General features: G+C 41.9%; 1 protein-coding gene across 1 annotated transcript; it reads left to right on the top strand.

Annotated features, from left to right (window-relative positions):
- The first annotated feature begins 24,927 nt into the window (after positions 1-24,927).
- cldn15.1.L (claudin 15, gene 1 L homeolog) lies at positions 24,928-56,046 on the top strand. The gene is made up of 5 exons (XM_018253841.2): positions 24,928-25,543; positions 49,212-49,376; positions 50,463-50,544; positions 54,452-54,562; positions 54,834-56,046. The coding sequence occupies exons 1-5, from the start codon at positions 25,327-25,329 to the stop codon at positions 54,958-54,960; spliced, it is 702 nt and encodes a 233-aa protein (XP_018109330.1). The 5' UTR covers positions 24,928-25,326; the 3' UTR covers positions 54,961-56,046.
- The last annotated feature ends 16,043 nt before the right edge of the window (positions 56,047-72,089 follow it).

Below are 72,089 nucleotides of genomic sequence, written 5' to 3'. Positions count from 1 at the left end.
AGACTGAGAAATGTGTGCTTCTAATGGTTCCCTGTGTATAGTCACCGCTCAGAGAATGTGGTTAGATTAATCTTTTCAAAGCTCTAGCAAAAAGTCATTTCTTTCTAATACATGATCCTAAATTCATTGCATCCTGGTGCCTTTCCAGCTTTGGTTATTTTAATGGTACTTTAAATCAAGTCCTCCAGATTTGATGTCTATATTATTGTCTATGACCACTACTTTTGTCTCTTTAACCATACAATTATATCTTTATTGTGGAGCATGTGTGTATAACTACATCTACAGTATATCTTTATGGGTGTACACAAAGTATGTGCAATCACTATTAAACGAGCGTGTGTCGCTTCATTAATCTGTAAGGATATGTTTTTATCATATGCTTATATGTGGTTTAATCTTAAGTGACCTTACAATGTGTCTAAAATAGGTACCAAGGGCATAATGACGTCTTTAGCTACAATCAAAGTTCCTTCTAAAAAATTGATCCAGTGGGGTCAATAGTTTTTCCAATGAAGACAGTTATTCACTAAGTGGTACATACCGTACAAGGAGGTGAATATATGTTTGCCCAGCAATTATTGAACACAAATCTGCCTTGAGAAAAACCTTGAAACTTAAAAAGTCAGACTTTTGACCTTTAATATCCAACCTCTGACATTAAAAAGTTGACTTTTCCGCGTAAAATGTGAAAATACATGTCACGACCGGCACCCAATACCAGAACAAGTGCCAAGTACCCTGGTCTCGGCTCGGCTTCACCAGTAGTGTGACCACCGTTGGGCTTCAGGAGGAGCCTTCAGCTTACTTGGGTGCCACCTGGACTTAACGAGGCGAGATGTTCTGGCTGGCAAAGGGGCACGGCTGTTAACAAAGTCTTTTGGGCCGAAGGTCACGGTACAAAGGATTAGGCAGAAGGATGGTCAGACAGGCTGGGTCGAGGCAGGCGGATATCAGAGTCGTCAAACAGGCAAAGGGTCAAACCGGGTGATCAAACAAAGGGTTAAGCAGAAGAGTTGTCGTAGGCAGGCAAACGTCAGGATACAGATTGTCGGATTGTCAGGAAGTAGGCAGGGTCTGTACCTTTAAGAGGCACGCAGGTCCGGCGCCCGAGCCCTAGGAATCAAGATGGCGCCGGCTCCTAAGAACCACACGGTGGGCGTCCCTGACGATGGCACGGCGGGCGACCCCGCCGCACAGGTCATTTTATTACAATACACTTAAGTATTTTCTGAAACCTTGAATATTCAAGATTTATTAAAGGACATTTTTTTGTTTGAAAAGCCCCCCCAAGAACTCAGCAAGTAAAAGCCAGTGAGGTTCTATAGAAATCAATAGAAATTGCCACTAACAAGTTTATTTTTTATTTCCCCAGTTTAATAAAAATGCCATTTTGATTAAAAATTAATGGAACATGATCTGTTGATGGGGAACTTTTGTTCCGCACAAAATGCAAACCCAACTCTTGGGTTTAAATGTTTCCTTAAATTAGCTAGCGCTCGGGAAGAATAAAATCTCATAGTGGGAAAAAAATCTGATAGCGGAAAAATGTGCATGCCTTCTGTTGTGTTTTTCAGAATTACGATTTTTTAAAAATAGTCTTTAGTTTGATATCCTGATCTCCATGCAGTGGGTATCCAGGGGCAGATTACCTTGGTTTTCTGGTATTATGGCACCTCTGGGAAACTGAAACATTTATGAAGACAACAAATGCGTTCTCTCAATACAGGAGACAACTGGTCATATCCACTTGTCATTTGAGCCCATGACTAAGCACCCTGAAGGGTGTGAAACGCGTAGGGTGGATGGAGATGAAGCTATATTTTTAATTTTTTCTACCAATAAATTTATCTTTTAACTGAGCATCTCTGGTCTTGCGGATCCGTTTGAGTGATGGTCAGCCCTGCTTCTTTATCTCCTGCATATCCACTTATCTCCCCATACCTTCCATTCAACCTTTTGTATCTTTACTTTGCCAATGGTTTTTTTTTTCTGGTCTGATGACGATGTGAAATATACAACATATAATTATATCCTGCATCTCAAGGGGAGAACCGATAACAGAAAAAAAATGTTCCAGGTGCAAAACTAATAGTACAATTGACACAAGCACAGTAACAGGTAGATATAGCTATTATATCTCTATTATATATCAATATATATCAACAGATTTGTGACAGTGCTGCGATAGAGGTGTCATGGCAACCTTCACTCTATAGGCAAAACAAGTTGATAGTCACGTATAACCTGCAGTTGGGTTGCTCCTTGCTCTTTCACTTCTCTCAACAAGATAAATTGCCCCAAGGACATCTGGATCCCTTCCAAGATAGAAGAAAAGAGAAGAAATAACCTTTATCAATCACTGCACTCCACGCCAATGCTTTGCAGACTGAAGCAATAGTGTAATGAACAAGAGCATAAGTGCAACTGGCTGATGCAAATGTTACTCATATTAATGCTCTACATTAAGGGGCCCATTCACCAAGCTCGAGTGAAGGATTCGAAGTAAAAAAACTTCGAATTTCGAAGAGTTTTTTGGGCTACTTCGACCATCGAATGGGCTACTTCGACCTTCGACTACGACTTTGAATCGAAGGAATTGAACTAAAAATCGTTCGACTATTCGACCATTCGATAGTCGAAGTACTGTCTCTTTAAGAAAAAACTTCGACCCCCTAGTTCGCCACCCAAAAGCTACCGAACCCAATGTTAGCCTATGGGGAAGGTCCCCGTAGGCTTGGCTAAGTTTTTTTGGTCGAAGGATAATCCTTCGATTTTTGGATTAAAATCCTTCGGAACGTTCGATTTGAAGGATTTAACCGTTCGATCGAACTTTTTGCGCAAAAATCCTTCGACTTCAATATTCGAAGTCGAAGGATTTTAATTCCCACTCGAATATCGAGGGTTAATTAACCCTCGATATTCGACCCTTGATGAATTTGCCCCTAAAGGTACTTGCAACTAACACCAGTGGCATAACTAGCCATGGCCGGGCTCGGGTGCAGGATGTGCATCTGGGTCCCCTCCGGACTCTAGATGTGAAAAAGTATCATGGTTCCGGCAGGTCCCAAGGTAAAGTCACTTCCAAACATGTTATTTACTTTTGTTTGTCTTGAACACTCATTTGCAGGAGACCATATTGACACAAAGGAACCCTGAAACTACTACCACCCTAACAATGGCAGAAGTTCCCACAACCACTTATGGTGTTTTAGGTAATACCAATTTGGCCGTAAACCCGATGCTCACACCACTGACCTAGTTTTGGACCAATACTGCACTCATTTGTAATGACATTAGAATTGTAATGGGGAATATGCTGTATTGTGGGTAATAAAACATGATGATTGGGTTTTTCTTGTGATTGTTAACGAGCCCTAAGGAATTGTCTTAAAATTGAAGATTTAGGGTGATGTACTCTTTTGCTGATAGAAGACTATAAAAGGGGACATTTATTGAGGTTCTAGCTTTTTCTCACTGAATCTCATGTATGAGAAATGTGACAGAGTATTTATTTAAAATACTTTCATTTCGGGTACTTATCATTTTTCGCTTGAATTTTCTTTTGTGGGAAAACAGCCAAGAGAATTTTTCCCACACATTGCACTGATATTAGTTGTAAAGCAACTCCAGAAGTCAGAAAACAAAATATTCCAGCAAGAAGGCATTGTGAAGCCTGAAGATGAATACCTCCTCTTCCCAACTGGCCTGTAAATGTCAGTAGACTTGGCTAGAATATCTAATTAGATGAACTGGCACGCCACATTCAAGCAGGTTTATCAGCCTGCCCAATTATTTCCCTTAGTGTGTCAGCTTCAGCTGCAGCCAAATAAATCAGACACATTCCACCCCATATATCAGTGTTTACAAACAATAATAGCGATTGAGTAAGATGTGCCACTGCTCTCTGTCTAGATGTGAGTCTGCAACTGTCATGATGATCTAAGCTGAAATCTTTTACAAGTTTTCTTGAATACATGCCATTGATTTGGTGGGGGTGGATGAAAATTGATCTTTAGTTCCATTGAAATCCTTGGTTTTGGTAATTGCTAATGTTATTCTTCAAATTCACTACTCTACATGACAGTGCTCAGTTTTCCTCAGGCACAGTAAGTATAGTATCCAGAGAGCTGACAATCTTTACACCACACCAGGTGACTTTGTTTTGAGCAAGAGTTCTTAGTTCTCCCCTAATTTGTCCCTCCTTACTTGCCTCTTCATCAATGCTCCTCCTCCATGTCACCCTTGGTCTCCCCCTCTCCTTCAACCTAGGGAGGTTTCATAGAAGAGCTTGACTTTCCACTGCCCTTTTCTCATTCCCCAACATGTGTGTGACCCATTGACACTTCCTCCTCTTGATCTGACTGGCAACATACTCCTTCTTTTCTTGTCTTCCCAGGGTGTTTTTGGAGATAACACTGGGCCAGAACACCACAAGGTTCCCTCTCAAGCACCTGACAAAGACATTAAAGGAACAGTAAAGCCCAAAAATTTGTGTTTTCAAGGAATTAAAATATAATGTACTGTTGTGCTGCACTGGTACAACTGGTGTGTTTGTTTCAGAAACTCTGCAACAGTTTATTTAAACAAGCTGCTGTGTAGCCATGGGGGCAGCCATTCAAACCCCAAAAAATTGAGAAAAGGCACAGGTTACACAGAAGATAACAGATAAGCTCTGTAGTATACAATGGGATTCTTTAGAACTTGTCTGCTATCTACTGTGTATCCTGTGCTTGAATGGCTGTCCCCATGGCTACACAGCAGCTTGTTTATATAAACTATAGTAGTACTTATCTGTTATCTACTGTGTATCCTGTGCTTGAATGGCTGCCCCCATGGCTACACAGCAGCTTGTTTATATAAACTATAGTAGTACTTATCTGTTATCTACTGTGTATCCTGTGCTTGAATGGCTGCCCCCATGGCTACACAGCAGCTTGTTTATATAAACTATAGTAGTACTTATCTGTTATCTACTGTGTATCCTGTGCTTGAATGGCTGCCCCCATGGCTACACAGCAGCTTGTTTATATAAACTATAGTAGTACTTATCTGTTATCTACTGTGTATCCTGTGCTTGAATGGCTGCCCCCATCGTTACACAGCAGCTTGTTTATATAAACTATAGTAGTACTTATCTGTTATCTACTGTGTATCCTGTGCTTGAATGGCTGCCCCCATCGTTACACAGCAGCTTGTTTATATAAACTATAGTAGTACTTATCTGTTATCTACTGTGTATCCTGTGCTTGAATGGCTGCCCCCATGGTTACACAGCAGTTTGTTTATATAAACTATAGTAGTACTTTGCTCTGGTGATATCTCAACAACCAGGCACCCACTAATAGTTGCAGTGCCCTTTTGCTCACAGCATATGTGGACATCATGGTTTACAAATATTTGTCCTTCCTAGTTATTATTATTATTCTGAGACTCTAAGGGGCAGATTCACAAACCAGCGAAAATGCGCCAGCGTCTGATTCGCACCAGCGCAACACTTTGCCAGGGGCAAATGCACTCAGACAACGCTAATTCACTAATATGCGGAGTTTCGTCCTGGGCGCCGAACTCTACCGACTTTTCGTTAGTGGTACTTCGGTAATGCGAGCAATTCAACGCGAAGATGCGCTATCGTTCATTTCTGCCTAGCGAAAATTAGCTACTGATCTTGCGCTCTGGTCAATTTGCATAGGGTGGGAAATTTAAAGCTGTATGGACGTCTTTATTGTTAATGTTGGTTCAAATACTTAACATTTCCACTGATAAACCACATGTCCAGGGAACGATATTAAATAGGGAAATACCGAATCCAGGATTCAGTTCGGGATTCTGCCTTTTTCAGCAGGATTCGGCTGAATCTTTCTGCCCGGCCGAACCGAATCTGAATGCTAATTTACATATGCAAATTAGGGGAGGAGAGGGAAATCGCGTGACCTTTTGTCACAAAACAAGGAAGTAAAAAATGTTTTCCCCCTTCCCACCCATAATTTGCATATGCAAATTAGGATTCGGTTAGGCCGAATCCTTCACGAAGGATTTGAGGGTTCGGCCGAATCCAAAATAGTGGATTCGGTGCATCCCTAATATTAAATAGAGGTATTTCAATGCCATACACATGAGCCCACTGTAAAGTTAATGTTTCATATGTTGGAAAATGTATGGGGAGGTCATTAAAAAAATTTTTAGGACTTTTGCAGGCTATCACTCCTGAAAAAAAGGAAAAGTTGCCAGAGTTTTTTGAACTTTGATGCATTTGTGGCTCACAGAATTTGATGTAAGTGATAGAAGATTGAGGAAGATCTATGCACTCCATTGCACTTCGCTTGGTCTGAGCTGGTGAAGGCAAGTCTGGCGAAAGAGGTAACGCTCAGTAAAATCCTCATTTTAGTGAATTTGCAGTCACATCCATTCGCCAGAGCGAAAATTCGCCTGTCGATACAGTTCGAATGACCACTAGTGCCAGTCTCTTTCGCCCTGCGGGTGGTAACGCTAGTGAATTGTCGCTGGCGTTAGCCACTTCTCTCTTTAGTAAGTCTGCCCCTATGGGTCTATCAGTTTTCCAAACCTATGCTCTCTCACCTTGTCCATGATCCTTGCCAATTCACTCAACCAATATCACTAACCTACCCTTTAGTCCTAAGTATGATGTTGATGTCCTGGCCTCTACAGCAGGGATCCTCAACCTTTTTAACCTGTGAGCAACATGCAGATGTAAAAGGAGTTTGGTAGCAACACAAGAATGAATAATGGTCCTGGGGTTGCCAAATAAGTGCTGTAATTGGCCATTTGGTAGCCCCTATGTGGACTGGCAGCATTCAGGAGGCTCTGTTTGGCAGTACACCTGGTTATTATGAAACAAAAACTTGCCTCCAAGCCAGAAATTCAAAAATAAGCTCCTGCTTTGAGGCCGCTGAGAGCAACATCCAAGGGGTTGGAGAGTAACATGTTGCTCACATGCCACTGGTTGGGGATCACTGCTCTAGTCTTCTCATTATGCGATCATTTAGTGGGACATCGGAGACTGGTTGTAGGAGGACCACGTCAACACAACAATGCATTCCTCACAACGTGATTTTGCCCTATGGATATGTAACTGATTTCTGCTGCTATAACAAACAAGGGAAAGAGTTATACAGGAGCAGTGACCAGCTCCATGTTGTAGCTCCCACCCTTCCCAGCTATAGTCAGGTGATCCCACTGGTGTCTAATAAAAGTGCAGCCAAGTTTGGGAGTTTTACTTTGAAAGCAGCAAGTAAGTTGCAGGTAAAACTTAGTCCCTTTGTAAAATGTATAATGAAGCAATAGAATTCTTATTGAATCAGATGAAAATTAAGCGTAGGACTGGCCAGATATGGGATGACTGTGACGTAGTTGTTCAGCTTAAATATATTGCAATATATGGACAAACAATCCCTGTGTTGTTTAAAGGGTAAGGCATTTTTCAGTAGCAGTAGCACAAAATGTCTCTGTCTTAAATATATTGATAATGGGTTGAGTGCAGAGGACCTCTTGTAGTTGACTATATGATTTCTGCTGCTGACTTTTGATTGGAGCGTCGGTTTTGCAAGGTTTTTTTTTTGGCTTGTTTATGGCAGTTTAGGACGTTTTTTGGGCCTAATCTATGATGCACTCTGCTCTTTACAATTAGGCTACATATTTAGTCCTGCAGCTACGTGACCGATACGGGTGATTATGCATTTGTATGCTGGCAACTCTGCACCAATTCAGCTTGTGGAGGGCTTCCTGATTACAGCTAAAAAATAATAATTTTGCAATAACTGTATAGTTGGGCTCTGCTCCAAATCAGGCAAACAATTACAAGGATAGAAGCTGATGACAGTGACGTTTATTTTAAGAGGCTGTGAATGGAGCTATTTATAGGAGAAGGAAAGGAGATTTCACAACAAGGGTGATGATTACGTCAAACCAGTATAGTAAAATGATTGAAAGCACTCATCTGTACAATAGTTTGCCTATACATGCCTGTGCCGATGCAACTGTCTGTGCTATCATCGGCGGATCACTCTTTGCCCTGGCACGCCTGCTGAAAGAATCCATTCAGTTTGATAGCTTTTTTGATACCATCCCCCTACCCATATGCGTCAGTGAGTGTATATACAGACTGAGCTGGGTCTTGTGGGAAAAATATCTGTGAAACTGGCTAGTAAGATAAGAGATGTTAACTAATAACGGCTGTCCAGAAAGAAGATCAATATATGGAGTCCTTGGGACGCCACGCTGAAGTGATATCACTCTCTATACAGAGCATGGCACGCATTAGCACTGTACACTCTCTGTACTGCTGGTTAATCTGTAACACTATTTTTAAGTAGGTCCTGTTGCTCCCATGGTAGAATGAATCTCATTTTCAGCTGAGCTGTAGTTCCTGAGGTAAAGGGTCTTCAGAGAACCTCATATCCAGTAGTGTCTCCAAGGTTAAAGCATGGAGCTAGCTCAGTAGCCTGGCTCACACTAGCTAATCCCTCATTTATAGGATCTCTCTACTTAATAGGAGCTAGGATCAATCTAAAAATGCCCTCATTTACAGGGTCCCTGTCCCCAACTTCATCTGCAGTCATCTCCTTATCTCATGGGACTTCTTTACTTAGCCTCCTGCCTGAGGCTCCACTGTACCAATGAGACTAAAACCTGGGTTCCCTTCCATAAGTAAACTTGGGAATACTTATAGGAATCCCCCCCTTCCAGAGGACATTAAACCATAGTGACCAGGGGATGAATTACAGCAGGGACAATATTAACCAATATTCCTCTTAAAGTACTGTAGATATATAAACACATCCTAATTTCTTTAAGTTATACCCTACCATTTACGTTGATCATACATAGTAAAAGCCACTTGCTTGGTTGAGTCGCATAACTTGCCAGCCATTTTGTGTGTTAAATTGGGCTGATCTATTAATTCTTTACCTGGGCCAATGCTCTGATCACATTAAGGGCTTTGCAGACCTGTTAGGAAAGAGACCATGGGGCATATTTACTAAAGGACGAATTTTCGCCAGCATCTGCTTCACACACATCGCATTGCTTCCCCAGGAGCAAATTCGCTACCACTACGGTAATTCACTAATATGCGAAGTTGCACCCTGGACACAGAATGCTGGCGAGTTTTCACTAGCATTATAACGGCAGTGCGAGCATTTCATGGCGAAGCTGCGCTAGCGTTCATTTGTGCCTAGCAAAATTTGCTAGTGATCTTGCAATTTAAATTTGTATGGAGGATTTTATTATAAATGTTGGTGTTACCACTTTTTCTTACGATTGTCCAGGGAACCTTAATAAAGACAAGAGAGTTAATATAATGCCCTACACATGAACCCACTGTAAAATTAATGTTCCATATGTTATGAAGTGTCTGGAGAATGCCGGTTACCCAAAAAAAAAGTTTGTCAGGACTTTTGCAGTCAATTCCACTTCAGTAAAGGAAAAGTCGCCAGCATTTTTGGAACTTTAATGCATTTTCGGCACACAGGATCTGATGTAAGTGACAAAAGATTGAGGAAGATCTGGCTGCTTTTTAGCACTTCTTCTGGTCTGAGGAGCGAAAGTCAACTCTGGCGAAAGAAGTAGGTTCAGTAAAATCCGCACTTTAGTGAATTTGTGGAGCCTGGAGCGAAAATACGCCTGGCGTCAGGGTCCGAAACTGCGCTAGCGACAATCTAGTTCACTATCGAAATGTCATTAGTGTTAGCCACTTTGCTCTTTAGTAAATCTGCCCCCAAATCCATTATCCAATGCTGCTTACAGTGATCAGTGAAACAACATGGGTCAATAGGCTGCTGCCCAAGCTAAGTGTGACTTGGATAGGTCAGCAGCCTATTAAGTCTGTCTGGTTAAGTCTCTTCTGCTGGAAGTCAAGGTGGTCTGTGTACAGTGCTTGGGCACCTGGAGTTGAGCCAGAGGCATATGGGAAAGTTCCGTTGATAAAGAGTCTATGGTAACCTAAAACATGTTGAGCGGACACTTCTGCTAAGTCCCTACTTCGCTCTTTCTACAATTGGTCTGTCATATGGGGAAGTGATCGTCCATGATATCAAAGCCGGCATATGTTAGATGTACCATTCTGTTTCAGTGCGGCCCATTTTGCACTGAATGCAACGTGGTCAGACTGAATGTCTGTGGCCAGCGATAGACGTTTCTGGTGGTGGCTCTTGGTCATATGGCTTTAATCTTCCAAGAGCCATGAGACTGGTTACCAAAGTAGTTTAGGACTTAGAGAAGTGGCACACAGTTTAGCAGAAGAGGCAACACAGTTTCAACAACATGTAGCAATGGGACTATTTAGACCCAATTACCTTTAATGCATGGTGTCAACACCAGAAACATTTACATCCAATTTGCTACACTCATATTTGTAAATGGCCCTTAATGTTTCTGTATTTACAGGTGGCACTAAACCAAATTGATACAATGCTGATGTGCGTTATGCCACATAAATTCCCAGCTGTGGTCAGAAAACACCTTTTGAACTGGAAAAGACAAAAGAACCGCAAACACAACTAAAGGAACTAATGATCTAACTCCAAAGAAAAAATCAGCTGGAAAGAACCTGGGTGGCCAGATACCAGGATATCCAACCTTTTGGCGTTACCGGCTGGGTAGCTGTAATGCCGCCATATTTATAGTGAGCTGTTGCTGATGATTGATGAATAGTTTCCAATCTGTTGTTATTTATCAACCTAGCAACATTAATGTACATTTTTTCTTAACATCTGATTAATTTGCTGATTGTTTGGAAGGAAGTTTCAATAAATATTCATTGTTAACAGAAAGCACTGTGCTAGAACCAACTCTATTCCAAGTCCATTCTAGCCCAAACTTGTACAACATCAAATAAATGTTAGGAGAAAAACATACTCAATTTTGCTATGGCAATATCCAACTCTCTGCCCAAGAGCTTTGTCAAGTTGTTCTAATTATTCTAAAATCCAGTGGTCAACGAGCCTCCAGACAGTTTGTAGGGTCTCATTTTATATTTATAATATTTTAAAACAATATATCTATAGATAGTAAGCAAACACATATTTGACATTTGTGACGGGTCACTTTAAGCTCATATTCAAGATGAAGATGAGTAGAAATCATGGATTTATGAAAGACAGACCAAGTCCAACCAAGGTATTCACTTTTAATGATGTACTGAATAGGAAGTTGAGTAGGAAGTTGGAAAGAGGGGCTATAGTAGATGGGATCTGCTTTGTTTATGCCAAGGTTTCTGATGTTTGCTGTTAAGCTTGAACTGTATTCTTCTTGGGTAGAATATTTGTGTTTAGAGTAAGAAGTTGCTGAAGGATCTTGCATAGGGATCAGTCGTTGGTGGTACACTCTCTCTTAGGGCAGTGGTCCCCAACCAGTGGCTTGTGAGTAACACAAGCCAACTCCTTGGATGTTGCTCCGAGTGGCCTCAATTCAGGTGCTTATTTTTTAATTCCAGGTTTGGAGACAAGTTTTGGTTGCATATAAACCAGGTGTACTGCCAAACAGAGCCTCCTGTAGGCTGCCAGTCCACATAGAGACTACCAAATAGACAATCACAGCACTTATTTTGCACCACCAGAAACATTTTTTAATGCTTATGTTGCTCCCCAACTCTTTTTATATCTGATGTGGCTCACGAGTAAAAAAGGTTGGGGACCCCTGTGTCCTTAATTGGGGCTAGTTTTAATGAATGTGCTAATGAAATAATAAACCAAGAGACTATCCAATATTGTCCTGTACTTAATAAGGTGTTAAAAAAATGTGTTGTTAAAGCCCCTGAAAGCACCAGTTATTGTTAGATTAAAAGAGAGTTGCTGCTTAACCCACAGTGTTGTCTTGGTATTGCCACTAAGCACTAAACCCAAATCTCACAGTTTGGGATTGTAACCCAAACCCACAGTATATGAAACTATCAATTCAATCATCTCACTACCATTCACTTGCTTGTCTTCTTTCCATTCTACTGTCTCCACCAACAACAGCCAAGTGCAGTTAAACAGGCAATACAGTTGAGGAGGCCATACACGGCCAATAAAAACCGGTGACAGACCAAGGGGCACATTTACTAAAGAGCAAAAAAGTTTTCACTAAAAAGACAATCTGCTGGAGAACTCTTGCTGCATTTGCTCAGACGGACGATCGTAAAAAAAAGTGTCAAAATTTAAATTTGTTACCCTTTTCACCAAAATGTATTTTGCCTGGTTCTGACTGGCGGATTAATACAGTGAAGCTACATCCTCAACATAATTATCTCAGTGACATCATATCCTGTATTCCAAAATTGTCATAATCAAAAGTCGAAACACTGGTGTTTTTACATATTTAAAGTGGTGTTATATTTACAAGTTTTAACTGTTGAACATATCGTATTTACATGGTGGGCTCATGGCCTAGGACAATAGAGAATATCTGTCTTCATTTTGCTTCCTTGGACATTTTTTAAAAAGTGGCCACTTCCAGCAATTTCACCAACATCATTAATAAATACATACATATAAACTTTCTATACCCACTGACGTAGGAGTAAGTAAAGGAAATTTGCTAGGAAGGAAGTAACGCTAGAGAAAATTTGTTATGAAATCTTCGCGCCAAAGAATCATCGCTGACAAAAGTATGTCATCTTTCTCTTGTTGAAACAGAATTGCCCATTTTGATGAATATTCGTACTCGTCACAAAATAATATCTGATGTAATTGCACAAAGTATGGCAGGGATTTCCTAAGTGAAAATTTGCAGGGTAAGTAAATATGCCCCCATGTCGGCAGCTTACAGCCAGTGTATAGGGCCCTCCGATGGGCTTCCCCCGACTGATATCTGCCAAAAATCAGCCAAAGGCAGGTTTAATATCAAGGACACAACGGTTTGTTGATGAGGTCCTCTCACTGACCATCTGCATTCCCAACATATTGCTCCAATAGATCCGATCGCCTTGATATCACTCTTTCGAGGTGGGCGTATTAAAGCAAGATAATGTGGTTTGGGGACCTCTACAAAGGAGCTGATCTGCAAATGTATGGCCACCTTTACATGACTTCCAACCCAATCAAAGTGAGGCTTCATTGTCCCAACAAAGAATACAATGAGAGATGTAGGCTTCAATTCTCCAGTAATACAGCAGTTATTATTTGCTATGGCTTTGCTTTTCGTCTTTCCTAAACTAAAGTCTAATTATCTTTACATTCCTCTAATCCAGGAAGCTGGCGTCCCAAGCTCTTTATTAAAAACAAAACCTCGGTTGTTTGCCGGAATTAACCAAGCCCTTATACCTCATGTTGATGCACAGAGCACTCAATGGCATCTTTCTACTCGCAAACAGCACAAGTTCATGGAAATGTTGACAGTTTCAGTCCCTGCCAAGAAATTAATCTTTCGTGTCAATAAAACATAAACATCTCCTTAACAGCTCATCATTCTAAATTGCTTCCAATAATACCTTCAGCGGCAGGTTACTGCTATAATGAATGGTTTGTTATGAGGAAAGAATTCACATTCTCTGCTTTACTGAAAATATATTATAGAAAGTAAACACAAGTAATTAGGAAATTTAAAGAAAAACAAGAGATTATAATGTAAAGAGCTAGAAATTCTATTAATACCATTTCTTTTACTTAGCCCCCCCACCCCTTTCCTCATAAACAAGTGGTCAAACAAATCCAACACAGTTTGTATGCAAATAGCCATAATCTGTCAGGGGCCCTTGTATTTATTCCCAAAGTTAGAGAGACAAATGCATTATTGTATCACATATCCTGCTGTATTTCTTGGAGAGCCCTGACTGGCAAATAAACACCCCATATCTCATCCTAACTGGCCTTCAGGCTCCCCCCCCAAGGCTACAGATATACAGAAAAATTGGGGTGGAGTATCGGTAACCCTGCTATAGTCCCAGGGGTACACAGAGCACAAATAAGCACTCACCCCAAATCTCCCCCTAACTGACCTTCAGGCTGGGCCCCCTTAGCTCATATTAAGGTTACAGATATATAGAAACATTGGGGTAACAGTCACCCTGCTATAGTTCCAGGGGTACCCAGGGCACAAATAAACACTCACCCCAAATCCCCCCCTAACTGGCCTTCAGACTGGGCCCCCTTAGCTCATAACAAGGTTACAGATATATAGAAACATTGGGGTGTCACCCTGCTATAGTTCCAGGGGTACCCAGGGCACAAATAAACACTCACCCCAAATCCCCCCCTAACTGGCCTTCAGACTGGCCCCCCTTAGCTCATATCAAGGTTACAGATATATAGTAACATTGGGGTGTCACCGTGCTATAGTTACAGAGGTACCCAGGGCACAAATAAACACTCACCCCAAATCTACCCCTAACTGGCCTTCAAGCTGGCCCCCCTTGGCTCATAACAAGGTTACAGATATATAGAAACATTGGGGTAACAGACACCCTGCTATAGTTCCAGGGGTACCCAGGGCACAAATAAGCACTCACCCCAAATTGCCCCCTAACTGACCTTCAGACTGGGCCCCCTTAGCTCATAACAAGGTTACAGATATATAGAAACATTGGGGTAACAGACACCCTGCTATAGTTCCAGGGGTACCCAGGGCACAAATAAGCCCTCACCCCAAATCTCCCCCTAACTGACCTTCAGACTAGGCCCCCTTAGCTCATAACAAGGTTACAGATATATAGAAACATTGGGGTGTCACCCTGCTATAGTTCCAGGGGTACCCAGGGTGCAAATAAGCACTCACCCCAAATCTCCCCTAACTGGCCTTCAGACTGGGCCCCCTTAGCTCATAACAAGGTTACAGATATATAGAAACATTGGGGTAACAGTCACCCTGCTATAGTTCCAGGGGTACCCAGGGTACAAATAAGCACTCACCCCAAATCGCCCCCTAACTGACCTTCAGGCTGGTCCCTCTTAGCTCATAACAAGGTTACAGATATATAGAAACATCGGGGTGTCACCCTGCTCAAGTTCAAGGGGTACCCAGGGCACAAATAAACACTCACCCCAAATCTCCCCCTAACTGACCTTCAGACTGGGCCCCCTTAGTTCATAACAAGGTTACAGATATATAGAAACATTGGGGTGTCACCCTGCTATAGTTCCAGGGGTACCCAGGGCACAAATAAGCACTCACCCCAAATCTCTTCAGGCTGGGCCCCCTTAGCTCATAACAAGGTTACAGATATATAAAAATATTGGGGTTGAAGAGCATAGTTGGAGAGCATATTTGTTAAAGCCGTGTGGCTGCTTTAATAACACTGACCATTAACCTGTTGTACGTGCCTACTTGATTCCTGGACAAGGCTAACCTTTCATATACTAAATATATTGTTCCCATTAGGATGACTGACATGTCACCATAAATAAAGTTATAAATAGCCCAGAAGTTAAAACACATTTGAGCTGTTTGAGTCGATTGCTCTTAATATTAAATACCTGGGTGACAATGTTATTGACTCACTTACTGAGCAATCCCTAAAGTGTTTGAAAAGCTATATCCGTTCCAAATATACCTCTTGACATGTTTACTATTCCTACGTTATTGGCTCTAACACCCTTAATAATAAACGTGATTGCAGGAGAAACTGCCATTGTTGCCCGGGAACAGGGCAGTTGATTAACAGATCAGTAAGTGCACCCAGGTTTGCAGACTATTGTCATACAAGTAAATGGAGCTTAAATGTCGAGGGTTTTCCCCCCAGTGATGATGTTGAATCAGCCAGGGTTAAAATGTTCAGATTCACTCCCTATGCCCATGTTTGATTAACTGTTATTGTGATGTTGACAGATCATGGGCACATGCCAATGCAAATTATTACATGGTCAATTTTCTACTATTAGCGTTTAAGGGTAGACGATTCTTTACTAAGAAGCTTCTAAAAACATGAGATTAGGTTCTGAATTCACCCTCTTTACATCCCAATATACCATCCCAATATTATTATATTCTGAAACTCTGGGTCAGGATCCCAAAAGGGGGAAATGAAACATGTGGCTGGAGGCCCAGGATGAAGAACAATTAATGGTGAGGTTTGGGGAGAATACCTACATGTTTTCTAGATACCCATGAAAGCACTGTGCAAAGTGAAAGCCAATTTGGGTAAGAGTTGGGGTGAATCCTTGTTTCTGGTCCTAGAAATTCTTAAAACAATTGATGAATCTGGCCTCATCCAGTAAATTTCCCAACTTCTCCTAGCCCTAACTAACAGCTGGGATATACAGTTGAGTGCATTCTACTTCTGGTGATAGAAGAGTGGACCAAGTTTTTTTGACTGGCACATTCTACAGTTGATGGTGGTAAGGACTGGCCAAGGTTCTTTGACTGGCAAGTTTGACAATGAGCGATGAAGAAGCCACAGGGATAAAGAAAAATTTATGTAAAATACAAATATATTTTTGTTGGTGTGTTCTTGCTTGTGTTCCTGATGGATGGTGGATGTTATGGTGGTATAATTGGTTCTGTGGCAAACAGGGTTGGAACTAGAACTATTGTATGAAACAGAGGCAAGTACCCAGGGCTCAACAGGAGAAAGAGGGTGATTGCTTGTAGAGGAAGAGAACTGTGCAGGCTGAGCAGTGGGTGGTGGGGAGTGGTGATCAAGTAGTATAGGGTTGAGTGCCAAAAAAATGTGCTGGTGCCTGTTGCAGAAACATTCCAGATTAGAAAGGAAGAAATACCAAAAGTGGATGATTTTGGACTGTCTGCCCTGAGAGTTGGTACAGTGTGCGTATCCTCCCTCCAGAAATGTCCATCACTGCAGGACTGTCAGAGCCAAATTCCGTTCCTTCATGTTGTTTCAGTAAAAAATATCAAGTTTGTTAATTTTTGCACTAAACAAGAAAAGCAAACATGTTTCACTGAAACACTTTGTCTCTCGATTCCTTATTCTGCCAAGTCACTTCTTGCAGAAGAGAAGCTTATAAAATACAGATAAGTAAGCCTTCATAAAACCATGAACAAAAAAAGCGATTCCCCATGAACATAATCTTGCATGCGATCCCCTAACGACCTTTCAAATAGCTTGCCTATTACAAAAGTCTAATTTACTACATTTGAATTACACCAGATCTCCTCCAATCCATTGGTGTCATACTAGAGGAAAGGAAGCCTGAGAAAAAGAGGCCTAGTTAAAACTAAACTAAACTGAACTAAGTTCTTCTGCATCTTATTACTATTGATATGCTTCCTAAAATACTGATATGCTTACTAAAGTGTCTGTGATTAGTCTTTGCATGTGAAGCAATTAGTTCCTCTTTTCTTATTTTTTGCATTCTTGCTATTTTACAAAATAGGCATCCTCAGCCATTTGTTTTGTCTCATTACACCTATTACATTCCTTATATCTATGCTAAGCCACATAGAGGTATTTTTTTTGCTGAAAACCTCCTGTAACAAACTATCCAATTAAGTAATGATCTTGGGTGTGCTAAAGTTTGCTTTCCTTAAATCGTCACCTACTGTGCTCAGATTTTCATCTAACCTATCTTCCACATAATTTTTCATTGCTCCTCCCTAATATCTATCTTAAAATCTCATACAGCCTTTAAGCCAATCTCCCCCCAAAACTGATGCACAATAATCACTGAGGTGCAGGCCAATCCTGTTAAGAAGATGTACACAAAATCACCCAAGTTCTCTAAAATCTCCAACCCATTCAATCTACTCCAGTCACTTAGCCATGAATTAATATTCTTGTTGTGTTCTAGTATAATAAAATAAATCAACATATGTTGTAGTTAGAACTAAAGGGAAAAAAGGCTGAAGCAGAAATATACAGTACTCTACTTCAAATCAAATATCTGGTTTATTAGGTTCCGGTGGAATGACTGCACACTTTTTGGTTTGTACAATGAGCTTTGCATGCTAAAAGCCCATCCAAAAGAAGGTAGATAGAGAAAGGAAACACAAGCAATGTGTGCTATGCGGATTACTGTTATTATATTGTATTTATAATGTGCCAGCAAATTACATAGCTCTTCTCAACAGGATTGCAAACGTATGTAGAATATTCGCAGATGGGAACAAGAGGTGCATTGGCCCCTGTTTAATTATCTGCATAGAGACAAAACAAACAAAAAACCAAAACAAAGAAGTATTTACATTTTCTAAAGAATCAGATCTATAGGGGCCAAGAATGGGCCAAAATGCTTTTCCCTTTTTAGCACGCCTCTTTGTTAATTTGTATCATGATGGTTAAACATCAACAAACCTACACATGTATATCCACTTTCACTGTGGAAAAGAGTGAAGTTACAAAGGGTTAATGTCTTACATAAGATGCTACCTGTTCACCAGCTGTACTGTCCTGTTCACCTTTGTAGTCCTGTCCGTTCCTTTTCATCTTTCAATCTGTCGTTTGCATCAATGCCTTGTTGCTAGGATAACTCAAATGCATGCCAAAAAGAGCTGAAGAAGAAGAAGACATTAAATTATTCAAAAAGCAAATTATCTAAAATAGCCATCAGCATACCAGTTGCTGGTTGCATAAAATGTTTTTTGCCCAGCATTTCTGGACAGGCCCAAATAAATGCCCCCCAAATGGAATTAAGCGATGCCAGGCTGCTCCTTTTCCTCACCAAAATGAGCCTTCCTGAGCCTTGATAAATGTACCTGTAAAAAAGGTACCTGTAGCTGTCTACTGGACACTCAGGGCAATGGGCTTCTTCTGTCATCTGAGGTCTTGGGCACAGTTCTGTGTTGCCTTGTTTAGGTCTTTTTGCCTGATACCTGCCTTGTCCTCTTTCTAGATTTGACTTTTTGTATGTTTATTGACTATACAGTCTTCTCCATTCCTTAATAAGAGGTTGTCCTTGACCTCTTTCTAGATTTGACTTTTTGCATGTTTATTGACTATACAGTCTTCTCCATTCCTGACTATGAGGTTGTCCATTTCTTTGGAACCGTCAGTTATGATAACCCTCCTGGGTGTACCTGATCCCACCCATAAGCCTTGTGGCACCATCTAAAACCAATTGTGGCTTTTGAAAGTAATGTGGAAATTATGCAAAGAGGGGCATAGTGTGGAACAGAAAGGCATGGTGGGCTATAGGTCCTGTGATAGTGTTGTTTTACCCTACTGGGCTGAGTTTATTTGATATTGACCTGTAATGGCAGAGGAAGCATGGAGTTTTACAGAAGACAACATTTAAGAATTCCTTAGAAAATCACCTTTTAAAAGAATTCATTTGAAAAAAAGAACAGAAAAACCTGAGTAGTGCCTTATTATTTATTAGCATGTATGACCTCCTTTAGCCCCAGTGATTTAAGAAACATCTACAGCCTATGCCTAACAGATTTTCAGATACCAAAAGTCATTTATTTAAAATGTTACCCATAATGTAGCACCCTGAGGTTTAAATGAACAACTTGTGAGCAGGGGGCACCTCGAAGGGCTGGGATGTGAGGCAGTGTTTTGCAGTAGCCCTCTGCTTCAGGATACCTTGGTGTTTCCACTACTCAATAACCTTACTAGATTAGTGATATGCAGTTTGTGAAAAATTCTGACCTGCACATTACCTTAACCCAGGCTGGACCAAGTCATACCCCACCCAGGCCACCATACTGCTCCTATTTATATAGCTGAGCCTGACGACCTGCTGGGCTGAGCGTGAGTATATAAACAAGCACCATCCCTACACTAGTGGGGCTTTCAACAGAATGGAGAGGTTGGTAAAAATCTGGCAGTGAAATAGGGCAGTGATACCCAACCTGTGGTTCATGAGTAACATGTTGCTCAATCCCTTGGATGTTGCTCCTAGTGGCCTTTAAAGCACGAGTTTATTTTTGAATTCCAGGCAAATTTTGGTTGCATAAAAACCAGGTGTACTGCCAAACAGAGCCTCTGTAGGCTGCCACTCCACATAGGGGCTTCCAATAGCCAATAACAGCCCATATTTGACATCCCAAGAACTTTTTCAAGCTTGTGTTGCTGCCCAACTCTTTTTATATTTAAATGTGGCTTATGGGTAAAAAACCAACCAACCAACCCATGGGTCTCACAGCTTTCATCCCAACCCGCACATCAGTAATCATTATATATATCTGGTCTTATATCAAAGCTATGGTGGATACACACCCTCTCTAGCAAAATACAGTTTTAATAACCCTATTAGGGGCTAAATTTTTGTTCCCACAATTCAAATCTCACCAGTCTACACATGAATTATGCCTAAGGTATATCATAAGGTGATCCTCATGCCATCACATGTAACTGTCAGTTATGTAAAACTCTGTGTTCAGCCTTAATCCATAGGCAAGTAGCAAGGCTTAGAAATAAATAAACACAAGGATATCCTTAAAGCTGGGCCTGTTGCCCATAAAGGATTCTAGAATCTGCATTTTATATGTTGCACCACTGCCGTTACCAAATAACGAGGTTTAACTAGAGTACATAGTGCCAACGGTTTCTGTTTGAACATTATGTTATCTAGATCCATAAAACAATCAGTGATCTGATCAGTGTTGCTTTCTGTTATACACAACCAGGCCAAAGAACCGTGTAATTCAAGTCAAAGTTAATAGATGGTCAAAGCATTACATGGCGAAACAGTCAGCAGGCCAAAAAATAAGGTATTCAAGCCTTCAATTACCAGCTGTCTGTTAAACAATAGCCCATATAATTGATAGTGGCCTTTGGATTTCATGGGAAATTTATTACCCAACTCATGACTTTACTCCTTCAAAGTTAGGTAAAAAGGTGCAGGATGTGCAAATTCTAATACCAAACAGGAAAGAGAGGGCTGGTTTTTACTGAACTTTGACAAAAAGGGTAATTTAAACCTTCATTTCACCTCCATCCTCTGTACATGGTTCATATGTAACAGCTCCCCTTGTCTTACTTCATATCCACATAGTGACCCCCAGAAACCCCCCAATGAAAACACTGTGACCATTAGCCTAGAACAAGGCTATAGGGGTGATTACGACCTCAAGTGCAGAGGGCCATATTTTAAAATAACAATGAAGTGTTTTCCCCATAATTCCAGTTTAATTGTGGTCACAAGGGGGCAATACACCTGCAGTTGCAGTCGCCATGTCAAATTTTTATGAAGTTCCGCTTGCTCTTTGCCACTAATCAGATGCAATTGCGTTAAAAATCCATAGATGGCGCAATTGGCGTCATTCCCGGTGACGTGCATCAGCGCAGTCCTCTGTGGGAACCCTGGAACCGTCTGGTTTGGAAGCGGGTTCCCTGGCGTCGAAAGACATTGTGGTAGGAGGAAGGGGGCAGCACTGAGAACAACTATACAGATCTCGGGGGACTTTGGGGGGAATTTTGCCTGACTGCAACTGCGGCTCCAAGCATAAAATGACACTGTGAACCCCAAAATACCCAGCATAGAACACCTCTGCCACCTTTTCTGGAAAAAAATCTCAGCCTTCCTATATATTTATCTTTTTTCCCTATTAATAACATTGGGATCACTGGCCTTCCTTTATATTTATCTTTATTCCCTATTAATAACATTGGGATCACTGACCTTCCTATATATTTATCTTTATTCCCTATTAATAACATTGGTATCACTGACCTTCCTATATATTTATCTTTATTCCCTATTAATAACATTGGGATCACTGGCCTTCCTTTATATTTATCTTTATTCCCTATTAATAACATTGGGATCACTGACCTTCCTATATATTTATCTTTATTCCCTATTAATAACATTGGGATCACTGACCTTCCTATATATTTATCTTTATTCCCTATTAATAACATTGGGATCACTGACCTTCCTATATATTTATCTTTATTCCCTATTAATAACATTGGGATCACTGAGCTTCCTATATATTTATCTTTATTCCCTATTAATAACATTGTGATCACTGACCTTCCTATATATTTATCTTTATTCCCTATTAATAACATTGGGATCACTGACCTTCCTATATATTTATCTTTATTCCCTATTAATAACATTGGGATCACTGACCTTCCTATATATTTATCTTTATTCCCTATTAATAACATTGGGATCACTGACCTTCCTATATATTTATCTTTTTTCCCTATTAATAACATTGGGATCACTGACCTTCCTATATATTTATCTTTTTTCCCTATTAATAACATTGGGATCACTGACCTTCCTATATATTTATCTTTATTCCCTATTAATAACATTGGGATCACTGACCTTCCTATATATTTATCTTTATTCCCTATTAATAACATTGGGATCACTGACCTTCCTATATATTTATCTTTATTCCCTATTAATAACATTGGGATCACTGACCTTCCTATATATTTATCTTTTTTCCCTATTAATAACATTGGGATCACTGACCTTCCTATATATTTATCTTTATTCCCTATTAATAACATTGGGATCACTGGCCTTCCTATATATTTATCTTTATTCCCTATTAATAACATTGGGATCAACCATTATTTTTTCAAATACCAGTCAGGTGGCAACCCTACTCCCATCACAACATAAAATTGCATTGTCATCCACTTTCTTCTAACCCCCCCCCCCCAGTAAACTCCAGCACAGACTGTGTCTCCCTTCAAAAAACAATACGGTGACTGCCAGCAATTCCAGCACAGGGCAGCACTGTGATTCCCAGCATCAAATAATGATGTGACCCCTAAAGAAATGAAATTTCCAAGAAATTGGTTTAAAATTTAGATGCTTTCTGTAGAAATTCCAATGGAATGTTTTTTGTTTTTTTTTTTAGAAATTAAATTGCGAGTGGATATTCCCATCTCTAGTTTTATTTCACAATGTAAATATCCTCTATCTATTGGTTCCAGGAAAAGCACTGCCCGTGCACAGAGCAAGACGCCAGCTACTGGCAGCTCCTCCTCATTACACCCATTACTTATCCTAGGCGCTTGTTAGTCCCTGCCCCAGCACAGTTCATTTTCTAAGGTCCCAACTAGGATCCATTTCCACGTGTATTTATTTGCAATGTTGGGTGAAGTCCATTCAAATACAGGCAGAACACACACAGCATCGTTTAGTAGTGCCATAATCAAGCATTATACACCAGGGCATGGTTTTCAGAACACGAATCAAACATGGCTGAACATAGAGGAGCCAAAGACCTTTTTATAAGGGTTTTTCATGGCAACTTAGGCAGAACCAGGGGTAGAGTAAGCACAGGCCCCCTGTGCAAAAATAAAGCCTCCCCACCAGGAACCATGGGTGCTGCAGAATGAAACAGTTTATTGAAAAAAGCATCTTCTTATTTTTTAAAAAATAAAAAGGGTAGCTAATGGTGCTTTTGCCCAGGAGAGCCAATCAGATTAGGTGTTGGATTGCTTCTTGGTCACCAGGCCACCGTAAACATCAAAAATCCATTGTAATAAGAGCAAACAACACAGGAATCTTCATTATGTAGCCCATTTAGCAATAGGCATGGAAAGTGAGCCATTAGGTGGTCCCTGCTGTGTCACTGGTAGGAACAATCTCATAACACCTTCTGTCAGGATGGGAGGGGTCAATTGATGGCTTCTTCTGCCTGAAACCCTTTAGAGGAGAGTGGGGTCGACTTGGAGAATCACAGCTGTCAGTGTAGGCATGGGGACAGACTGTCAGCTACTTAGGATTTTGCCAAAGTGTCATTAAGGAAACAGATTGTAGATTCATCTATAATCTGTGTAGATTAAGCTAAATGGTCACATCTCATTATCTTTGGGATAAGAGTCTAAATCACAAGTTGTCAGCACATCACTGAAGAAATCTTAAATAGAGATTATAATCCATGTACATATATATCAATTGTAGGTTGAAAAAGCATAACATTAACAAATGTTTACATGAGATTAGTGTGGAAGGAAGAATATTTTTTTGGAAGGGCAGCAGGTGTGCAGTCACACAGGCAAAGTGTTGGGCCTTGGCCAGTAACATATGTATCTGAGATACTTGGCTGGGCCTTCTACTGGAATGGCCCTGGATATTGTCTGTCATGGTCCTGTCTAATGTAGAATTCATTATGGCACCCTGGGCAGGGATAATGGTGATCAACTTTGATGGCAGGGGACAAGGAACAGGGACACGGAACAGAGTCCAGTAATGTTGTTTATAAGGGAGCCCGATAATTGACTCCAACCTATTTTTAACACAGGTAAGGCAGTTATCCCCAACCAGTGGCTCATGAGCAACATGATACTCACCAACCCCTTGGATGTTGCTCCCAGTGGCCCCAAAGCAGATGCTTGTTTTTGAATTCCAGGCTTTAAGGCAAGTTTTGGTTGCGTAAAAACCAGGTGTACTGCCAAACGCCGTAGGCTGCCAGTCCACATAATGGCTACAAAATAGCCAATCATGTCCTTTCTTTGTCAACCCCAGGAACTTTTTGCATGCACATGTTGCTGTCCAACTCTTTTTACAATTGATTGTGGCTCAGGGGTAAGATTCTCAAGAAATCTGACCTTGAGAATTGTTAAATATTGGGGACTTCAGGAGACCCATATATGTACTACAAATCCAAAACTATACACACAACTCAGACCCCACTAGAACCCACTGCACAAAAGCCCCAATATATCATAGAGGGGTATACAAGCTTGCCCTGCAATGGTGCTGAACTACTGTATAAAATAACTGAGAACTGATTAGCAGCATTGCAATTTTCTGTTCATTGTGTAGAAACTGCAGGTCTGATTTACTAACATAGGTACTATAGATGTATAAGTTGTTATTGGTAATTGCTATGACCTATGTTAATACATCAGCTCCTGTATGTCTAGCACCTTATAGGCACATGTTTAGCCTTTCTATCATTCATGTTGGCTCCATGAGATACCAATAGCTATAGGTATAGCTGATATTAATACATGATAGCACAACCAAGGTTTCCTTATAAAGTGTGGACTTTTTGGCAACACATATACCGCCCATAGTTCTGTGAGAAGCTTTAAGCTGCCTGCTAGGTGGTTTATGAACTTGACAGGAATATTATGCAAGGAGGAGGGGAGGGAAGGAGCAGAGGTAATGCACACCTTCACCAGCTGCCACAAAAGCTCTGGCTGCTTCAAACAGCACTGGATCACTGAGGACTCGGAGCAAAGACACCAGGGCAGATACAGAGTGCAACAGAGCACTGACATCAGAGATCAGAGCAAGCCAGATAACGAAGAGAACAGTCTGATAAGATACAAAGAGGACAGTGGAGTTAAAAGCAATAGTTAGAGAAAATAGAAGACAGTGGCAGTGACAAGGGGAACCAAAACCAGTGAAATACAGTGAGATGTGTAGGCAGTGAGTCCGGCATGGAAGACACAAGGTTGTGATAAAGTGGGCACTGAATAGAAGAGGGAACGGGGCAAAACAGTAAAATCCAAGTCATCAAGAAAGAAGTTTCGACTTGCACGCTTGAACTCAACTGAAAGACATGTCGGTCATCTTGGAGACAATGGGATTCTTTTTTGGGGTGATAGGATCAACCATGTTGGGGATCACCCTCTTCAATGCAAACTGGCGGGTGTCATCAGTCGATGGCAATGTCATTACCACCTCCACACTCTTTGAGAACCTCTGGATGAGCTGCGCCACTGACTCAACTGGTGTCTACAACTGCCGAGAGTTCCCATCCTTGCTGGCACTCTCAGGTAAGTAGGGAGGGTGAACATGCTACCATTAGCTGCCCATGAAGATCTAAGCTTCTGTGCAACCTGGCAGGATTGCGGGTCATAGTGGGGCCTGACAGTGGGTCATAGTGGGTCTGGATTGTGATATATAGTAAGAGAAAGAATGATAATCTCCTTAAGGTGTTTCTACTCAGGCCGCCTTGGTAACAATAATACGAAATATTTGTTAATCAATATATTCTGTATAATTAGGCTCAGTTGCTACTGCAAGTTTTCATTATTTTCAACAGAGGTGTCTTTATACATGAAATATTAACTTAATGGCCCCCCTTTGCTGTAGTGTTTCACGTGTATCCTGAGGAGTCATTTGGTGTTCCCTTCAAATCTTATTCTAACCTTTAGGCTGCTCCTCATCCATTGGTATGGGTCCCCTTGTGGGTAGGGGTTCAGGTGATACAACGTGGGAATATCTGCTTTATCATTTTGATGCCATGATAGAGAACCCATGACAGAAATCTCTACAGAATGTCATGCAACCTTTGTTTTTTGATGATTGTAATCAGGGCAATGGGGCCCATTGGGTGTCAGTTGGTGCAGTGGCTGTGCGGCACAGAGGGTGGTGCAATGGAGGGTCCCTGGTGCAAAATTTTAGTTACTTTAAATAGAATAACGGGAGAAATCTAAGTTAGTCATGAGACTAAGGTGGGCCACACACATATGAAGTGACTGTATAAGCAGTCGACACTACAAATATATATATACAGCAATATCAGATCACGGGATAGTTTCATCCTGGAAACATACCTTATTACATATGGACACTGCAGCTGCAAGTTATGTACCAGTTATGATCATATATACTTCATATATACAGTATAAAACATCTCCTAATACTGCAAACCCCCTGTCAAACATGGAATCATCTTCCTTGTTGTTTTATGACTTCCGTTGAGATATATATCTAAGCACTCGGCTAATGTCCATGAAAACTTTATGACCCATAAAGTGAAATGATATACAGACATTACAGGCATTATTAGGTAATGGTTGGGCCTATAAAGCCTCTAGTCAATTAGTTCTTTCCCAACCTACTCTCTCAGCATAGAGCACACAAGTCCCTTGTGCCACTAGACTTTGTTGCTCTTTGCCTGTGTATGAGAAACATGTATGAGAAATGTTTTAATACCGTGGTGTGTAGAGGGTCATGTTTGGGAAAGTTCTCATTCATCCAGGTCATGGTATATCTATAGAAATAGATAAACGTCTTGAAGACATCTTGAAGACGTTTCACCAGTCATCCAACTGGCTTTCTCAATCCAGAATAACTTGTACATAGGCTCTTGCTTCCCTATATATCCTCTGGAATGTTGCTCCAATCAGCATAATCTGTTTATCATAATCCACAATGATGTCATTAAATTAGGGTCTGATTGTATTAGCAAAATTGGAGCTTTGATGTGTTAATAAACCTTCCAGGGAGAGGTGCCAAACCAGCATTGTATGTGGCAGACAATAGATGTCGCAACCCCCCGCCTCTATTCAAATTTGGTTTTTCAGTTTTTACAAATATGGCTTCTTTAACACCTCTTTTGAACCAGTCGCTCTCCCAGTCTAGAATCTGCACTTGGCAGTCTTCAAACGTGTGTCCTTTTTCTTTTAGATGTAGGTACACTGCTGCACCTGTTCTGACCAGAGGAGCTGACTCTTCTGTGCTGCGCCATATGCGGTTGCAACTGTTGTTTGGTTTCCCCCACATACAAATCAGAGCACTCCTCACCGCACTGCATACACAAGTTATTCTGAATTGAGAAAGCCAGTTGAATGACTGGTGAAATGTCTTCAAGAAAAACACAGCAAGTCCAGTTGATTTGACTTATTCCTGTAGAGAGGCATTGTGTATAGGGGGTCATAAATGATATTTGATTTCTGTTTACTTCCCCTTAAAGCGATACTGACACGTTCCTATAAAAATCATTGGAACGTGTCAGTATAAAGTATGTGCAGCACCCGGAATATTTTTCCTTAAAGCCCCCCTCTCAAAGCCGCCCTGCACTGACCCGACCCTCCGACACTGTTGAAAGACCTTCTGTGCAGTTTCAGTGAGGCTGGGGGTGGCACGAGCTCCGCCCCCAGCCCAGCATCATGGAATTAACCCAGAAGATCCGTTAGTAGTGTGAGCGGTCGGCTGGGCAAAGGTGTGCAGGGCTGGGGGGGGCGACTTTGAGGCAAAATATTCCGGGTGCAGCACATACTTCATACTGACACATTCCTGTGATTTTTATAGGAACATGTCAGTATCGTTTTAAGTCCCTCTAACTGTGTCTTCTAATCTACCTGCTAAGTAAAGGTAGGCACTACAGCCCTCTTGGAACTTGAATAGCAGCCCCTCTGGATACACAGCTACTTATATATATAGAAACTACATTAAGATGTTTAAAGCATCACCATATACCAATTGTACATGTAGGCATATCCCTGTGATCACCAGCCTGCCCCTGCCAACCAAGTGCCATCATGGACCATAATGACCAAAGCATCCTTCTTTGTCTGCAGCCACTTCACAGTAACTTAAAGGACAAGGAAAGGCTTAAAGGAGAAGGAAAGCTACGGAGGCATTTCATTGCCAATAGATTAGCCGCAATAGTGCAAGCTAGAATGCTATATTTATTCTGTAGAATGTTTTACCATACCTGAGTAAAAAGCTCTAGAAACTCTCTGTTTGTTTAGGATAGGAGCTGCAGCATTAACGTGGTGTGACATCACTTCCTGCCTGAGTCTCTCCCTGCTCTGGGCTCAGATTACAGTAGAAAAGGGAGGGGGCAGGGGAAGAGGAACAAACTGATCATGCTCTTGCCCAGGGCAATGAGGTTTAATCTGAAAACAGGAAGTCTGATACAGAAGCCCATGTGTACACAATAGAAGGACACAAATGCAGTGTTTCTTTTGACAGGGGACTCAGAGCAGCATTACTTTGAAGGTTTACTGGTATATTTAGATGGACCTTTCTGATAAGGCTTACTTAGTTTTAACCTTTCCTTCTCCTTTAATCACTTTTTACACCCCCTCCTCCGTAATGATTATTATTGCTAACTTTAGACCATGAGGAGGAGCCCATGTTATTCTCTGCCATCTTCTTTGATGTCCCTGTGGTCCTTTGTGTGGCCTGTGTGCATGAGCAGTAGAGCAAATGAATAGCCTTTAGCGCCTACGTGCCATTTTACTCTACTGGGCATGCTAACAGTCCAGGGCAACGTCAAGAAAGTGAACACCTACAACGTGAAGAAAAAATCCATTCAAGTAAATAGGAAGCAGTTGCAGACACATACGAGTTGGGCTTGTGATCACAGCCATCAAAAACATCCATCACCCTCGGGCAATTCTATACTTAAAGTTGCTTCTCCTTCTAAAAGATACCTCACCCTCTCTTATTGACCTCTATAATATCTTCACACAATTATGAAGATAATGGTGCATCCATTAGGATAAAGCAGTGATCCCCAACCAGTTGCTCAACAACCCCTTGGCTGTTGCACCCAGTGTCTCAAAGCAGGTGCTTATTTTTTTAATTCCAGGCTTGGAGGCAAGTTTTGGTTTTATACAAAACAGGTGTGATGCCAAAAAGAGCCTCCTTTGGGCTTCCAGTCCAAATAGGGCTCTATCTCAGCCTTTATTTGTTACCCAAGAACTTTTTTCATGCTTGTGCTGCTCCTCAACTCTTTTTACAGTTGATTGTGGCTCAGGAGTAAAAAGGTTAGGGACCCCAGGGATAAAGGCTCATGTTATGTTTTTACCAATCTTGGACCTCTCCTGGAGAATGTGCTGGATAATCCCCTTTCCACAGAGAAAGGGGGTGGTACCTGCACAGCAACCCCAGACTATTAACTTAACAAGGGTTAAGTATTGTTTAGAGTACAGTATGTTATAACATTATTTACTCAATATATTTGGCTGGCTTGCACTCAGACAAGAATGCTGTATAATATTCTTATATGGGAAGGGATAATCTGTACAACCCCCTGGTAGATAAGGGTTAATGTAGTTTAGCTGAGGACACTTATGGTGTATAGAGCTGAGGCCAAATGGAAGACTGAGAAAGCGAATTAAAGACCACATTCAGACGCCTCAGCTGCCTCGTTGCATTACGGATGTGGTCCAGTGATACACAGCTGCTTATGTTTCCCAGTTCCAACAATGGAAAAAGTGGCAGCTTAACAAAAAATAAACAAACAAACATAATCTGCTTTTCGGTGAGTATTTCCTTAAAGTGCCTTTAAGGAGGTTTGTGCCAAAAAGCGACACAAAGGGAGCACTTTCTTTCAGTCTCTACACAAATTAAAGGGACGTTGTCATACAAAGATAAAGTGGTGCCTAAAATTGGAGGTTTATGTAAGTAGAACATTGTTAGAAAGTAAAGCCTCTATTTTCTTTGCGTAAAAATGCGTGGCTGACTGAGGCCACTTCAACTTTCTGCCCAAAGTAAAGGTAAAATCACTGGGGGTCTCAAGTTGTTAGGCACCTCCTATGGGCTGGTGTACCTTTTCCTCAAACATTGAACCAGCTCATGGTACTGATTGCTGAACACCGTGCCACCATCTCCTATCTTCTCCCACGTGTCCCCTGTTCCCATTCTAGGAGGGTGCATGCCCTGTATAGAAATCTTAGAAAAAGTTCTGTAGGTTCATTTGCTTACCCCCAAGCCATAAGGGGAAGGCTGAAAGACCAGAAGATGGAGGATGTTGGTAAGGTTCTCAGCAAACAGTATCCAAGGTTTGTGGGTTTTCTGAAGAAGAAGAGGACCAGCCTGGGATTTTTTATGTCTCCTTTAATAGTCAAGGTTCTCTGTATTTAAAATAGAGCATATACATACATCACTATTAAAGTTAATGGCACAGGTAGCACTTCTCCGCCAGCAGAGGGATGGTCAATACCCTTCCCATGGCTGACATGAGTGAAAACTAACTGTCGCCAATCCTGACAGGCAGTTTTCAACATTCTAGGCATTTCAGGACAAAAACTAGAGTTGACAGCTGGTTTCCGTCCATGCCAAAGACAGGAGGCAAGGTGGGAGGTTCCCTGCTAACTGGAATACGCCAATAGAGAAATGCTATTCGTGACATTAGCTTTAAATGCCTGTGTTGTAGTTTAGGAAGTGAAGTTTCCAATGTGTGACATGTTGACTATGATGAGAAAAAAACAGAATTAGGGGCCTAAACACGTATCTAGGGTAATGCAGTAAAAGGAGAAAATCTAGTAACTCATAGCGACAAATCAAAAATTAACTTTCATACAGGTGCTACCTTTTGATTGGTAGTTGTGTTATTATATTAGATTTGCCACCATTTATATTAATTATATTGCTTTTTTTTACCGACTGGGTCCATAACATACCAGTCAGGTAGCAGAAACGCTGTCAACGGAATCAACTTTAAAACAACAACCTATAGTTACATAGTTACATAGTTAAATTGGGTTGAAAAAAGACAAAGTCCATCAAGTTCAACCCCTCCAAATGAAAACCCATCATCCATACACACACCCCTCCCTACTTTTAATTAAAATTCTATATACCCATACCTATACTAACTATAGAGTTTAGTATCACAATAGCCTTGGATATTATGTCTGTCCAAAAAATCATCCAAGCCATTCTTAAAGGCATTAACTGAATCAGCCATCACAACATCACCCGGCAGTGCATTCCACAACCTCACTGTCCTGACTGTGAAGAACCCTCTACGTTGCTTCAAATGAAAGTTCTTTTCTTCTAGTCTAAAGGGGTGGCCTCTGGTACGGTGATCCACTTTATGGGTAAAAAGGTCCCCTGCCATTTGTCTATAATGTCCTCTAATGTACTTGTAAAGTGTAATCATGTCCCCTCGCAAGCGCCTTTTTTCCAGAGAAAACAACCCCAACCTTGACAGTCTACCCTCATAATTTAAGTCTTCCGTCCCTCTAACCAATTTAGTTGCACGTCTCTGCACTCTCTCCAGCTCATTTATATCCCTCTTAAGGACTGGAGTCCAAAACTGAACTGCATACTCCAGATGAGGCCTCACCAGGGACCTATAAAGAGGCATAATTATGTTTCATCCCTTGAGTTAATGCCCTTTTTTATGCAAGACAGAACTTTATTTGCTTTAGTAGCCACAGAATGACACTGCCCAGAATTAGACAACGTGTTATCTACAAAGACCCCTAGATCCTTTTCATTTAAGGAAACTCCCAACACACTGCCATTTAGTGTATAACTTGCATTTATATTATTTTTGCCAAAGTGCATAACCTGCATTTATCAACGTTGAACCTCATTTTCCAGTTTGCTGCCCAGTTTTCTAGTTTAGACAAATCACTTTGCAAAGTGGCAGCATCCTGCATGGAACCTATAGTTCTGCACAATTTAGTATCATCTGCAAAAATAGAAACAGTACTTTCAATGGCCACCTCCAGGTCATTAATAAACAAGTTGAAAAGCAAGGGACCTAGTACAGAGCCCTGCGGTACTCCACTAACAACACTGGTCCAATTAGAAAATGTTCCATTTACCACCACTCTTTGTAGTCTATCTTTTAGCCAGTTCTCTATCCAGGTACAAATACTATGTTCCAGGCCAACATTCCTTAATTTAACCAGTAACCTTTTGTGTGGCACTGTATCAAATGCTTTAGCAAAGTCTAAGTAAATCACATCCACTGCCATCCCAGAATCGAGGTCTCTACTTACATTCTCGTAAAAAGAAATTAAGTTAACCTATAAAACACTGCAAAACATGGCAGGAAAGCCAGATTCCTAGGGGGCAAATTGCTGGGGGGCACAGTTTTGAAGTGACCTTCTAGTGGGAGAGTAAAGGAGATTCAGCCAAGAGGGTGGGTATGAGATCAACCAAGTAATGTTGCCTTGGGTGCCAATACTAATTGCCCCGCTTAAAATTCCATATGTAAAATAAAAAAAATATTCGGCATTTTTTCTGTGTATAAAAAGCCAGTTGGGAAAAAGAAAAATGATAATCTTGTCTATTTAAATGGGGGAAAAACACACTCGATTTATAACTGCCCATCAGTCACGCAAAAAATTCTGCACACATTCCTGTTAAACCCAAAGGAATTTAGTATTTTCTACAGATACACGTTAGCCTTGGCACAGAATAAACTCAGCAGAGGGGAGAAATAGGACACACAGACCCTAAATTAGTCTGTAGGCATCACTGGGCGGGAGATAAGAAACCTCGTACGGGCATCATTCATCTCTGCTGAAAGCAGGTGCCAGGTGTGGCTCTCCCCAGAGCTAACGCTTCATTGTGCTGTGTGTGTAATGACCTTGGACAGAGGTATGCACCTAATCACTCTTAACACCTCACGTTACTTTCCCACAAATACACCCAATCCTCTATAAAGTGACACATCACCAAGCTTGAGAAACCTGCCACCTCACTGGTGGTCAACATTGCAGAGCAATAAGTGATAGCATTAATATAGTGGTCACCAGCCTCTATCATGCCATTTCTAGCAGGCACTGCCGGGGGCAATAAAGAACTGCAGCTGTTGAGCAATCAGGGTGAGGATTATAAAAGGAGTTTTAGCGCACGCTTGTTAATATATAGCAGTTTGTTAATGAATATACACATTTTATAGGTGTTGTCCTGGAAAACCTAAATCAAAATCCATTTCATGCAAAAATGAAAATGCTCCACTGACATATACACAGATACCAGCGTATGGCATGAGACAAACTCTGATTGTACCACCCAACTGAAATCATGTTGTGGGTTATTTAAATGCTTCTGTTCTGGTCCATTCCTATTAACCTGCCAGTCTGCCATCTAGATCAATGTGTCAGTGCCCCTAGTAACAATTGTCCCCAAAAGAACTGACTCTAGTAATGTGCCTGGGATAGGGGGCATAGATTGTAAGCTCCGCAGGGACAGGTTCTGGAGGGAATGATGAGCTATTGCTGCAAAACATCTTGGCACAATATAAATGAATGATAACAAAATAAAAGCATATACTGTATGAAGGTCACAGGGTTTATTTACTAATGCACCCACTCTAAAATAGACACAATGGAGCATTAAAGGAGAAGGAAAGGTGAAATCACTGGGAGAGGGGGTGCCAAATGTTAGGCACCCCCCCCCCCCAGTTATTATAATCATTTACCTGAAACCCCAGACCAGTGTTTCTGCTAGCAGAAAGTAAAGGGGTTCTCCTTAGCAAGCACCACCACCAATAGTCTTCTTGCATTCTTCTTTCTTCAATGGTCCCAGGCCGACGCACCCATCATGAAGAAAGAACTAGGAAGAAGATGGCTCTGTGTGGGTCAGTGCAGTTTTCTGCTAACAGGAGCACTGGCCTGGGGTATCTAATTGATTATAATCACTGGGGAGTGCCTAACATTTGCCACCCCTCAGTGATTTCACCTTTCCTTATACTTTAAGGTACTTGTCTCCAAACATGCTCTTTCTGCACCTCCACATTGTAGCCCATCCTGCTGCTTCTGATGAATAGGGCTCAACTGCAATTAATGATATTAGGGAAACCTAGAGCAGCTGCCACCCTGGACCTAGCAGAAGCTTGAGGGTTCCCACAGTGGTTTGTGCCAATAGGTGCACCAGACTTGCACCCACTCATGCAAATGCTGTTTCATTCATGAACTCGGAAGCAATGCAAGCCCCACACTGAGAATGCTAGATGCAACCGCCACCTCATGTGTCAAAATGCAACGTTTTGATGCAGTCGTTATTACAAACATGCAGATTTGCAACTGGAAGCACAATTTTCTGTCTTTGAGGTTGTAAATGATCCCCTCAGGTCAATCTGACATGTGCACGTATGCTTTCATTGTATTGACCAAGGTTTGGCTTTTGTTTCAGCGTTGCCACAGAAATACAGGATCAATAAATAACCTTTGCATCTGTCTCTGTCTTCATATCAGTCAATCACAAATATCTCACTTGTATATCAGCCACGTTATCTCATTTGCTCTCTTTCTATGGAACTAATGTCTGACTGTTGGATCTTAGCAAGCGACAGCAGACTGTGAGGCCTTACCCAGTGCCGATCCTTCCCTCACGCCGGCACTGGACTCTTAGGGCGCGCGCCAAAGTCGGTCACACTACAGGTGAAGCACGAGCCGAGACCAGGGTGCTTGGCATTTGTTCTGGTGTTGGGTGCCGACCGTGACACAGACCTTGTGTTATTGAGATTATGCAGTTATGGAACTACGGGCTCCAATGAAAAGTAGTAAAGTGACATTCCGTCATTGTTGGAATCGCTTACTTGAAACGAGTCAAAATGTTTCCACCAAAACAGGAGCAATGAGTCAAGGCAGTTGATGGTGAAGCAAACGAGATGTTCACTTCTACAGAAGCTCTCAAGGTTTTACTTTTCATTTTTTTATTTGAATTTTAAGATTTTTTTTTTGATGATTCTCAAATATAACAAAAGTTTAAATCTCCTATTACTTCAAAATGGCAGCCATATAAATAGTCAAAGCTGGAATAATAGTTGATGACCTCTTTTCCAAGCTTGGTGCATTATACATATGTCCCTAACTGTGCTGAGAAGCAAGCAGATGGTAATTGCACACATCCTTAGTATCCTGACTGATACATTATTGCCAAAGAGGTAGAAGGGCTAGGGGTCATGTTCATGGACTGATCTGTCCTGACTAGCTTGAGTGACACACCCAGAGAAGGGATCTCAGTAGGTTTCCAAGCCATTTATGCATTAAATAATCACTTGAAAACGAAGCACTTGAGTAGAAAGCATATATTTAATATGAGGGAGGTGTGTCTACTTTTGCATAGTGACAGCTTTATAAGAACTTCCATTCTTTACCACAAGCTTAGGTTGGACTGTTTCCCTCCAGCCTAGCTTAGTGCTCCTATGTCTTGCAGGAAACATGCCACTTCTTAAATAGCCACATTTTGGTTTTTGTACAGTATATCCGTTTTTTATAAACATTGGTGCTCAGTTTGGTCCACCACTCTTAGAAATGTCTTATGCGTCTTAAGTTAAACCCACTTGGTGATGGTAAGGGATCATTTATGATTGCATTTGCAGTATGAAATGTTCAGTTCCACGCTAAAGGGGCCATCTTTTTTACCCAGAGTGCAGTGTTTCCTCCACAATTCCAGCTTAATTGTGACCGTGAGATGGAAATATGTCTGATATAGTTGAGTCCAATGTGTCAAAACAAGTGCAACTGTTCTTGCAAATCAGACAGAACTGCCTTTTTGCTAAGATCAAGTGTAGTATCTGTTCTTTTAAGTGGAGGGGTACCCTCTAGCTAAGGGGGGTGTGTGTCTTTGGCCCTTTCACTGGTGAGGCAGAGAGACATGTGATCCTTTGGCTAAAGTGCTGGCTTGAAATTTGTAGCTCGAGCTTGAGCCCCAGGGCTTGCAAACTGGGCTGCCAGAAAGCAATGGAGGTCTGAGCATCATTGGCACTGGAATTTAAGCAAACTCCCACATTTTATTACTTGTACCTTATCTAATGTCCCTTTGCTTTTTAGCAGAGACTAAGCAATTTTTAAAATCCGGCCGATAGGGGCAGCGCACTGCCTACACTTTTTATGAATTTTACCCCTCCCTTATTTATTTTATTAAGCACTTAGCACTTTTTAAGTATTGGCGCAATAACTCCGGGTTTGAGCTTGTCTAGGGGGGAGATGTGTGGCCATTAGGCTCCTTCTCTCCCTGAACCCGGCCCCAAGGGCGTGTAATGACGTTGGTCATTGGTGCCCTCTCTCCCTTAAGAAGAAGGGATAACCCTAGCCTTGTGGTGAATGGTATCTGAAGACCATAGACTTTAGGCTAAGGAGGGGCTGAAGAACTCTATTTTTATCCCTGTGACTTTTGGCCGGAATTTTTGGGGACTTAGTCTTTTTAAAGGCACCCTTTTGCATTTGTGTGTGCGCTTTGTGTGACACACTCGAGCTTCAGAAAAAACTGTGCTGAGTTTCACCAGGTATTTAATCATTAATGCATGAGGGAAATTTGCACACTCGGTCCAATGAGCTCTGCAGTGTTCATTCATTGGAGTTTAAAAGTCTCTTGTTACTTTGTAGTGCACAGCAATTATATTTATTTGACCAATTATGGAAGAATGGCTTATATACCGCAATTTATTACTTCTCTGCCTTTGTAATATCTATGCCATGACTCAAGGTTCTCCATGTTACCACTGATATCTGCTGCTAGTTTTTTGTAAGAAGATGATCAAATACTAGGTGTACTATGTACCTGGTGGTCTATTGGGGCAACGGGAATGCCCACCACTCGCAAGGACACCTGTAGCTGCTTCCCTAAGATTTGGCTCATATGTCCTGTTGGTTTTGATGCACACATCATTTTGTTTAGCTTTCCGCTTCAGATGTCATCGAGCTTGGTATGAAATTCAAATATATAAAGATGTCTCGTCCATTTTCCCTTGCCCTTGTCTGTTGTTAGATAGTTCCTGTGTGCAATTCTGGTTTGATTTGCTGTTGCTAAACCCTGGATGGTCTTGACCATTCCTGTCTGTTGCCTGAACTGACCATTGCCTGTTTACTGACTACCCTTCCGGATCCTGATTCGGTACTGCGCTGACAGACTGGTTATTGACCCGGGCCTGTTTCCTCGTCTATGCTTTGCTTTTACCCCTTTACTCCTGTCACATGTTCAGGTTCCCTTGCCTGCCCAGAACTTTTGCCTTGGTTCTCTAAGTCCTGGAGGCATCCGAGTACTGAAGGGCTCCTCACAACGTGAAAGGTGGCTGTTATAGGCAGAAGTGTGAGCCATTACCAGAACCTTGGAGTTTGTTCAACATGACAGTTGGTTTCTGAGATGCCTCTTTGACATTTACATTGAGCATAACCTTTTTTCAATATGAACATTTTACTACTGGAACTGAAAAACATTTTCTATGTAAGCTCCATATCTAAACAAATATTTGTTAAGTTGGCCAAGTTGGAATGCTACTAAATCATGTTTCTTATCAATCCAACCCTCCGACTGCTCCTATTTTTTTGGCTGTTGTTATGAAACACTAGTTACTTATCTGCCTTGACCCCTGCATAGCAATGCTCTATGTTTTGTTCACTTCATATAATGCATTAATTTATCGTCTTTCATCACTGATAAGCACCAGTCTTGGATAACTCTGTCTTGGGTGGCTCGGTATAGAGGCAAAAATCGGGATTAATACAAAACTGACAGATTTTAGTGCAACTCGGCTCAACTGCACTTATTACAAGAATGTGGACTTCTATCCTGGCAAGTGGAACAGGGCAACACATTAAGGACATTCATTAAAGTACATCAAGCATCTTTTTCTAGATTTAAAGCAACATGTGGCAACAGCAGGGATAGCCCAGATATTGTAACAGACTCTACTGCACAATGAACATGAAAACATCATAATAAACGAACATATGAGTCATTAAGCATGTAGTCTATTTTTTCCCTTTCCACTGGCCTACTATAATTTGGGCTAACCCCATAGTTATATTCTTTACTCATTGAATTTATTAAGAGATCACAGGGTGTCTCATTTTTGGACTTACTGTATCTTCTCACATATAATTATTGTTACTGACTGGTACATGCAGATAGTCTCTGGTGCTACCACAGTTCCTCCAACATTGTTTATTAGCATGGAGGTATATGTTGTGGAGTTAAAAAGATCTGGAGTATTTAATTGCCATGTTTCCTAGCTTTAATCACGTTTCCATTGGGTATTTAGCGCCTAGTAGCTTTTCCCTCTGTTACACATGGGAAGTTTTTTGAAGTTTGTAGAATTGTTGGGATGTATTGCGATCACTGTTTTGTGTTTTTAAAAGTTTTTCCGTAAGTAAAATGTTTGCAATGTAGTCAACAGATCAAGAATTTGGAGGTACTTGAAGAATTCCTTCTTGTTCAGCTATTGTATGTAGTGAGAAATTTCCATAATTCAGATTAGATGTTTAGTAGTGTATCTGTGTATATGTCAATTGATGATGCACCATGTTGGCCAGAAACTGCAGTTCTTCTTTACTGCCTGCTCTTCTGGTTGGTTGTCTGGACAATTGGAAGGAGGCCACACAGTGCACTCACTATCCATTCAGCCCCTGAGACATATCAGTTGGAGTATATACCAGATTGTCGAATGTATATATATATATCTACCTTTACACAGAGCAGTGAAGATAAGTGGACACATACTCAGTACAGCTATGGTATATATTATCTGGAAACCTATTATCTATTTTGGAAAGCTATAAAAATATGTGTAAAATATAATCCAAGAGTGACATTTCCTATAGTAGGCTCTTCAAACAAACAAATCTATATTTCTTATTGATCTACTTTTAAGTGAACAGTACCTAGTACTTATACTGAACACTTAAACCCCCGGTCCTAAGCATTCCACATAACAGATCCAATACCAGTTCTTTTACAAAGAAAGGGAATAATAGTATGTAGATGCTAGTACCATTCAACCAAGTACCCTCCCACGGTTCCATGTTTTTTTGCAGATGAATGGCTGGATGGGAGCCTGAACCAATTCCATTAACCAGGGCCAGAACTATGGGTAGGCAGAAGAGGTACAAAGGTTAACGGGGGCCTAGCACCTACCTCTTCTGCTACCTTCCCCTAGTTTTGAACCTTGTGTCCTCCACTTCTGACAGCTCTTCTTGTATCCATCATAATGGTTGGCACGTGTGTGCACTCTTCTGTGCATGCACACTCGTTCACACACACGCCCAAGGAGGGGACGACACAGTCGCTGGGTTCCCTAGGGCATCCAGCCAGCTTGGCCTGGCACTGCCAATAACATTTCCTTAGAGCACTTTCTCTCTGTGTGTTGTGAAAGTCTGAGTAGAACAATGACGATGGAGTTGTTTTCTTCTCTCGAACAATGCATTAAAATGCCCAACCCCTCATGCCTGCGCTATCAAGCCATTTCAATTTACAGTGCAGGGATGTAGCTCATATTTTTGACTAACACAGGAGCTGTGCTTTGTTTTCCTTTATTTTCCTAACCTGGAACTCAAGCATCTCTTTTCTCAAGCCTCAAAATGCAAGTCAAGCATCAGTGTGTGCTTACAGTCTGTAACCCGCTGTACAAGTGCATGGGTGTTGGCTACAGGTCTTCTGTGTGCCAGCTATTCAGTAGATGCAAGCTTCTTCAGAAGCAAACTGATAAAGGAACCCTGGTCTACATGGGTGCCATAAGAAATGTTATGCTAAGAGCCACCATTCAGAGACACTGATAAACAGTTGGCAGATACCCAGAGTATTATTATAGGTTCAAGAACAGAGTATTTATAGTCAGCATCATTTTAGCGTGAGGTATGTTAATTTTCCCACCAGCTGTTACAGGTTTGTGACCTTGGCCTGGTACACGCTGATATCAGTGAAACTCAAAAAGCCTCTGAATAAGCACACAGCAAGGTTCACAAGCAGCTAAAAGCAGAGCGTTATTATAACCTGCAATAAAATAAATTGTTTTAGTGAGTCTGCAATGTTTATTATCTCATAATCCTTTTCACGTGTTCTGGCCAGCGTATGGAAGAGGTGGACAGGATATTGACAGCTCAAGCTCAGCTACGATAATTGTCTTTACGGAGATAGTTTTTCCCTATGACTAAGTGCTAGGTAAGCATGAAACGCGTTAGGCGCTAAAGGGGTTATTTCTTTAATGTATTTTAACATTTTGATGTAAATAAACTATATTTTTTAACTTGTCAGCATGCCTTGGAGAATTATTTAAGTATATGGTTGTACCTCTGTTTGGTCACTAGAGGACTCCGACATGCTTAATAATATTAGGGATGCACCGAATCCACTTTTTTGGATTCGGCCGAACCCCCGAATCCTTCATGAAGGATTCGGCCGAATACCGAACCGAATCTAAACCCTAATTTGCATATGCAATTAGGGGTGGGAAGGGGAAAACATTTTTTACTTCCTTGTTTTCTGACAAAAAGTCACGCAATTTCCCTCGCCCCTAATTTGCATATGCGAATCCTGCTGAAAAAGGCCGAATCCCGAACCGAATCCTGGATTCGGTGCATCCCTGTTTACTGGCCTCTACTTCCAATTTGATTAAAATAGTTTACAGAGATAATCACTGTAGCCTTGGCATGGTCCTTTGTGAGATGCTCTTCAGAAGAAAGCCAAGTGGAAATATACTTTATAATCATGGAGGTGGTGCTGTGGAATGCTCTTTGGGGCTATTAAACTATTTATGGAGGTGTAAATTGGCTTATTTTTTCTGTTTGTGGCATTATTCTTCATAGTCTCTGTCCTTGTTAAGTTCTGTTGTGGTAGTAAGGACACTCAGAGGTAAGGTTGTGCACTTGTATACATTTCCCCCACGGAATGATGATTATCTGTTTCTCCATGTGAAGATGCATATTAATAATGTGAGTGGGCAGACCCCCTTGGTTTCTGACTTTATCAGCTTAAACCTCAACCCTCCCGTGGAGCCAAAATTCGGTTAGGACAACAAATAGCACATAAGAAAGATACAGGGATGGTATTACCAAGATAGTTCCAAGAATATAGAGGACCAGGCCCAGATCTGTTGACCCAGTCTGGGTCTGTCTAGGACAGGGATCCTCAACCTTTTTAACCCGTGAGCAACATTCAGAAGTAAAAGGAGTTGGGGAGCAACACAAGCATGAACCATGTTCTTGGGGTGCCATATAAGTGCTGTGATTGGCCATTTGGTAGCCCGTATGTGGATTATGAACCTATATTGATGCTCTGTTTGGCAGTACATCTGGTTTTTATACAACCAAAACTTGCCTCCAAGCCTGGAATTCAAAAATAATCAAAAATTTGAGGCCACTGGGAGCAACATCCAAGGGGTTGGAGAGCAACATGTTGCTCAAGAGCTACTGGTTGGGGATCACTGGTCTAGGACTATAAATGTGTTCACTCAAAATCTTATAATTCGCCTTCAGCTTGGGCTTCCCTAGCTCTTCTTCTCAAGGTATAATGGAAAAATTATTGGTGTGTGAACATGCAAGTAGAGGATCTCACCAGTTTACTCGTGGGGTCTGGGTGCACATGCCCCAGACCTATAGCTCAAGGTGGACGTATCAGACCAAGAAAGAACAGCAGGAATTCACTTTGCCTGTCCTTGGAATCTGTGAATGACTCCTGTTCTTTCTTGGCCTTCCATCACTCCCCCCCCAGGGGCCACAGCCACAGTTTGGGAACCACTACCTTAGGGGATGGTCCCTCATTGGTTGTCCATACAGGAGACTACATGAGAAAATTGGCAACACAGCGATGTGCCAACATGCATAAATGGACAACTTGTAAAAATATATCAACCATTAATCAGTATTGCTTCATTTTTATTTCATGTAACTTTTGTGGGGGAATTGCTCGTAGCAGAAGATAGGGGTTAGGCAAAACAGTTCCACAGATGAGGCAAGAGGCTCAAGTTGGCAATAAAACCTTAACAGGCTCCTGTCTGTGGATTATTTTTCACAGCAAACAAAATAAACAAAGCACAAGTTCCGTGCTAAAGTAGAAAACAGTAAATCGAAGTCTCAGCAAATTGGAGTTTTCAAAGACTAGCAAAACAAAGTCCTCTCTGTCGGCACAAGGCAGTCTTCCTCTGGAGTCCCAGTGTCACAGAGAGTTTGTTTGAGAATACACTCTTTTCTCCCAGCTTACACTGACGTCCCTCAGCACACTCAGGCTCCCCTTAAACAGTTCCACCTGTGGACTAATTGCCCAGAGAACTTTCCAACCATGCTCCAGGGTCCTAGCCAGTTTTAAGGTGGCCATACCCAATAAGATCCACTCGTTTGGCAAGGTCTTCAAATGATTGAATCTTAACCTGATATGCCCACCAAAGGCAAGCCATATATGCCAGATTTTTTTCAGAATGCCCCATGCGCAGGCAGATAAGCCTAAAGAACCAATATTGGCAGCTTTAATCTGCCAATATATGGCCACCTTTTCCCTGGAGATTTAAAGGAGCCAATACCTCAGCCTGGGTGCTATATCTCTGCCATCATCTACAGGATTCCTACTGGGACAAACCTCTTACAAACCTGCAAGGCTAGGAGGTCTGTGTCTTACGAGATGCCCAAAGTAGCTCCCCGACTTCTTTTCTGTTGTATTAAAGAACATGCTTTGAGCTGCTGTCAATTGTCAGCTTTTGGACCAATTTGTCAAAATGCAGCTTAAATTGAGGTGTGGGGAAACATGTGGGTAAAAATAAAGCCAAATTGGTCCGAAATTGTACTGCTCTTGGGTTCATAAATAAGCCCTCTTGTGGTGCATACCAATTCACATTTTAGATTGTAATCATAATGTAGGATTATATCGGCAGGCCTTTTGTCTTTATCGACCACACGCAATAAGGTGATACAGGAGTGTGTTTTGAGCACACACGATAAATTAATCAGAAATGTGCAGCGTAATGACAGATATCATGAGTTGAATATGCTCTGGTGTATAATGGCGATATGAACAAACAACTAGTCTATCGGCTGTGATTGCTGTATTGCTGCAGATACACAGAGTAATAAAATGTTTATGGGCAACAGTTAAAGATTGGTGTTAAAACTCTGTACTAATACTGGTCGGTGATGTGAAAAACAAAAAGGGGCTATTTACGACTGCAAATTATTGGCCTCTATTGGCTGCAGTCAGTTGAGCAAAAATCCTATTAATTAATTAGCATTCATTTATTAAACATAATAAGTAGTTATGTTCTGTTTAATTGCTTCATGCTGCTGCATTCCTCCTGTGCCAAATTAAGGGCGAGTGTGTATTGACGTGAGGGAACCATGGTGTTTGGCCATAGGGTGTCAGGATTCCCCTAGTTTATACACAGATTCTGTTTTATGGTGGAAAAACAGTGTGGTTAACCCTCCCTCCAACAGGTAAGCAAGGTTGCACCTGAGAAAGAACAGTCACATATAACACGTGCCTTCCCGGGAGTTGCAGGGAGTTACATGTATACAGGACCGTCATCAGAAATCACAGGGCCCCATACGACAAAATTTCCTGGGCCCGCTGGGCTGCGCCCACCGCAAGCCCTACCTACAGGTCCGCCCTCCCCACCCCACAGGTCCGCCCCCCACCACACAAAAAAAAATATTGGTGGCTAGGGTTCCTACATGTTAATAAAAAATAAAAAGATATTGGTGGTCAGGGCCCCGCATAAAAAACATTTGTGGCCAGGGCCCCACTTTAAAAAATATTGGTGGCTAGGACCCCACATGAGAAAAAAAAAATGGTGGGCAAAATTGGTGGCCAGGGGCCCCCTGTTAAAAAAAACTTGGGGCCCCAACAAAAAAAAAAGTAAAAAAAACTAAAAAAAAAAAAAACATTGGCGGCAGGGGCCCCCTTATAAGTTAAAAACAAATTGGGGCCCCAAAAAAAAATTTGAAAAAAAATTAATTTTTTTTTGAAAAAAAAAAAAAACATTGGCGGCAGGGGCCCCCTTATAAGTTAAAAACAAATTGGGGCCCCAAAAAAAAATTTGGAGAAAAAAAAATTTTTTTGAAAAAAAAAAAAATGGTGGCAGGGGCCCCCTTACAAGTTAAAAACAAATTGGGGCCCCAAAAAAAATTTAAAAAAAAAATAATTTTTTTTTGAAAAAAAAAAAAAAACTGGTGGCAGGGGCCCCCTTACAAGTTAAAAAAATTTGGGGCCACCAAAAAGAAAATTAATTTTTTTTTAAAAAAAAAACCCAAAAAAAAACAATGGTGGCAAGGGGCCCCTTACGAGTTAAAAAAAAATTGGGGCCCCAAAAACAAAAGTTTTAAAAAAAAGATTGGTGGCAGGGGCCTATAGAATATTAAAATAATACATTGGTGGCCAGGGGATTAAAAAAAAAAAAAAACACAAACGGGTGTTCAGTAGAATTGAACTCATGGCTTCAGTACTTCAACTTCGCCTCCTTTCGTGACTTCGGGTCTTTTCACCGCTTCAGGACTTCGGCTTCGGCTGTTTTCGTGACTTCGGGTCTTTGCGCTGCTTCAGGACTTCGGCTTCGGCTGTTTTCGTGACTTCGGGTCTTTTCGGCGCTTCGTGACTTCGGGACTTCGGCTTTTTCCGTGACTTCGGGTCTTTTCGTCGCATCGGCTTCGGCTTTTCGGCACTTCCGCATTCGGCACTGAAGAGGCAAGACGTACGGCTCGGGCGCTCGTAAGGGGGGCCCGGATCTTCAAAAAAATGCAGCGCTGCCGGGCCCCCCTTCATGCCCGGGCCCGGTACGCTTGTCCCCCCTGTCCCCCCCTGATGGCGGCCCTGGGCCCGGCTAATCAAGTTAGTCTGTTGGTGGATAGTTGTGTTTTTTTTATTTTGTGATTGTGCCAATGTTGTGTCCCCTTTGCTGCTCCAAAATCCCCATTTTTTAAAGGTACCTGCATCAACACCCTACTTCATCCCGTGCCTCAAAGCAGTTGCACCTAAAAAATAATGCCATCTGAAATGCATGCACATCTTAGTCACAGTTGTGTCAGGGCGTTACTCCACCTAGTGGGGGGAAAGTTTGGGTAGAAAAGTGTATTGTGGGTAAAAATAAAAAAGCAAATTTCATCAGATATTTGCACATTGCTGTGGGTGCGGATATAACTGACCCCATTAATGTAATGGTAAAGGGTCTAAGAGATTGTTAAAAGGATGAATCTTTTATAACAACTACAACTACACAATCATTCACAAAACTCGAGATTGAGACCAGCACGGGTCTGTATTTTAAAACCCACACCCGCTTTTCCCCAAGCCTAATCCCGCCACAAATTTTCACCTGACCCGCTCCCGGCAGTGTTCATTGCGCCAAACAGAAGTGACTTCACCTTCACCGCAATTGACTTCAACCCGATTGTTCTTACCCATTAAAACACGTACGGGGGAATGTAATAAAAGTCGCTAATGGAAAAACTATTCGCAATGCAAAAAGTTATGCCTTTAAAAGTGATTTAATATAGCTTTTTTGAACCCGGAAACTGTTTAGCGACTACTTGCGACAATGGAAGACCGTTTGTGAATTTTATAGTTTGCGCCAATGCGCAGTCAATGTAATAAAACTTCTTAATGAAAAAGTCGTTATGTTTGTTCCAAAACGACACCTTCAAGCACTTTAAGAGTGCGCAATTAAAATTCGCAATGCGCAATTAAAATTTGCAATGTAATAACAGTTTAAGGAACAATATTGCATTACTAGATGTGGATTTTTAGTCTTATTGGTGTGAATTTTTTTGCTCTTTGCGACTTTAATTACATTCCCCGTTGGATTTTTAGCTGTGTCCCCTGCATTGGCCACTTGTAGCCCCCCACTGCAGAGGATAGGGTACCCAAGGGGCATTCACACACCTGGCAAATGAACAAATAATCGGTCAAAATCCAATTTTGCAGTATTCTGTGGATACCCGTCCTGATGCAGGACTCTTACTCAAGGTACAAAGCTTGCCTGCACAGCAAATCCTCATGGACATAATCTAATCTGTGTGTCCCTATGGAAACTGCTGATTGGGTCCAGCACTCTAACGTCACATGATATATAGAGAAACAATTGAGTTACATCTGATATGTAAAATACTGCTATTTTTTAGATCTTGGCACAAGACTGAATCCTGAATTTTGTTGTTCCTTGCAATAAACTCAACACAAATTTATCTGATTCAAAAGTCTGGGCAGATTATTTCTTAAGGTGGCCATAGACACACAGATCCGATCGTACGACTCGAGGATTCGTACGATTTTCGGATCGTGTGTGGCGTGTGCCGACATCTTTCGTCCGGTGGAGATCAGTCGTTTGGTCGATCGGTCAGGTTTGATTTTGACCCGACCGATCCCGCCGGAGCCCACGGCACATCGTAATCGGATCGTTCGGCCATATGGCCGAACAATCAGATTACCCCCAATATAGCCATGCCTGGTTAATGGCATATCAGGGAAAGATCCGCTCGTTTGGCAACATAGCCAAACGAGCGGATCTTTGCATCTATGGCCACCTTTAGTTCTTCGAATCTAAGACAAATGTACTGATATCTGTTCCACAGACCTAAAGTCCAACTCACATTGATAATGTTAATTGGTCTTCAATGAAGCACAGTAACAAAGGTCTTATCCAAACCTTGCCTTATAATATCTCTTACTCTGCCCCAAGTAATTCTTGTAGTCTCTCAGTAACTAAGGGGTAATGTAGACTCTGCTGTAAATGATAAGGATATTAGAAGTCACTGAGGGGTTGTTCTGTGACCATATAAAGGCACAAGTCTGCAGGCTGAGTTATACAGGGAACTCTGAGTATCACTCATGTATTATAAGGGATAATGTACCCCCTACTGTAAATGATAAGGATATTAGAAGTCACTGAGGGGTTGTTCTGTGACCATATAAAGGCACAAGGCTGCAGGCTGAGTTATACAGGGAACTCTGAGTATCACTCGTGTATTATAAGGGATAATGTACCCCCTACTGTAAATGATAAGGATATTAGAAGTCACTGAGGGGTTGTTCTGTGACCATATAAAGACACAAGGCTGCAGGCTGAGTTATACAGGGAACTCTGAGTATCACTCATGTATTATAAGGGATAATGTACCCCCTACTGTAAATGATAAGGATATTAGAAGTCACTGAGGGGTTGTTCTGTGACCATATAAAGGCACAAGGCTGCAGGCTGAGTTATACAGGGAACTCTGAGTATCACTCATGTATTATAAGGGATAATGTACCCCCTACTGTAAATGATAAGGATATTAGAAGTCACTGAGGGGTTGTTCTGTGACCATATAAAGGCACAAGGCTGCAGGCTGAGTTATACAGGGAACTCTGAGTATCACGCATGTATTATAAGGGATAATGTACCCCCTACTGTAAATGATAAGGATATTAGAAGTCACTGAGGGGTTGTTCTGTGACCATATAAAGGCACAAGGCTGCAGGCTGAGTTATACAGGGAACTCTGAGTATCACGCATGTATTATAAGGGATAATGTACCCCCTACTGTAAATGATAAGGATATTAGAAGTAACTGAGGGGTTGTTCTGTGACCATATAAAGACACAAGGCTGCAGGCTGAGTTATACAGGGAACTCTGAGTATCACTCATGTATTATAAGGGATAATGTACCCCCTACTGTAAATGATAAGGATATTAGAAGTCACTGAGGGGTTGTTCTGTGACCATATAAAGGCACAAGGCTGCAGGCTGAGTTATAAAGGGAACTCTGAGTATCACTCATGTATTATAAGGGATAATGTACCCCCTACTGTAAATGATAAGGATATTAGAAGTCACTGAGGGGTTGTTCTGTGACCATATAAAGGCACAAGGCTGCAGGCTGAGTTATACAGGGAACTCTGAGTATCACTCATGTATTATAAGGGATAATGTACCCCCTACTGTAAATGATAAGGATATTAGAAGTCACTGAGGGGTTGTTCTGTGACCATATAAAGGCACAAGGCTGCAGGCTGAGTTATACAGGGAACTCTGAGTATCACGCATGTATTATAAGGGATAATGTACCCCCTACTGTAAATGATAAGGATATTAGAAGTCACTGAGGGGTTGTTCTGTGACCATATAAAGACACAAGGCTGCAGGCTGAGTTATACAGGGAACTCTGAGTATCACTCATGTATTATAAGGGATAATGTACCCCCTACTGTAAATGATAAGGATATTAGAAGCCACTGAGGGGTTGTTCTGTGACCATATAAAGGCACAAGGCTGCAGGCTGAGTTATACAGGGAACTCTGAGTATCACTCATGTATTATAAGGGATAATGTACCCCCTACTGTAAATGATAAGGATATTAGAAGTCACTGAGGGGTTGTTCTGTGACCATATAAAGGCACAAGGCTGCAGGCTGAGTTATACAAGTCAGGGACTTGATGAAGATATTAGATATCAATGAGGAATTCTGTGATCATATAAAAGCTCAAGACTCAAAACCAAGTATCCAGGTCAAACTGTCTGAGAGTTTTAAGCAAAAGCCTTGTGACATTAGAAGTTAATATTCCAGACAAAAGTTAAAAGAATGGATAATGTTAAGACACAATTTAGCAAGTTTTATCTATAATTAAGCACTTTCCTGACAGCTTTACAGTTCTCGTCAGTATTGAGTAATAAAAATGCTTTCATTGCTTTATGCTGGGCAAAGTACAGTGACTGCATGTCATCATGAGCCAGTGATCCGTTCCTGACGTAACCAACCTACCTACTGCCCTTTGCCATTGTGTATGGAGTGGAATAATACTGCACAAATACCAAGGCTTCATTATCTCAATGACATGCTTTGGTAGGAATCTCCAAAAATCGATACACTGGTTTTTAATGATTACAAACACTAACACCTTGTGGAAGTAATTGAAACGACTTCTGAGATCTTGTCCATGAATATGGCTTTACCTATGACTTGTATGAAGATGGTTTCCAGACTTAGATTTAGACACCCCTCCGGTAATGACTGATACTCTTACTGCCTTCTCCTGGCCACACACTACACAAAATACCAACATCATATAATGGCATCCATGCGAAGTTCCATTAGCTAAGCCATTCTGAAGACAACTTCAAAAACTGATGCAAATGTATAGGCTGTGCATAGATTAGTAAATTGGTAGTGAGCCCTTCCCTAACCCTTTGTAACCGTTTTTGGAAGTTCCTTTATAAAGGTCGCAACTAGCTGATGTTTGCTACATTAGATCTGAGAAGTAACAGTGACAATTCTCTCCATAGGATATCTTCAAGCCTCTCGAGCACTGATGATCTCATCGTTGGTTTTTGGACTTTTTTCCTGCCTGTTGGGGATGATTGGGTTGCAGTGCACTAAGGTGGCAGAAGACAACCCTGTGCTAAAGGGCAAGCTGGCTACTGCAGCAGGAGCAATCTCAATTTTTGGAGGTAAGAGGTCATGTCTTCTGGTCCTTCTATTACTTTGATCTCAGGGTACATGCTGCGGTCTTGTGTTCTGACTGGCTTCATGTTGGTCTAGCCATGTGAATATTTCCAGTTCACTGGGTAGGTACAGGTCATGAAGTACACTCCTCTTCTGTATTAGGCTCTACTGGGGTTCAAACTGGGGACCATCTAGTTGTTGGCTGCTCATCTTAACAAATGGGCTGGGAGAGCAGACAGCATGTCTTTATCTCCCTTCCACCTGTTTCCCTGGTTTAATTACATCACCCCAGCAGCCTTATTAGTTGGGTTGGGTCAGCCAATCAGGGCTGACTCTGCCCTATAAAAGCCCAGCCCTCCGCACAGCCGGTACCCGAGCATTGGCCTGTAGCTTGACCCTAGCTCTTCTGCTTTGTCCTACTCTGGCTCTTATTACAGCTGTTGCTATCGTACCTGCTCTTGCTCTAATCCTGCACCTCACCTGTTCTTGTTCTATTCCTGTTTCTATCCCTGTTTCTAGTTCTGGCCAGTCTTGTTTCCTGATCCAGTCCCATTCTCTTCACCCACACTGTCTCACTCGTCTCTACGCCAACTCCATCCTGTTTCTTTTTCTGCATCCGCTCAGTCCTGTTCCAGATTATGAATCTTTGTCCACTCCATCCTCCTTCACTCTGTTCCAGTCCTGTTTAACGCCTGCTTTGTCCCTTTCCTGCATAATCTGGATTCTTTACCCAAGTCACCCTGTTCTTGAACCTGTATCACCCCTTCTTGTCTTTATGCAGCTCCTCACCTATAGGACTCTGTTTCAAATTCCTTACACTCTGCTCCCAAAAAAATACTTGTCTTGGAACCAGAGAAATGCGCAAAGTAGTAGCATACAGATCAAGAAGACATGGGTACAGGTTGGACGTGGGTCTTACAAAGGCAGTATTTTGTGGGTTTGGGTCGACTGCAGGTTACAGTTTTTCATGTTAGGGTTGGGTGCTTTAAGCTTTTCCAGACTCGCACATCACTAGCATCAATGTGACCCATATATCACATTTCCTTTCTGATGGTTACAGTTTTCTGAACTTTTTGTTTATTTCCCACTAGGAATCTGCGCTGGTATTGCTGTTTCATGGTATGCTGCCAACATCACAAAGGATTTTTTCAACCCTCTATACCCAGGAACAAAGTGAGTGTGACAAAATGAGGGAAAATAGAAACATTAAACAGTCATTTAGCTTCATGAACGTGCAGGTCACTGGTCCAGATATTCTAAAGGAATTCCTGTAAATGCTTATTAAAGTGTTGTTTAAGTTGGAAAGACAATCCAGTAGGCTGGGAAGAAATGCAGTAGATTGAAGACCACATAAATTATAGACAGCAAGTGGTTTACTGAACTGTAGAACATTATTATGTGATCAGATTATTGGGTCAAGCACCAAAAGTTCAGAGCAGGGCGGGGCAACGTATCCAATATTTCAGCAAAGTACATGTGATAATCTCTTATGTAAATTGGTTCCTCCTACAGAGTAAAGTTCCGCTAGACCTTCCAATCTTTATAAATCAGCAATAATATCACTCTGGAGAACCAAGTCTATCAGTAAGTCATCTTCTTATTATATAATACACAACATGTTTTAGATCAACGGATCCTTCATCGGGAGTCATATCCCAAATCACCTCTTTATACCCCCACAAAAACCGACAAATGTGTTAGCTCCTTCAAGTGGCCAGGTACATTAGAAAACATGTTTACAGTTTCATCTTTTGGAGTACTGCCATCAAGTGGCCTGCTCCGGTAATGCACCAAATCTGGATCACATATGTACTATCATATATACAGCAAAGCAGGTGGTGGTCTCCTACCTACTGCCTTTTTAGTCCATGTGCAGTTCATACACTCTGTAAAGTAAAATATACGTATCAGATAACAGAAAACATTTAAAACTTTGTGCATCATTTAATCCAAATGGTCAAGTGTGTTTAACAACACTGTAATAGTAACCTTTTTCTGTCACCTCTGGTTGGTAACGTAACCTCTTCAAGTACTAGCCAACTGAGACTTCCACTGGTGCATTTGTGTCCAAAAAAATGTTTGCCCACAGATGTAGCCTCCTTTGGTTTATAGATTGTTATTGATCTCTTACTTCTAATGCTCACTTACCTGGAAGTCTGTCCAACATATATTATCCCACACGCGGATTTAAGGCCATATACAACATAATCAGTATTACACATGCTGTATTGCCCAAATGGTATTTCATTACCCTTTAGTGGAAGGGATACATAGTCACCTTTTATGATTGAGATACAACTTCCACAATTTAGACATGGAAATGTCTCCAATTCTGGTGTGCCTAAAAACCTGGTGTATTTCTGTATGATTGACATATCACATTTTACCAGTTTGTCAGTAAGATTAGAACCTCTTTTATAGGAAAATATTGGTAATTTGCCAAACACAGGCCAGTAGTGACTATCAGTCTCTGCACTGCAATAAGGTCCATATGTTGAGACAACGGGAATCTGTTCTGCTTTCTTAGTTATGGTTTTATTTAACAAGGCTTCTGTTTCAATCTGAAGAACTTCATCCTGTGCTTTTAATAATGATTCCACTTTCCCCTGGCCACAAATCTTTCCATAAGACCATTCGCACTATTTAGGCGTTTCGGGGCACATTTACTTACATGCAAATTTCTTCATTCACGGGGTTTCCTGGTCCCTGACTTCTCTCAAGAACACTTGCTTTATGGGCCTTGCTGTACCCAGGCTCCCCTGGGCACAACCAGCTGGATCAGCATCCAGCAGCCAAAGAGGAAGAGGCCACTCCTTACACTCACTATAGTGCAGTGTAGCAGGAAGTTGTCATTACACCTCTTGGCCAATAACACTGAGCTTAAACTCAAATGGATACATAGGCTTTTGCCTAGTAACTAAGGAAAAAGGTAGGGCCTTAAAGCCATAGGGGCAGATTAACCCCCATGGGCCCCTACATATATATTAGTGATGTTGGTGAAATTGCTGGAAGTGGCCACTTCTAGTTAAAAATGTCCAAGGAAGCAAAATGAGGCCACCCTAAAACAAATGTGGCATGAGCTTTAAATATTTAAAAAATGTAAATAAGATATTTGTAACAGTTACAAATACTGTGTAATGTTGTAAACATAATCCCATTTTAAAGGGCAGATTTACTAAAGGTCGAGTTATATTTAACCCAAAAATTTTAGTTTTTCTGGGTATTTTACAGTCAAAATTCAAATTTTGGGGGAAAAAAACCTAAATTTTTCGAGATTTAATATACCCCGAAGCCGGAAATAGCTCAAATCAAAAAATATTCCAGCTAAAACCTGTCGAGGTCATGTAATAGTCAATGGCAATGGTCCAATGAACCATTTGAAGATGTTTGTATTTTTCATGATGTTTGATTAATTTGAGCGTTTTTTTGGCAAAAACTCGATTAATTTGAGTTTTTGGGTTGTTCACCCCGAATTCAGTGATTCAAGTTTTTTCTTAAATCGGAAACATTCAAGTTGTGATTTCATTCGGGGGATAAAAAACTTCACAAACCTCTAAAATTCAAACTCTGATTAATAACCCCACCTAAATGTGAAAAAACGCCAGCGTTGTGACTTTTGCTTACGCCTTTTTTGGAATACAGGATATGATGTCATAATAATGTTGAGACTGTAGCTTCATCTTTATTCATTCGCAGAACCTGGCGAAATAGACCTTGGCGAAAAGGGTAAAGAATAGAAGCTTTCACATTTTAATAAAAATAAGCGAAATTAACAATCGTTCGCCTGATCGAAAATTCAACGGCGCAATAGTTCTCCAGCATTGAGGTATTTCACTAGCGAAGTGTGTTACCTTCTAGTAAAATAGGCGAGGTTGCAGCAAATTTTCTTTTTAATGAAAATTCATTTTAAAAAAAACCAATTTGTTCTTTTGTAAATGTGCTCCCTAGAGTTATCAGAGGCGATCCTTCTTATCCTCAGGAATTCAGTGGGTTTGATAGCTTTTCCTGTGAAGCATATTGTTACATTCAGTTGGCTTACTGTATGTTCACTGTCAGTATAAGCACTTGATGAAGGATTCGTTGATCTGAAACATGCTGTGCATTTTATAATAAACAGATGACTTGCTGATAGACATGGTTCTCCAGAGTGATATTGTTGCTGAAGTTTTCCACATTTGTTCAGCTGTTCCAGATTAATACATTTTTACATATTCAACCGTCTTTAGGTCAGCTAATTTTTTCATTGATTATTTTGGTTCAAAGTACTTAGCCATGTGTATAGGTAAAGAAGCACTATGTGGGACATTCACTAAGAATCGTAGTTGCGATTCGCTGCGCTTCGCCAGGCGTATTTTCGCCAGCGCTCCGCAAATTCACTAAATCCGAAGTTGCGCTCAGGGGTAGCGTAAGGTTGCAAGGTTGCGCTAGCGTTGATTCGCCAAGCAAAGCGAAGTTACGCTAGCGACGGTTAATTTGCATACGGCGCCAAATTCAAATTTCAATGGAAGTATTCGTAGCAGCACTACAAATGCCTGGGAAACCTTCAAATCATCAAATAAAATTGTTATTTTGCCCTACACATGTGCCCACTGTCTAGGTAAGTTGCCATGAGTCAGGAAATGTAGGGGGGAAGGAGGGGAGCCCCAAAAAATGTTTTGATCTTTTTCAGCCTATCACCCATAATAAAGAAAAAATGCCAGAGTTTTTTGGGACTAAGAAAATTTTTTAACTTTTTTTTTAAGCAATCCCTATCTACTCTATTGCGCTTCGCCTGGTCTGAGGTGGCGAAGGAAGTCTGGCGTATAAGGTAGCGTTCAGAACAATGCGTGCGTTAGTGAATTTGCGTAGTTACGTCCGTTGCGCAAATTCCCCAGGCATAAGGGTGCGAAGTTACACTAGCGAAGTTACGCCAGGGTCCGTTAGTGAATTTGCGAAGTAACGAAAATGCCCAACGCTAGCGAATTCATGAATTTGCCCCTATGTATTACTATGTTTTCAGTCTATGGGACCACATGGACACCTGAGCAGAATTAAGAAGAAACAATTATATTGACAATTAACTTGTTTTGACCCCGTGCAGGTATGAGATTGGGCCTGCTCTTTACCTTGGCTGGTCAGGGGCTCTTTTGGATATAGTTGGGGGATCTCTACTCTGCTGTTCCTACCAGACTCAGGTGTCTGCAGCCAAAAAGTAAGTGGTATTTAATATGTGTATACATGTTGGGGTGTACGTGGGGTCTGGTGTATGATGGGGGGCAATCTAAAATATAGTGTATATATGCAGTATTTCAAATTGCCTGTATTAAAACAGTGGAGACTTGTTAACGATCTCTACACTTGAGCTGATTAGTATTAAAATTTTTAGTATTAAAATTTAACCCAATACCTTTTCTCAAAAAAACTAAAGTAGCAAACAGCACCCAGCTCTTCAACATAATATGCTCTCTTTTTCTCTTTAACAGTAAATACACTTACAACTATCGAGCGCCAAATGCTGTGTCTACTGCTAAGGCTGCACCTCAAGCTACTCTACCTCGATATGAATCCAGCAACAGTATTTGTAAATATGGAAAGAACGCTTACGTATAGAAAGAGCTTACCATCACTGGCTTTTTAACAGGCTCGGCCAATGGGCATATTCCATCCATATTAAATCCTATCATGACGGTGCTTCCGCTGCCCTTGACTCATGGTCCACCCACATTGTCATATATTTGTAAATATTTTTGCACTATGCTGAAAGAAAACAAAAACATTCACGGTGAATGGCATTTCTATGAACAAAAACCTTGGGAAGGTTACCGGAGAAGTCCACGGGCTCAATGAGAAGAAAGAAGAGAGAGGAACATCCAAAGAGCTTCCTGTTTGAGATATCGGAACTATATCATGACATAGTTATCTCATAAAAACAGTTTTGTCTCTTTTTTTAAGATGGCAAACTATTAATTTTCCTCTTTTTCTGTGACTTCAGTAAGTGGTTTGTGACAAAAATGCTATAAAACTAAGAAATGGGAAGGAAAATCTTATTAAAAGGTGATTTGTTTTTTTTTTTGTTTTTGCAAAATGCTTCACAAGGAAATGATCAAGGGTGCTCTTTGAAATGAGGGAAATGTAATTATTTTGTGATTCACAACATTTTTTATCTTGCCATTTGCTATCACAATAGAGTGACTACTATGTTTAAAAAGATAGACCAAATCTGTATATACATTTTTCATTTGAGAGAACATTCCTTGTACGGAATGTTCTTCTTCCACAATAAATCATTGTACTTTTCCTCTGTTTTAAGCATAATTGAGCATGTTTGGGTTTAGATTTGGAAACAATAGTTTCAGAGCAATGTGGCATAAACACAGGACCCGGTGGTCTGCCTTGTTAAGAAATTAGATAAAGATGAGACTTCTAGGAACCAAAGCAAAGGCTTTGATATGAATTTATCACTGATCGTCCCCCTTCTTCCATTAAAGATGAGAATAAAAACATGTTAGATATTAATTATCAGATATTAATGAACTTATGCCAGGGGGGTAAGAAGGTTAATGACCAACTTAGTGACATATTTAGCATCGAGCTTGAGGATACTCAATGCCAAAAAAACCCCAGAGAGAATGCCTTACATTCACTTTTCGCGTTTCTGGATTTTATTATTTAAATTCCATAATTGGATATTTTCCAGAAATTAAAAAAAAAGCTAGCCAGGCTTTTAGGTGGTGAGTTCTTATTTTTTGAGAAATCCGACTGCAAAAATTAAAAAAACTATAGTTGGGAAAAAAAGCAATGAATGTCAGAGCATCGTAACGTAAGGAACTCGGAAGAAAGACAAAAAGGTGATGAGCCATTAAGAAACCCGCAAAGGCTCCATAAATATAGAGAAAAGGAGAATGGTGGACCTGAAACTTGTTTTTGGCTCCCTCTGAATGTGGAATTGAATACAGGGCAAGACTAAAGGTGGCCATACACGGATAGATCCGCTCGTTTGGCGATGTCGCCAAACGAGCGGATCTCCCTCCGATATGCCCACCTTGAGGTGGGCAATATCGGGCTGATCCGATCGTGGGCCCTAGGGCCCAACGATCGGATCCTTCACGTTCGCAAACGGGCGGTCGGATCGCGGGACCGCATCAACGAACAGATGCGGCCGCGATCCGACGGGATTTTTAACCCCATCCGATCGAGATCTGGCCGACTTTCGGCCAGATCTCGATCGGGGAAGCCCGTCGGGGGCCCCCATACACGGGCCAATAAGCTGCCGACTCGGTCTGTCGGCAGCTTTTATCGGCCCGTGTATGGCCACCTTAAGTCGATAAGCGGAAGTATACACAACAGCTAAAGTTAGTGTAACTATGGGGCACATTTACTATTGGTCGAATATCGAGGGTTAATTAACCCTCGATATTCGACCCTCGAAGTTAAATCCTTCGACTTCAAATATCGAAGGATTTATCGCTATTCGTTCGATCGAACGAACAAAGGAATAATCGTTCGATCGAACGATTAAATCCTTTGAATCGAATGATTCCAAGGATTTTAATCCATCGATCGAACGAAATTCCTTCGATCAGAAATTTGCTAGTAAGCCTATGGGGACCTTCCAGTAGGTTTTAGGTGGCAAAGTAGGAGGTTGAAGTTTTTTTTTAAAGAGACAGTACTTCGACTATCGAATGGTCGAACGATTTGTAGTTCGAATCGTTCAATTCAAAGTCGTAGTCGAAGGTAGAAGTAGCCAATTCGATGGTCGAAGTAGCCAAAAAAAATACTTCGAAATTTGAAGTATTTTTTATTCTATTCCTTCACTCGAGCTAAGTTAATGTGCCCCTATGTGTCAGTCATTCAGACGGCATCTTGGTACTTCCAAAACCCAGATCCACCATATTGTAGCTTCCAGGTAGATATCAAACAATAGAAATAGAAGTATAAATACAAAACAACAGTGAGGGTTCAATACACTCTCAAATGAGGATTATATGATAGATGGATATTGTTTCTGCTACTGGCCCAGGTACCAGAGATGATGCCATAATAGATTTTCTTATTTCAGTATATTTCTGTGGCCGCGTGGATTCCCATGACCTTTTTTTGTCTGTATTCAAGTTTCCACTTTCCTAGCAGAGGGTCTGGAGCTGGTGCACTTGGACCACTCATTCACTTTGATGAGTTTTCTTCATTTACATGCGTTCCTGTGCTCTGTCTTTTGGGTTAGAATCGATGATCCAGAGCCTGATGCTGGGGAAGTAATCACTTTGCCCCACAGAGTTCCAGAATGTAATCACAGTAAAATAAAAAGATACTGTGTACCGTGCCAGCCAGTAATAATGTTACGGGGCAACACTTTAGAAATAAAAAAATAACAAAGTGGTATAAAGAAGATCGTAGAATAAATAATAACCAAAAGTTGGCTCAGCAATGATAAAATTCTCGACCTGCACCCGACTCATCAGGACCCATATCCAACCCAGTCTGTGGTTACTAGGGATGCACGAATCCAGGATTCGGTTCGGGATTCAGCGTTTTTCAGCAGGATTCGGTCGAATCCTTCTGCCCAGCCAAACCAAATCCTAATTTGCATATGCAAATGAGGGCCAGGGAGGGAAATCGCGTGACTTTTTGTCACATAACAAGGAAGTGAAAGATGATTTTCCCTTCCCACCCCTAATTTGCATATGCACATGCATATGCAAATTAGGATTCAATTCGTTATTCGTCTGAATCTTTCACGAAGGATTCGGGGGGTTCGGCCCTTGCTGGGTGGCAAGGGCAGCAGGAAGAGCTCGGCCCACAGGTACACCAGTGGGTCCTGCAGGCTTCAGGCAGGCCCGCACATCAACAGTAAACATCTCCAACCCACTCTATCCCACAATCTTATGTGGTGTTGCTACTTTAGCTACAGTGTGCACAAACCAAGAAGCAACATCTTAATAGATATTTCTTTATTGTGGGGCACTATATGAGGTTTTGGGAGTGGCTCAGTTATATTCCATGCAATTATCTGTATTTTTATCTTACTGTATTTTTCGCTATATGGCTCCATATATTGTGTATACTACAGACTGGCATTGTTTTGTTTCAAATTAAACTTTTTAAAAAATAAAATATTTTATTTACACAGATTTGGCTACCCTTTTATTTTCCTTCTTACGTACACTAAAGATTATCTTTAATTTTAGGCAAAGCAACCACAGAGCTAAGCTCCTCTCATTCCCTCACCATCAGGTCCTGTATCTCTGTTTCCCTTACAATAAATTTGTCTCTACTGAACTTCATCAGCTACTTTTGCGAATTAATGGGAAAGTATCATCAAAAAGCAACTACACTGTACTGTTTTTGGCTGAGACTAATGTGTTTAACAGAGCACTTTGGCACAGTGGACATGAATCCCATTTGGAACCCTCTATAGGCAGCAGTCCTGTCCTGCTTTATGGCTGAGATTCTAGCTATCTGTATAACAGAACATTCTGTCCCAGTGGCTGCACAGATCCTATCTGATCCCCATTGTAAGCATCAGTCCTGTCCTACTTTATGGCTGAGATTCTAGCTATCTGTATAACAGAATATTCTGTCCCAGTAGCTGCACAGATCCTATCTGATCCCCATTGTAAGCATCAGTCCTGTCCTGCTTTATGGCTGAGATTCTAGCTATCTGTATAAAAGAACATTCTGTCCCAGTGGCTGCACAGATCCTATCTGATCCCCATTGTAAGCAGCAGTCCTGTCCTGCTTTATGGCAGCTGAGATTCTAGCTATCTGTATAACAGAACATTCTGTCCCAGTAGCTGCACAGATCCTATCTGATCCCCATTGTAAGCATCAGTCCTGTCCTGCTTTATGGCTGAGATTCTAGCTATCTGTATAACAGAACATTCTGTCCCAGTGGCTGCACAGATCCTATCTGATCCCCATTGTAAGCAGCAGTCCTGCTCTGCTTTATGGCAGCTGAGATTCTAGCTATCTGTATAACAGAACATTCTGTCCCAGTGGCTGCACAGATCTGATCCCCATTGTAAGCAGCAGTCCTGTCCTGCTTTATGGCAGCTGAGATTCTAGCTATCTGTATAACAGAACATTCTGTCCCAGTGACTGCACAGATCCTATATGATCCCCATTGTAAGCAGCAGTCCTGTCCTGCTTTATGGCAGCTGAGATTCTAGCTATCTGTATAAAAGAACATTCTGTCCCAGTGGCTGCACAGATCCTATCTGATCCCCATTGTAAGCAGCAGTCCTGTCCTGCTTTATGGCAGCTGAGATTCTAGCTATCTGTATAACAGACCATTCTGTCCCAGTGGCTGGACAGATCCTATCTGATCCCCAGTGGAAGAGGTGGTGTATCAGAAAGCTCTGTTGATGTCTGGAACAAGCCCAGGCCCTGCTAGGGCTGGACGGGCTACCCACAAAACTGAGGCCCAGGCTTTGGGGCCTAGCCATGTGGCTGAAATCTCAAGGCCAAGGCTAAGATCCTCATCTGCTGGGACCCCAACAACACCTCGGGGAAAAACCAGCAGTGAGAGTGAGATGGAGGTGGAGAAGTTTGTGGCAGAAACAAGGAGGCAGAAGCAAAGAAGCGCAGCAGCAGCTCGTGCTCAGGAGGTGGAAGCCCGCAGAGGTGCCCCTAAAGGAAAGATCAATCCCCCTGGAGCAGCAAAGACTAACCCTTCGGTAAAAGGGAAAAAGGATGGCAAACAATGTAAAGCGATGCAAGGAAAACAAGTGTTGGTGTCTGATGGAGAAAGAAATCAGCAGGAACATAAAGGTATGGAAATGCAAACTGTGCCTTTAATTTCTTCTGAGACTGATTATAAGTTACAAGCAGTGAGTGTAGAAATGCCTGAAAATAAACAGGTTAATGTGATACAGACAAATATAACAGCAAAGCGTAAGGAAACTGTACAGAATGATTTGAACTTTTGCCAAAATCCCCCCCAGAAGTGTGTGGCTGGGGCCTGTGAGCAGCAGGGAATCCAGGGCTGTGCTGAGAAACAAGCAGAGGCTCCACTGTGTGAGCTGGAATCAGTTGGCCAGGTGGGGGAGAAATCAGGTGAAGCAATTAACCCTCCAGTGTATGTGTTACAGCAGACTTGCCAAGAGACTGGGACCCCAGATACAGCTGCAAGACCTTGCACTGGTGCCCCCACATCTCCAGACCATGGAGCAGACAGCGCCTGTAGCAGTGGAGGGAGGAGAAGTGCAGTTTGCACCATTGCACCATTGTATCCCCTGAGCTCAGAAGGCAGCAGCCCTGGTGTGAGCCCTGGTACCAGCATTGATAATAACACCAGTAAAGGAGTTGTATGTAAAGCACAAGAGCCAGTAAAGCAGCATGGTTTATGCAAACTCGGCAAAGCTCATGGACTCTGTGAAGGGGGGTTGACTGAAGAGAAGGTACTGTCTCTTAAAGGTACAGACACAAAAGAACCCAAAATTAAAGGCAAAGTTAAAGAAATGCTAACTGCTGAAAAAGTAGCTGAAGCCTTAAAGGAACTAGCCACCTTGCAAAATAAAAAGAAAAAACTGCAGTTGTCAATCAAATCCTTAACAAATGTGTTAGCAGTTTCTAAAGGCAAGATGAAAGAATTAAACACACAGAAGAGAGATGAGTTAAGGGGTGAACTTGATGACATTGATTTTCAAATAAGTGAGCTGTATAAAGATGTCGGTCCATGGAAAGAGATCTACCAAAATAAACAACGATTTGAAACAATGGGATCTAATGTCCGTGGTTCTGGATCAAAGCCTGTTCTGCAGAAATCCCACCAAGCAAGTACATCCAATAGCCCCGGCTCATCCGAGAGTGAAACGGAGTTTATCAAACCGTTACCCCCAAAAATGCAAAGGGACAGAGGAAAGGTAAACTGGCAAAACATGGCTTTTGATCAGAAAGATGTGGATAATCAGGAAAAGAGCAAATCTGTAATTAAAACCTTTAAGGTAAATAAACCAAAACAAGATCTGCAGATTGAAAGAACTTTTGAGTTATCATCGGATCAAGATTTTCCAGATTTACCAAAGGTTAAAGGCAAACTTAATGTGAAGTCACCATGCGAGTCTGCTTCTGTGAGAAGTGAGGAACAGCGTGAAGGAGTCCTGGAAGCAGGAGAAGAAAGTGGATTGGAAGTTTCAACAAAATCATCTACAAATGTGAAAGAGAGCGGCACAATGGAGAGCGGCACAGTGGAGATCGGTGCACTGAAAAGCGGCACAGTGGAGAGCAGCGCAGTGGAGATCGGCGCAATGGAGATCGGCGCAATGGAGATCGGCGCAATGGAGATCGGCGCAATGGAGAGTGGCACAGTGGAGATCAGCGCAGTGGAGATCAGCGCAATGGAGATCAGCGCAATGGAGAGTGGTTTGAATGGTGTGATGGGTGAAGGGGTGCAAGGAAGGAGCTGTGAGAGTGAAAGAGTGGAAGTGCAAGTGAATGGGAATGCAGGTAACCCGTCTGCTGGGGAATTAGCAGGTAATAGGCAAGTTCAGGTGGATCAGGTGGAGGCAGTTTCTGTAGAAGTAGAATCAATCCAAGTAGGTGGTGATACTGTACAAAGAAACCCTGCATCCTTTTGGGAGAAAAGAAGGTTGTTCCCAGTTCCAGATTTGTCAGACAATGAGCCCTTTAAGAGAAAGAACTGGGTTAAGATAAAGTGGGATGGTACTAAAGAGGATGCCCCCCCCAGGCGCTTTATTGTAAGATCCCTCATATTAGATGGAATGGGGTTCTCACCAGATGACTTATCGGACGTTATGGCACAGACAGAGATTGATTTTGATGTTACATTTAAATTGCCAGAAGCATTAGACCATTTCTGGAAGATATACAATGTACAAAAGAGAGCAGGTCATCAAAACTGGGATGATTTAGTGGTCATACCGATGACCAAGCCAGAAACCAAAAATATCACAATAATCATGAAAAATGATGCAATTCCCCAGGAGGACATTTTGGTTTGGTTACGGCGCCAGTGCACTGTTTTGACTCCTTTAGTTAAAATATATGATGAAGACAATGTCTGGGCAGGTGCTTGGCGCACGCAGGTGAAGTTAGAAGTAGTAGGCAATGTACCAACTCATCTGCCCAATTCTTTCTTCATAGGCAAGGAGAAAGGTACCTGCTTTTATGTTGGCCAGCCGCGCCGATGCTTTAAATGTGGGGCTGGAAATCATTTGGCAAGAGTCTGTAAAGTTCTAAAATGTGCACTTTGTAATGCGATAGGCCATGAGGCAGAAAGCTGTGACCAAGTGAGGTGCAATTTGTGTAACAGAATGGGCCATTCCCATAGAAGGTGCCCTGAAGCCTATCACAATATTGTCAAGCTGTTCCCTGAGATAGATAGGGAAATGAGAAGGGAAATGCAGCCGGTGGGAGGAGAAAGAGAAAAGGAACAGGACACAGAGCCGCCCCTATCACAGGAAGGTGTTTCCAAAAAGCAAAGACCTGTAAATAGTCAGAAAAGAGGAAAGAGGCCAGAAAAGGAGGTAAGAGGGAAGGAAGTTAAGGCTGCAAGTGAAGAGAATGTGGAAGGAGAAGGTTGGAAAATCTATCAAAAGAAAAAAACAAAAAAACACGCCCATCAGCTTGATCCAGGAGAAGGTGGCTCAGAGGTACTTGCATTCTCACTCAGTACTGGGAATAAATTCTCAGTGCTAGACATTGAGTCCTGGGGTGATAGGGCAGAAAGGGAAGAACGAGAGGAGTTTGAGAGGTTGGAGAAGGAAGAGGGGACAGAGAATGAGGGAGAGCAAAGAGAGTTGAAGCCTGAGCTTATGGAAATCCAACTGGCTTCAAAAAAGAGAACTAGAGAAGGTGGTGAACAGCCAGTGAGTAAAAAAGGTATAGGAGGCACTGCAGATATTTCAAAAAATCCAGTGGAAAGTTTAGCTGGTGATGCAGATGAGGGTCAGTTTCCCTTTGGGCCCCAGGTAAAAAGATATGGAGACAAGGCTGTTTCTTCAGCAAAAGAAAGAAGGAGTAAAATTTTGTCAAAAGTTCATGATGGCGTCTCCAATTAGATTTCTTACCTCAAATGTTTGTAGTATTAAAGTCCAGAGGTCTAGGTTTCTGGCTTTTGAAAGTCTGGCAAACTCGAACGCAGAGGTGTTTTTCCTTCAGGAAACCCGACTTACTACTCGGACAGATATAAGAAAGGCAGAGATTGACTGGCGTCATGGGTCCTCTTTTTGGTCCATAGCGGAGGAGCCATGTGGAGGAGTAGGGATATTGTTTCGAGATGGTCTCAATATTAAAGTGCATAGACTACTTGAGATCCAGGTTGGCCGTTGTTTATTGTTAGATGTCACCTTAAATGGAAGACGATTTCGTCTCATAAACATTTATGGACCACAGTCTATGTCAGGTAGGAGGGCATTACTGGCTGAGATCAGACCTTTTTTGCACACATCACTCCCGGTCATTCTGGCTGGTGATTTCAACCAGGTTATTAGACCAGAAGATCGTTCTGGAAGAATGAGGACATCTGAAAGCTATTATTTGAACATGCTTATTCAGCAAGTTGGCCTGGTTGATGTAGCCACCCGGGGTGGCCGGAGGGCGATACATACCTACAGATGTGCAGAAAGGAGTAGCCGTCTGGACATGGCTTTTGTCAAGACAGATGAAGAATTCACTGATGTGAGAGAGGGAGTGGTAGAATACTCTGACCATCTGACACTTTCTTTTACAGTTGGGACCTCACATATTCCGGCAAGGGGTAAGGGTCTTTGGCGGCTTAGTGTGGATTCTTTAGAGGGTGAGTCGGTTCAAACGTCTTTTGAGGCACTTCTTCAGCATCAATTTGGGAGAATCGATTTTTATGACACTGTGTCATCATGGTGGGAAAGCGCAAAAAGTTCATTCCGGGCTTTCTTCCGTAAGCTATCTGTACGTAGGGAGGGTAGTAAGTATAAAAAGTACTTAACTCTCTTAAAGAAGTTGGAGTCTTATATTTCGGATGGGGTGGCGGGGTCAAAAATTGCCCAGCTGAAGGCCCAGATCAGAGAATGTCAGTACAGCCGTTACAAATCTCTTGTGCAGGAAAGGGACTATGGGAGTTTTCACTCGCCGGACCCCTTTTTAAACTGCAAAGAGAATGTTGGGCGGAAGCATGTCACCAGTCTGACTGATCCCAAGGGTGAGTTACAAACATCAAGGGAGGGCATCCTTGGGATTGTGAAAGACTTTTACGCTTCTCTGTTCCGGGCCAAGGCTTTGGATAAGGGGAGGACTTCATCCTTCCTGGAGGCAACCCCAGGGCCTGATGTAGCAAATTTGGACTTTGAGCCTTTGACAGCTGAGATCACGGAGGACGAGGTCAAAGCTGCCATCGACTGCCTCGCTAAAAAGAAATCTCCAGGACCGGACGGCCTTACAGCCGAATTTTATAAGAAATTTAAAGATCAGCTGGCTCCGGTTCTCGTAGAGGTTTTTAGAGACTGCCTGGAAGGGGGTATCTTACCCCCCTCTATGAGAGAATCCTCCTTGATCCTGCTGTCAAAAGGTAAGGATCCAAAGCATGTGGAGAATTGGAGGCCAATTGCCCTTCTCAACACTGATAGGAAGCTTCTCGCACGGATACTTTTTACTAGACTGAGTTTATTTTCAGGCACTTTATTATCTCCTGTCCAGTTCTGCACGGTGAAAGGGCGGAGCATCTTTGGGGCGATCCTTACTATTAGGGAAGCCTTGGAGCTATGTAAAGTCCAAAATACTGGGTGTTACTTTCTAACTCTGGACCAGGCTAAGGCCTTTGATCGAGTGGATCATGAGTATCTGTGGGCCGTTTTGACAAAGTATGGCATCCCGGGAACATTCATTAGATGGCTCTCAGCTTTGTACAAAGGGGCAGTAAGCTTTCCACTTATCAATGGGTGGCGCGGTGAAAACTTTGAGGTTGGGGCCGGGGTAAGACAGGGGTGTCCCTTAAGCCCTCTGCTGTATGTTTTTGCAATCGATCCTTTTCTAAGGTGTTTGCAGGAGAGTGGAATTAGGGGTCTTTCTGTTCCTTGTAGCCAGCCCCTCAGGTCAGTAGCCTATGCGGATGATGTCACGGTAGCAGTCTCTTGTCCGGAAGATGCGAGAGTGCTGTCTGAGACAATCAGAAGTTACTCAGAGGCCTCAGGGTCTCTGGTCAACATGGATAAGTCTCAAGCTTTTTGGTCTTTAAACGAGGAGCCGGCTTTTCCACTCCAGGAATTTTCAACAGCCCCAACTCAGATTAGAATCTTAGGGATCAAATTTGGGAAGGGAGATGATGGTAGGCAAAACTGGGAAGACAAGTTGGATGCTGGAAATGTTAAAGTACAGCGTTGGAAGCAGTGGAAGCTGTCCTACAGAGAAAGGGTGAAGCTCGTGAAGACTTACCTGGTCCCTATTTTTTTGTTTGTTTCCTACGTGTATCCGTTGCCTGAAGCTCTCTATGCTCGGATCCAAAGCCTGTTCTTCCAGTTAATCTGGGGGAACAGGCTGAATCCAGTAAAAAGGGGTGTCACTTACCTACAGAGGAAAGAGGGAGGGTTGGGCATGTTATGTCCAGTGGCCTTCTTTGGATCCATCTTCCTGAAGTTTAACTTTGGGATCCTGGGCCAAAGAACTGATTCCCTGTGGGAGAGTTGCATCAGGAATTGGGTATTGCCTCTGGTGGGAGATTGGGTACTTGGCGGTAGCGTGAAGAAAGTCCGAGTGCGCGGATGGCATCTCCCACCACATCTTGAGCAGGGAGTGAAACTTTTGAGGAAGTGGGACATAGGAATTGGAGAACTAAGTTCTGTTGTGAGGAAGCAAATTTATCACAGAATCCTGAGAACTTATTTCATTGTCCCCTTGGCCTTGAGGGACTGTGTGGGGGGCATGCTTTCTCTGAGCCTCCAGTTGCTCAATGACAGAAGGCTGCCTCCCAAATATTTTGATCTGAATTGGCTCACCCTTCAGGGAAGACTTTTCGTCCGGGGCAATTTGCGTTACTTAAATATTGCAGAAAAGGTGTGCCCATGGGGTTGTCCTACTGATGAGACCCAAGAACATTTTCTTGTGAATTGTCCTGTGACAAAAACTGTGCGATCTCGGCTGGCAGAGGCTCTCAAGGTTCCTTACATCAAACAACTATCTTATGCTGATGCAGCCTATGGTATTTTATCTATTCAACACCCCTTGGATAGAGGGACCATGTACCTATTAATATCAGTGATGAGGTATCACCTGTGGCAATCCCGCTGTAGAAGGTCAATTAGCCAGGAAGATGTTATTATTGATCAGGTAGTGAGGTCTGTGGTGAGCGATTTGGGTTTCCTGAAGGAAAGAGAAGTCAACCAAAGCTATTTGAATGCATCCAAATGGAGAGGGGTGAATCTTTGACTGACCTTATTGGCTTTTTGTTGGTAGTACCTGTGATATTTAAAAGCATTCTAAAGATAAGTCCAAAAATCATCAGTTCAGGCATTTTCCACAAGTTTTCTTTGGCTCTTTATCATTTATATCTTAGCCTGTGTGAATGCAAAACTTTGTGTATGGAGAAAGGAAGGCGGGTGGTGCGATGGCCTAATAATGGGAAGTCGGACTTGGGACTTTGTGGCCGGTTTAAACATCTTTTTCATGGACAGAAGGACTTTGTGAAAGTTTTGTATGATGGGAAACCTCTTGCAAACTGGAAAATTATTAACTTTTACCTGTTAACTGGTGATATTTTTTAAAGTTTGAAAATGGTCTGAAAATTTAGTTTCTTTCTGAATTGAAAGTAATATTGTTTTTGTTAAGTTTTCACTAATAAAAAAAAATTCCTATCTGATCCCCATTGTAAGCAGCAGTCCTGTCCTGCTTTATGGCAGCTGAGATTCTAGGTACAAAATGTCAATTTTTTCTTCCGCTAAACTTTTATCTTTCTTTTGTGTAGAAAAATAAAGAGGTGCTCAAATGTTAGCTCTGCTGCAATTAAAGAGCTTTTATCACATATCCACAAAAATAGTAACAAATGGCACACTCACTTCAATGCTTCTGCTTCAATTCAAATCGTGTTCTTTTTATTTCGGTGAGATCAATAAGCAAACGTTTCGGGGTCAAGCCCCTTCATCAAGTGCTACTTACAAACAGTGTGATTGAAAACATTTATAGGGTAAGGTCTTGTATGACCACACCCCTTCGTGATTAAATAACATTGGTTACACCTTTGATGTCCATTAACATTGTGCTTGTGTATTCTTTGTTACATTTTCCACCATCAAAAGGATACAAAGTGCCTCTGCAATAAATAAATCCATAAATAGTGTAAAAAACTTCATACCGCAATCCTTCTTGTAGTGTACATTATATCGATATTTCTCTAGACTGTGGGATAAAATTTATAATATAAAATAAAACTTTCATATTATAAAAACATAAAATCCCGTATTATGTTTTTATAATATGAAAGTTTTAAATTATAAATTTTATCCCACAGTCTAGAGAAATATCGATATAATGTACACTACAAGAAGGATTGCGGTATGAAGTTTTTTACACTATTTATGGATTTATTTATTGCAGAGGCACTTTGTATCCTTTTGATGGTGGAAAATGTAACAAAGAATACACAAGCACAATGTTAATGGACATCAAAGGTGTAACCAATGTTATTTAATCACGAAGGGGTGTGGTCATACAAGACCTTACCCTATAAATGTTTTCAATCACACTGTTTGTAAGTAGCACTTGATGAAGGGGCTTGACCCCGAAACGTTTGCTTATTGATCTCACCGAAATAAAAAGAACACGATTTGAATTGAAGCAGAAGCATTGAAGTGAGTGTGCCATTTGTTACTATTTTTGTGGACAGCTGAGATTCTAGCTATCTGTATAAAAGAACATTCTGTCCCAGTGGCTGCACAGATCCTATCTGATCCCCATTGTAAGCAGCAGTCTTGTCCTGCTTTATGGCAGCTGAGATTCTAGCTATCTGTATAACAGAACATTCTGTCCCAGTGGCTGCACAGATCCTATCTGATCCCCATTGTAAGCAGCAGTCCTGTCCTGCTTTATGGCAGCTGAGATTCTAGCTATCTGTATAACAGAACATTCTGTCCCAGTGGCTGCACAGTTCCTATCTGATCCCCATTTTAAGCAGCAGTCCTGTCCTGCTTTATGGCAGCTGAGATTCTAGCTATCTGTATAACAGAACATTCTGTCCCAGTGGCTGCACAGTTCCTATCTGATCCCCATTTTAAGCAGCAGTTCTGTCCTGCTTTATGGCAGCTGAGATTCTAGCTATCTGTATAACAGAGCATTCTGTCCCAGTGGCTGCACAGATCCTATCTGATCCCCATTGTAAGCAGCAGTCCTGTCCTGCTTTATGGCAGCTGAGATTCTAGCTATCTGTATAACAGAACATTCTGTCCCAGTGGCTGCACAGATCCTATCTAATCCCCATTGTAAGCAGCAGTCCTGTCCTGCTTTATGGCAGCTGAGATTCTATCTGTATAACAGAACATTCTGTCCCAGTGGCTGCACAGATCCTATCTGATCCCCATTGTAAGCAACAGTCCTGTCCTGCTTTATGGCAGCTGAGATTCTAGCTATCTGTATAACAGAACATTCTGTCCCAGTGGCTGCACAGATCCTATCTGATCCCTATTGTAAGCAGCAGTACTGTCCTGCTTTATGGCAGCTGAGATTCTAGCTACCTGTATAACAGAGCATTCTTTCCCAGTGACTGCACAGATCCTATCTGATCCCCATTGTAAGCAGCAGTCCTGTCTTGCTTTATGGCAGCTGAGATTCTAGCTATCTGTATAACAGAACATTCTGTCCCAGTGGCTGCACAGAGCCTATCTGATCCCCATTGTAAGCAACAGTCCTGTCCTGCTTTATGGCAGCTGAGATTCTAGCTATCTGTATAACAGAGCATTCTGTCCCAGTGGCTGCACAGATCCTATCTGATCCCCATTGTAAGCAGCAGTCCTGTCCTGCTTTATGGCAGCTGAGATTCTAGCTATCTGTATAACAGAACATTCTGTCCCAGTAGCTGCACAGATCCTATCTGATCCCCATTGTAAGCAGCAGTCCTGTCCTGCTTTATGGCAGCTGAGATTCTAGCTATCTGTATAACAGAGCATTCTGTCCCAGTGGCTGCACAGATCCTATCTGATCCCCATTGTAAGCAGCAGTCCTGTCCTGCTTTATGGCAGCTGAGATTCTAGTTATCTGTATAACAGAGCATTCTGTCCCAGTGGCTGCACAGATCCTATCTGATCCCCATTGTAAGCAGCAGTCCTGTCCTGCTTTATGGCAGCTGAGATTCTAGCTATCTGTATAACAGAGCATTCTGTCCCAGTGGCTGCACAGATCCTATCTGATCCCCATTGTAAGCAGCAGTCCTGTCCTGCTTTATGGTAGCTGAGATTCTATCTGTATAACAGAACATTCTGTCCCAGTGGCTGCACAGATCCTATCTGATCCTATCTGATCCCCATTGTAAGCAGCAGTCCTGCCCTGCTTTATGGCAGCTGAGATTCTAGCTATCTGTATAACAGAACATTCTGTCCCAGTGGCTGCACAGTTCCTATCTGATCCCCATTTTAAGCAGCAGTTCTGTCCTGCTTTATGGCAGCTGAGATTCTAGCTATCTGTATAACAGAGCATTCTGTCCCAGTGGCTGCACAGATCCTATCTGATCCCCATTGTAAGCAGCAGTCCTGTCCTGCTTTATGGCAGCTGAGATTCTAGCTATCTGTATAACAGAACATTCTGTCCCAGTGGCTGCACAGATCCTATCTAATCCCCATTGTAAGCAGCAGTCCTGTCCTGCTTTATGGCAGCTGAGATTCTATCTGTATAACAGAACATTCTGTCCCAGTGGCTGCACAGATCCTATCTGATCCCCATTGTAAGCAACAGTCCTGTCCTGCTTTATGGCAGCTGAGATTCTAGCTATCTGTATAACAGAACATTCTGTCCCAGTGGCTGCACAGATCCTATCTGATCCCTATTGTAAGCAGCAGTACTGTCCTGCTTTATGGCAGCTGAGATTCTAGCTACCTGTATAACAGAGCATTCTTTCCCAGTGACTGCACAGATCCTATCTGATCCCCATTGTAAGCAGCAGTCCTGTCTTGCTTTATGGCAGCTGAGATTCTAGCTATCTGTATAACAGAACATTCTGTCCCAGTGGCTGCACAGAGCCTATCTGATCCCCATTGTAAGCAACAGTCCTGTCCTGCTTTATGGCAGCTGAGATTCTAGCTATCTGTATAACAGAGCATTCTGTCCCAGTGGCTGCACAGATCCTATCTGATCCCCATTGTAAGCAGCAGTCCTGTCCTGCTTTATGGCAGCTGAGATTCTAGCTATCTGTATAACAGAACATTCTGTCCCAGTAGCTGCACAGATCCTATCTGATCCCCATTGTAAGCAGCAGTCCTGTCCTGCTTTATGGCAGCTGAGATTCTAGCTATCTGTATAACAGAGCATTCTGTCCCAGTGGCTGCACAGATCCTATCTGATCCCCATTGTAAGCAGCAGTCCTGTCCTGCTTTATGGCAGCTGAGATTCTAGTTATCTGTATAACAGAGCATTCTGTCCCAGTGGCTGCACAGATCCTATCTGATCCCCATTGTAAGCAGCAGTCCTGTCCTGCTTTATGGCAGCTGAGATTCTAGCTATCTGTATAACAGAGCATTCTGTCCCAGTGGCTGCACAGATCCTATCTGATCCCCATTGTAAGCAGCAGTCCTGTCCTGCTTTATGGTAGCTGAGATTCTATCTGTATAACAGAACATTCTGTCCCAGTGGCTGCACAGATCCTATCTGATCCTATCTGATCCCCATTGTAAGCAGCAGTCCTGTCCTGCTTTATGGCAGCTGAGATTCTAGCTATCTGTATAACAGAACATTCTGTCCCAGTGACTGCACAGATCCTATCTGATCCCCATTGTAAGCAGCAGTCCTGCCCTGCTTTATGGCAGCTGAGATTCTAGCTATCTGTATAACAGAACATTCTGTCCCAGTGGCTGCACAGATCCTATCTGATCCCCATTGTAAGCAGCAGTCCTGCCCTGCTTTATGGCAGCTGAGATTCTAGCTATCTGTATAACAGAACATTCTGTCCCAGTGGCTGCACAGATCCTATCTGATCCCCATTGTAAGCAGCAGTCCTGCCCTGCTTTATGGCAGCTGAGATTCTAGCTATCTGTATAACAGAACATTCTGTCCCAGTGGCTGCACAGATCCTATCTGATCCCCATTGTAAGCAGCAGTCCTGCCCTGCTTTATGGCAGCTGAGATTCTAGCTATCTGTATAACAGAACATTCTGTCCCAGTGGCTGCACAGATCCTATCTGATCCCCATTGTAAGCAGCAGTCCTGCCCTGCTTTATGGCAGCTGAGATTCTAGCTATCTGTATAACAGAACATTCTGTCCCAGTGGCTGCACAGATCCTATCTGATCCCCATTGTAAGCAGCAGTCCTGTCCTGCTTTATGGCAGCTGAGATTCTAGCTATCTGTATAACAGAACATTCTGTCCCAGTGGCTGCACAGATCCTATCTGATCCCCATTGTAAGCAGCAGTCCTGTCCTGCTTTATGGCAGCTGAGATTCTAGCTATCTGTATAACAGAACATTCTGTCCCAGTGGCTGCACAGATCCTATCTGATCCCCATTGTAAGCAGCAGTCCTGTCCTGCTTTATGGCAGCTGAGATCCTATCTGATCCCCAGGCACAAGGCTATAATGGAAACCCACATTACAACAACAGCTGTGACAGGACGAATAG

Source organism: Xenopus laevis, chromosome 3L (genome assembly GCF_017654675.1).
Source record: "Xenopus laevis strain J_2021 chromosome 3L, Xenopus_laevis_v10.1, whole genome shotgun sequence".
Lineage (NCBI taxonomy): Eukaryota > Metazoa > Chordata > Amphibia > Anura > Pipidae > Xenopus > Xenopus laevis.
The sequence above is the reverse complement of the archived record's forward strand: the minus strand, read 5'-3'. Positions and strand labels throughout refer to the sequence as shown.

Coding starts and splice junctions, on each gene's coding strand:
- cldn15.1.L (XM_018253841.2), top strand. CDS start 25,327: ATGTCGGTCATCTTGGAGACAATGGGATTCTTTTTTGGGGTGATAGGA. Junction 50,545..54,451: donor CCTCTATACCCAGGAACAAA/GTGAGTGTGACA, acceptor GACCCCGTGCAG/GTATGAGATTGGGCCTGCTC. Junction 54,563..54,833: donor CAGGTGTCTGCAGCCAAAAA/GTAAGTGGTATT, acceptor TCTCTTTAACAG/TAAATACACTTACAACTATC.